At 43.0% G+C, this 60,181-nt stretch overlaps 3 protein-coding genes and 1 non-coding gene across 6 annotated transcripts; 2 read left to right on the top strand and 2 right to left on the bottom strand.

The window, feature by feature from the left end:
• Positions 1 to 3,172: 3,172 nt before the first annotated feature.
• On the bottom strand, positions 3,173 to 28,527 carry LOC121571905 (glucocorticoid-induced transcript 1 protein-like). 3 transcript variants are annotated; one of them, XM_045222048.1, is made up of 8 exons: positions 27,683 to 28,527; positions 15,237 to 15,388; positions 11,870 to 11,959; positions 8,454 to 8,600; positions 7,824 to 7,973; positions 6,832 to 7,048; positions 6,500 to 6,620; positions 3,173 to 6,328 (listed from the first exon to the last, which is right to left on the bottom strand). In XM_045222048.1, the coding sequence occupies exons 1-8, from the start codon at positions 28,086 to 28,088 to the stop codon at positions 5,998 to 6,000; spliced, it is 1,614 nt and encodes a 537-aa protein (XP_045077983.1). In that variant the 5' UTR covers positions 28,089 to 28,527; the 3' UTR covers positions 3,173 to 5,997. The 3 variants fall into 3 exon arrangements, with proteins under 3 accessions (XP_045077983.1, XP_041739628.1, XP_045077982.1); XM_041883694.2 differs by having other exon boundaries at positions 8,454 to 8,597; positions 15,237 to 15,391; XM_045222047.1 differs by having other exon boundaries at positions 15,237 to 15,391.
• Positions 26,167 to 26,241, top strand: trnaa-ugc. The gene has a single exon. It is a non-coding gene; the product is annotated as a tRNA-Ala (tRNA).
• Positions 28,528 to 34,485: 5,958 nt separating the features above from the next.
• On the bottom strand, positions 34,486 to 46,924 carry LOC121571906 (UBAP1-MVB12-associated (UMA)-domain containing protein 1). Its single transcript, XM_041883695.2, has 4 exons — positions 46,773 to 46,924; positions 46,384 to 46,486; positions 38,718 to 38,803; positions 34,486 to 35,765 (listed from the first exon to the last, which is right to left on the bottom strand). The coding sequence occupies exons 2-4, from the start codon at positions 46,466 to 46,468 to the stop codon at positions 35,460 to 35,462; spliced, it is 477 nt and encodes a 158-aa protein (XP_041739629.1). The 5' UTR covers positions 46,469 to 46,486; positions 46,773 to 46,924; the 3' UTR covers positions 34,486 to 35,459.
• Positions 46,925 to 47,166: 242 nt separating this feature from the next.
• LOC121571907 (replication protein A 14 kDa subunit) lies at positions 47,167 to 48,616 on the top strand. The gene is made up of 4 exons (XM_041883696.2): positions 47,167 to 47,353; positions 47,524 to 47,598; positions 47,835 to 47,946; positions 48,317 to 48,616. The coding sequence occupies exons 1-4, from the start codon at positions 47,258 to 47,260 to the stop codon at positions 48,397 to 48,399; spliced, it is 366 nt and encodes a 121-aa protein (XP_041739630.2). The 5' UTR covers positions 47,167 to 47,257; the 3' UTR covers positions 48,400 to 48,616.
• Positions 48,617 to 60,181: the final 11,565 nt, after the last annotated feature.

A 60,181-nucleotide genomic window follows, 5' to 3' on the forward strand; every position in this document is an offset into this window, starting at 1 on the left:
TGGATGGCGCTAAATACAGGGAAATTCTTGAGGGAAACCTGTCTCAGTCTTCCAGAGATTTGAGACTGTGACGGTGGTTCATCTTCCAGCAGTACAATGACCCTAAGCATAATGCTAAAGCAACACTCGAGTGGTTTAAGGGGAAACATTTAAATGTTTTAGAATGGCCTAGTCAAAGCCCAGACCTCAATCCAATTGAAAATCTGTGGTATGACTTAAAGATTGCTGTACACCAGCAGAACCCATCCAACTTGAAGGAGCTGGAGCAGTTTTGCCTTGAAGAATGGGCAAAAATCTCAGTGGCTAGATGTGCCAAGCACATATCCCAAGAGACTTGCAGCTGTAATTGCTGCAAAAGGTTTTTTTTGTATTATTTCTTGTTTGTTGTTTGTTCACAATAACAAATATTTTGAATCTTCAAAGTGGTAGGCATATTGTGTAAATCAAATGATACCTCCAAAAAATCAATTTTCATTCCAGGTTGTAAGGCAACAAAATAGGAAAAATGCCAAGGGGGAAGAATACTTTCGCAAGCCACTGTATATGGTTCAAGATGCAAAGCCTTAAGAGAAACCAGCATCCTGTACTCAAAGGATCAAAACTAACATTCTGCTTGGCTTTTGAGACTACATTTGATTGACAAATGGATATGTCAAATGGAGATTTCCAAATCAATATATGTCTCAAGTTTAACGTTAAAGTTTCCATTTAATGTCCCATAATCTGTAATATATTAGGTCAGCTGGTAAATATATGCATGTAGGCCAACATTTAATATTTCAAGTAATGACATGACTTAATTCCTAAGTGTCTTCATTTAAATACTTCAGACTAAATCGACAGGCTTGTTGAAGTTTGGATATATCCAAATATAACCGAGCCGTGACCCACTGTCATCCACTTAACATTCTGCATGTTTCAGCCTGAGTAATGTGTTGGTTTGAGGCTATTTACAGTCCATGTAACAGTGCTTTCTGCAGCCTGTACTGTATTGTATGGTACCCTGTACCCTGCTCCTCAGTCACTGTACAAACTTGCTAACAGCAGTGTTATCTGACAGACTGTCTGTCACTCCTCTCCTCCTCAAGCCCACAGCTATGAAATAGCTATATTATTTATGTTCCTCAAATGGGAGACGTAGGGTGGGATTGGAGGAAAGGGGTAGGGGGGATGCCGGGATGGGGCGGGGTGTACTTGTTGCCGCTGTGTTCCCAGGAGGAGAAGAGAGAGACAGTAACCTCCCCTCCTCTCCCCTCGCTATGACAGCTAAGCCATGGTCACCCACTAACTAATGGCCGTGGGGCAACATTTAGGAACATAAATTATATTTATCTTGTCAATGTTGCACTTTTCACCATAGATGCTCTTGGCAAATTTAGGGCGGGTGACTTACTACACCTGTACATGAGATACATTCACCCCCTTTGATCTCTGTCCCTCTCAGAAGGTGTAGATTACCTCTACCAATATTTGCCAGATCTTACAACGTCTGGGTAGGTATTTTAAGTATCAGCTAACCACATATGTTATAGCAATCTGTCAGTCAATGACACAGTTGATGACATAGACTATGACATGGCACGCAACCATTGGTTGATCCATGCAACGGTCTGAGCAGGGGAATGCAACCACTAACTTACTTCTAAGGTCATGTGTGAAGCCGGCGGGTGTCTCACTCGGTAAAACGTAATTAAGGTGGAAAAGATTCATTACCACAGTTTAAGGGGGGGGCTATGTGCTCTAATACACTAATTCAAATAATTAGTGTATTACTTTCATTTCCAGACACTCACCATCAGTGTCAGAAAGGTATTTATTGGAGTGCAGGTGCCAGGTATGGTGCATTAGTGACCCCTTTCTATCACTAGAGAGCGCTCTACTAACACTCTGCTATTTCATAGCGACCCCTCAAAGATGGCTAGATAATATACTGTACATACATAGTCCCAATCTGGCTGTGAAAAGAAATAAAAGTGTTTGATAGTGTATCCATTTACAAAATGTATGTACTGTATATGAGGTATACTTGTAAAACCTTTGAAATAAACTTTATAAGTGGACCTCATTTTGTCATTCACACACAACTCCAGAGGAAGTGCTTTGGTTCTGCTAATAACTTTATTTAAATAAGACACAAGATTTCTATGTTGGTAAAAATACAAAATAATAATCAGCCACACACGGCTGTCCATTACACAACACAAAACCAATGTGTGTGGCATCGCATCAGGACCAGTCATCTGAGAACAGTGGGCGGACTCTACGGACCAGTCATCTGAGAACAGTGGGCGGACTCTAAGAGTACACCTAAAGGTACTGTAGACTCGGTAAGCAAGCTCATCGCCTAATATCATTCTCCAATAACATCTTTGAGCACACACCAAGTAAATAGTGTGCAAAACAGAGGAAAACAAAACGTTGCCCTGTAGGGAGGCATCTTACCAGTCTTTTTGTGTTTTTTCTAGATGTTACCTATGGGCTAATCTTGCAACAGTGGTCTCTACTAACACAGAGGTGAGAGAAGAACGGAGCACGTTGTTAGTGTGGTTGGTTGCTGTACACAGGAACATTTTAGATTTTTTTGTATGAATCTTTTTACCACCATTTGTTGGTGGTATTGTTGGTGTAAAAAGTGTTTCGGGCAGTTTCTTTTGTCTTGTTTCCTCTTCAACAGCAGGTCAAAAACATTCATCGTCCCTCACACACTACCCTCCTATAACTCTCACACACTCCCCTCCTATAACTCTCACATACTACCCTCCTATAACTCTCACACACTCCCCTCCTATAACTCTCACACACTCCCCTCCTATAACTCTCACATACTACCCTCCTATAACTCTCACACACTCCCCTCCTATAACTCTCACACACTCCCCTCCTATAACTCTCACATACTACCCTCCTATAACTCTCACACACTCCCCTCCTATAACTCTCACACACTCCCCTCCTATAACTCTCACATACTACCCTCCTATAACTCTCACACACTCCCCTCCTATAACTCTCACACACTCCCCTCCTATAACTCTCACACACTCCCCTCCTATAACTCTCACACACTCCCCTCCTATAACTCTCACACACTCCCCTCCTATAACTCTCACACACTCCCCTCCTATAACTCTCACACACTCTCCTCCTTCTATAACTTGCACACACTCAGTGGTCAAAACAACAACCAATCATTTTATTGTGTTTGTGCATGACCTTTGGCCCCACAGGTCCGATGAGGAGCGAGCTGATTGGGTGAGCTGATGAACACTGATGACCTGCTAGCCAATAGCTATGTGCTCTGGTGACATCATATCAAGTGCTGGTTTATGTGTCGATTAATGGCTTTCTCAACAGGCTGTTAGGCTTTTCACACTACTGAGACATACCGGGCCGAGCCACCATAGTTGCTGGAACCGTGTTGGAAAATAAAATATCCAAGCCAGCACAGTATGGTCCTATAGTGTGAATCTGGCTTAAGTGCTGATTTGGCTCTATACTCCAAACCAAAGGAATGAGAGAGAGGAAATGGAGAGGCGAAGAAGAAGCGAAACATATCTGACCCAACGGACACCAACACCTTGTCTATTATTGCACACATCTAGTTAACCAATGCCACATAGTTAATGTATGTTAGTCATTGGATAAGCTATATCACATGATAATGTGGTGCTAAATTATTAAAAACAACATCAACATTGCATTGATATTTTTTAAAGCCATATAGTATATCTAACAAGATGAACAAGAGTATCAATGCAGACAGGAATTCCACAAGCACACATTAGCATATCAAAATAAATAATGTTTCTGATTATGGTTTATCTTTTGACTTGAATGTCAAGGTGGGTGTGTTGTTGTGTTCCATGCAATAATGATGTTACAGACAAATCTGCAAAGGGAATTATTGTGCACAGAATCAAATATGGGACGCTGATAGGAGAATTTCTTCCTTTGATGAAGATGATGCCAATAATTACTCATGACATTGTAAAGCACTAAACTTCAGAAAGACATGGATTGGATAGGGATCAGGACAGTTTATCCATTTTCTTTGAAATCCAAAGATGAAACATCTACCAATTCTGCAGGTGTAATAAACCAACTATCTCCTCTCTAATCAAACCTCAAACCCAGCACACCGGAGGGCCTAAAGATTAACGTTTGGACATGACTTGATGAATCTTCTCAACCCCTAACCAGCTAGAATCTCATGGAATGTCTTATGAATTAATAGTAAAGCATAATTATGTTGTCTATGTGATATTTAAACGGTCTCAGACTGGACACCTGAATGTAACCAACCAAATGCTTATTTTATGTGATGTTACTGCAGGCCATGACTTGACTAGGACCAGTCAACCTAGACTGACCTGAAGTTGAACACTGAAGTTGCTACCTGACCTTGACCACAGCACAACGGCTGCAGAGAGTCCGACCACACAGAACTGTCAGGCGTTGACAGTCATAGCCATTATAGACTTTGCACAGCCGTTATCTCTCACACTGGGCCTGGTCTGTCACTCATAAAGACAATCAAGACGCCTAACACAGTCAACCTTTAACCTCTAACCTCTGCCCTCTCATGACAGCCAAGCACAGGTCACGTCTTGGGACAGCACATCATAACACCATGGAATGTCTAGGGGGAATAAAAGGTTCAGAATTTCTGGAATGGAATCTGGAATGAGAGAAAGCAAAGGAAATAGAGCGATCTCTTCTGCTTCAACGAGGAAATGTAGTCTGAGCTGAGTCAATCTGTGTCATGGAATATGGGCATACATTCCAAATTTCCTGAGTTTAGACTCCGTTTGTGATATATACCTGAAGCAAGGCCAGACGCAATGGACACTGTGCAACAGATTGTTGTGGCCATTTTGAATTTTCTTCTTTATGTCCATGTCTTTTTCCCCACTTTTTTGATTATTCTTTGCATGTTTCAAAGGTTTGGAAACATAACCTGGATTGTGTAAACATAAATCCTGAATATTCTTCTTTCTCCTTTCTGTTACTGTACATAACATAACACAGCAATACACCGTTTTCTAATTAAACAAGCGTTGTTTTTTTCTTTTCTTTCTTTTCCTAAGATATATAATATGTGTAATATGGTGTATAGAGCTTATTCATACTGTGGAGAATGTCAAAACAGAACACAATAACACATAAGTTAAAGAGATTCTCTGGTACTTTTGTATACTTTTTAGCCAGTATTTCTGAAAGTAGCACTCATGAGCCAAAAGTAGTCCCCGAAAGGCCCACCCTGCAACCTCATTGGATAACGCTGGGCAGGCCTCCTGCTAGCTGTCATTCAAATGCGAGGGGCTGAAGCTCATTGGCTAGAACTCGAATTGCTAGGGGGCTGGCTGGCCTATGTAGGGGGAAATGTAGAGAAAATGGCGCGGCACAGTTTCAAGAAAACAGTGGCTTTCAAACTAGGAATTTCGTGGCTAATTGAGGTAAGACAGTAATGCTGCTCATAGATTATGCATGTATGAACTACATATTGACACATCCAGCCCAAAGCGGGAGGTTGAAAAAATAATTTTAGTCTGCAAAGTACCGGAGCATGTCTTTAATCTTAAACACACTACAAGTTTAAAATGCATGCCCCTTATCCAAAGTGTCTAATATTCTTCCCATCCATCCAATGCCAGCGTCCAATATCTCTACTTATTACGTGCTGTTAAAGATCATCATGTCTATCCCTGACAGGAACAGTGCTTTAGGAATAAGCTAGGAACATGTGGGACACTTGTCTTTGTTTTCTCAGTTGTTTGTTGTTGTTGTTGTTGTTGTTGTTGTCGTCAGGTACATTGTTGCTAGCGCTACGCCATGCAGTGTGTAGAGTTCAGTAGAGACAGAGAGAAGAGGAGGGGGAGGTCCTTTAGTGAAGGAGACCGGACTGTGATGATGATGATGATAGTGGGGGCGTAATAATAATATTATTAATAACAATAAGAACCAGAACCATGTGACAGAGGCCAGCTCTGCCCAGGTCTAGCTGATGGCCAGGCTGTCTGTCTGGAGGGCAGTCTCTGGTGTCTCCCCCTGCTGGGGGGAGGTGGGCATTGCAGGGGCAGCCTCCTCAGGGGTGGGAGCATCATCTGTGCTGGTGGAGGTGTGGACCTGAGAGGGGAGGACGCGGCAGAATGCTGACATCATTGAGCTGGGGCCGGCCTCGGGGTCGTCGTCGGGGTGAGAGGTCACAGAGAGGTGCTGGGCACCGGGGGTCAGTCTGACGGGGAAGAAGGCGGAGCCGGTGGAGATGAAGTTGACCTTGTTCTTGTCGGGGCAGGAGAAGAGAGGGACGGACGCTGACTGCCTGGAGCTGGACAGACAAAGAGAAAAGTAAGAGACAACGTTTTAACTCTTTTCATGACATGTAAACGTAACTGACGTTCAGTATCAAGGACATGTGAAATTTGGTGCGATAAAAGAGATCCTAAAAAATCTAATCAAACCCTCCTGTACCAGGTCCCTGGTCTCTTGCTGTAATTACCTAATTTCCTCAAACACCTTGATCTTCTCACAGCCCTCTGGGGGTTCTCTCTTGAACATGTAGCTGTTGTTGGGTTTAGGAGACGAGGCAAACTTAGGCAGCGGAGAGCTACTGCCACTGTCTGTAGACAGAGAGACAGAGACAATGGTCAGAAACGGTCAGAAAAGAAGATTACATTTGCCTTTTGCTCTACTGCCAACCCCCCGGACAAGACACAAACACAGTCCACGTTGGGAGTTCAGAGCCTTGCTGCTCAAGGGCACAACAGCAGGATGTCCAATGGACAATGGAGGCCTTGCCCTTGGTCTGAGAGGGAATCCTGACAGTCCTACCTTTATCCCTGTCGTAGAGCAGATCGTCGGTGGAGTAAGGGCTCCCCCCGTGTGAGCCGGACCCCGGGGGGCAGGCGGGAGAGGGACAGGGGGACAGGCTGGAACTACTGCTGGAGCGGCCGGGGGCAGAGGGGGTCTGTGTGTCCACGCTACGGGTACTACTGCTACGCTGCTGGGGGGGAAAGGGGGCTCGCCGTCCGTCTGGTACCTCCAACACCTGGGGAGGGCGGGGGGATGAGGGAGGAGGGGGGTGAAGAAAAATACAGAACGGGAGATAGCGGGAGAGAGAGCAAGATGTTCCTCAGTAAATATTTGGAAGTAATAGGATTGCCAGTGACACAACAGGTGAATGAGTGGTTGCGTTTGTGTGCGTGTCTACTCCTCTGTCACCTCCAGACACATGACCCTGACTGAAGTCACCCTTGACTGAGAGTGTAAATATGCAGCCTGGTCTCATAGACTACACGTAACATAGTAAAGGCAAATCCGGGACACTCAAATGAGTATGATATGTTACATTTGGTATGGTTACATAAGATAGAAGGTTACTTAATGCAAAAAACGAAAGGAGGGTGGTTGGTCGGAGTGGATTTCTGGGCGTATAACGCGAACGTCTAGCAACCCAATTGTTGCGTGTTCAAATCTCATCACGGACAACTTTAGCATTCTAAAGTTACGTTAGCCACCTAGCTAACATTAGCAACAACAAATTGGAATTAGTAACAAACGTTTGGCAAATTCGTAACATATTGTACAAATTGTAATTTGCTAAATATTGTACAAATTGCAATTAGTAGCATATCATACAAATTGTAATTCGTAACATATCATACGAAATGGATGACAGACATCCACAAATTAATACATACCATATGAAACGTAACATATCATACTAAATAGATTGTATCTGATTCATGTACAGAATAATACGAAATACTCTGAGACCAGGTTGAAATATGTGATGGTATATGTCTAACAGTCCGTCCTCCCACCTTGAGCTCTTCCTTCTCTCCGTTGTTGTCTCTGATGAAGACCTTCTCCAGCTCGTGGTTGATTCCCTCCATGCTGCTGGGCACTCTGGTGATGGAGGGCTTGGGTACCGTCATGTTGGACATCTGAGATGACTTAGACATGCAGGACCACTGCAGGATCCAGGGACACAACCGCAGAGAGAGACATTCAAAAATGAAACCTCCACCTTACACATATTATAAGAAGCGCAGAGGTTTTGTGATTTAGCTTCCCTGGCGTGTTGGGTTGGCGGGGGTGCAGAGTTTGAAATTTTGGGCCGATTGCATTGGTTCTACTCCGCCAAACAAGCTAAATCACACACACCATTTTACTGAGCTATGCTGTGCCACTAGAGATCCTGGTTCGAATCCAGGCTCTGTCGTAGCTGGCCGTGACCGGGAGACCCATGGGGCGGCGCACAATTGGCCCAGCGTCGTCCAGGGTGGGAGGGAATGGCCGGCAGGGATGTAGCTCAGTTGGTAGAGCATGGCGTTTGCAACGCCAGGGTTGTGGGTTCGATTCCCACGGGGGGCCAGTATGTATAGTATATAACTCAGGTTTGTATATAACCAGTATATAACTCAGGTTTGGATGGCAGTATTGTGCCTCACCTGTGCTTGGTTGGCCGTGGTGTTGATGGTGTTGATAGGTCCCTGTAAAGGGGACAGGCTGTCTTTGTCTCTTTGACACTGAGACTGACGACCTCCCTGCTGCTGCTTACTGCTGCCACGCAGCTGCTGCCTGAGCTTGGCTATCTGCTGAGGAGAACAGAGGGAGGAGGAAGAGAGGAGGAGGAAGTGGAGAAAGGGAGAGGAGAAGAGAGGGAGAAAGACAGGAGACAAAGAGAGAAATGAGAGAAAGGAATAGTAACAAGTTAACAGATTAACTTCTTTGTCTATTTCATCTTTTCACATGTTTTTGACATAACCCAATATATCCACCAGGGGTCGCCATAGCTCAGGGAAAAGCCCCTAGGCAGGCAGCTCCAGTAATGAATGCATCAGATCACATGTAGAGCTGGAGCTGTGCAGTCCCGATGTACATCTAAAAGAGATAGTGTGAAATAAAAGCTAAAGGAAGATCCATAAAACGTAACGCGCACACAGACTGGGTCAATTTGAGTATGCAAACACATCTTAAAAGGCCATTTACGATATAGATAATGTATTTCATTTGCATGGTGTCGTTCACACCTTTGAAAGACCCACAGACGTTCCGATCTGTGTATTGGCTTCCTTATCTGGTTTGAGAATCCCCTGTGCTCTGACCAATAAGGACAAAGGGCTAGAACACCTGTCTGTGTGGCTCTAGGTATATCTTTGACCCAAATCTTTGTCTTTATAATTTTGCATCCATATTAGCCCACAGAGGAAAGTTCCAATTGCCAAAATAGCCTTTTGAACTCTCAGACAAGTGGGGCCCTTTGTATATCAGATAGAAGCACAGTACAGTTAATGTCAAATCAGATAAACAGTTGCTTGCCACATGGTAGCCATCTTATTCTTATTATGTATGCAGCATCTCACTACTAGCCAGGACAAGCCCAGACATGTTATTTTCCCTGCGCCTTTACACAGAAGTAATTGTAGGCTCAGTCATTTCACTATAGTAGCACAACACAGGTCACCTTTTACACCAGCAAGACATGCTATGGTGGAAGAAGATAACGGACATGCTATGGTGGAAGAAGATAACGGACATGCTATGGTGGAAGAAGATAACGGACATGCTATGGTGGAAGAAGATAAAGTACATGCCATGGTGGAAGAAGATAAAGTACATGCTATGGTGGAAAAAGATAACGGACATGCTATGGTGGAAGAAGATAAAGTACATGCTATGGTGGAAGAAGATAAAGTACATGCTCTGGTGGAAGATGATACAGGACGGTTTGTGTAAATGCATTGTGAAATGCATTGTGTTTGAGTTTGTTTATTTTGGTGCTGGAATAAAGCAGTGGAGCAACATATTTTACAATACATGTAGCCTTTGTTTTTCTTTACTATCTTTATTTTGGACCCAGCATCATAGGAGAGATTTGGCAGAGGATATCACCTACTGATTCTTGAGTTATCTGGAAAGCTGACTAACTGTTGAGTGCACCAGGTCCATGATGGCTAAAGAAAGTGGATCACATATCAGCCCGTCCATTCAGACAGAGCCTCCTTTGATAAGGACCTGTTAGGATGGGTGTTTGTGTTGTGTTTCTATAGTACAATGATTGTTTCACAATGCATTTACACAAACTGTCCTTGATCTTCTTCCAGCAAGTCTATCTCCCGAGTGGCGCAGTGGTCTAAGGCACTGCATCGCAGTGCTAGCTGTGCCACTAGAGATCCTGGTTCGAATCCAGGCTCTGTCGTAGCTGGCCTTGACCGGGAGACCCATAGGGCGGCGCACAATTGGCCCAGGGTAGGGGAGGGAATGGCCGGCAGGGATGTAGCTCAGTTGGTAGAGCATGGCGTTTGCAACGCCAGGGTTGTGGGTTCGATTCCCACGGGGGGCCAGTATGAAAAAATACAAAATAAATAATGTATGCACTCACTAACTGTAAGTCGCTCTGGATAAGAGCGTCTGCTAAATGACGTAAATGTAAAGTCATTTTACTATAGAAACACAACACAAACACCCAGCCTAACAGGTTTTATAAAATATGTTGCTCCACTGCTTTATTCCAGCACCAAAATAAACAAACTCAAGCGCTTATATTCTTACTCCACCCCTCCCTGCACTTTCCCAGCCATTCACTTCAAATGACATACCACTAGTGCATATAGTACACAGTAGCTAACTGAAAACCCAGTCAGCAGCTGTGACAGAGTATGAATGTGTTCATTGTCCAGCAGCGTTACATGGCAAGTCAAAAAACATGTTGTCCTTGCGGTATTGCTGTATGTGTATGTGTATGTGTATGTGTATGTGTGCGCGCGCGTGTGAGTTGTAAGACATTAAGCTGGGCTGGGCAGTACTTTCACAGGGTTGAAAGTGGAGCGAGTACATCCTATGTAACGCTGAGGAAATAAGAACACAACAAGAGTTAAGTGACAGGAAGTGTTTGTAAATAATGAGGTCTATGAGGTTAGGATTACTGTGGATTACAGTCGCTTAACAACCCTGAGATCTCTTTTGAGGTTATATAGCCCTACAAACAATCATGGTGTAACTGAAGGAGACTTCAACTCAATCCCTCTGCACTGCAGCGTCACTACAGTTACTAAGGAACATGCCTGAACACGACTATTTTAGGTGCTTTCCCTGCTGTTAAACTATGGAGAGAGAGAGAAAACAGAGAGAGAGAGAGAAAGAGAGAAAGGGGAGAGAAAGAATGAAAGAAAGAGAGAGAGGAATCTGAGGCCTGCCTGGCTGTCTTTCCTGTCCATAAATTGCCTGTTGGGTTATGGCTGGGTTGGCGGTTGGTTGCTGTGAGGGGACGTGTCTGGTTAGTTGCGAGGGAGATAGATAGTGTTATCTGCCTCCTCCCTGGTGGTGGCCGTATAGCACCATGGTGGAGCTGAGAGGGGATGATAAGACATCGACCGCCCGGCCCTACGCTCCGTCTCTGACACCCAGCATTAGAACAGACCAAGTCCTGAGCATGCGGAAGTCTGAGGTCATACAGGAAGTTATATATAGAAGGTGGCACTTGGTGGAGAGCAAGAGAGAGACAGAGACCGATGGCAGGTGGTAGGCAGTTTCCTATAGACTCTGATGTCATTCTAGTTGTCATGTCAACTTCAAAGCCATCTCAACATGGCAGAATCTAGGTCTGGGTTAAAGGAGGATGATAGCAATGATACGGATGCACAGTGTGCTAGGATAGCAGATTTCATAAGTTTTACATGGAGGCCTACTGTACAATATATCGTCATTGTTGATTTGAGAACACCTCAGCCCAATGGTCATTAGGAAAGTGCTGCAAGTAGTAGTTTCTTCTGAAGGGTTAGGGTTTCTTATGACATGTTTTAGTGTGGTGTGTGTGCGTATGCATGTGTCGTGCATGCATATGCAAGCGTGAGTGAGTGTATACCTCTTTGAGCTGGTCGGCGCTGCCCCAAGACGCCGAGCGCTGATGTGTGCTCCTCCTCTCTCCTGCTTCTTCACTCCAACATCCAGGTGTCTGGAAACAACAAGGAAACAACCAATAATATCATGATCTATTTATCAACCTCTTATCCTCATTAGCCATGTCAATCATCATGATAGGGAATGAAAGACTGCAGCTTTTGCCCCCAGCCTCAACAGTGCTCTACTTTGCCATTTCAGATTTTGCCCTTCCCAAGTGTTAGGTTTGACATGGACGGCTTGATATGTATACATCATGTATAACAAGATCTAAAAATGGAGCTTCAACTAGTGTGTGTCAGTGCACAACAGCACAAGAAGAGGTCTCTAAATGCCACAGCCTCAGCTAAGGCTACTGTGATGAATAAGTTATTATGTCAACTGGAGAGAGAGACAGAAAAAATAAGCCCTCGCTTCGTCCCCTTGGTTACCCCTGGTCTGACCTGCTACTGGAGCTGAGAGAGGAAAGGAGGAGAAAGACAAGCGTAAAAAGGAGAAAAGAGAGAAGGGCTCTCAACAAATGGCAGGCATCAGACAGGGATTAAATCGAGTGTGTACTGTGATAAAGAATAGTCCTAGCTCTGTGTGTCTCTGCTTTCAAAAGGGCAGAGAGAGAGAGAGAGAGAGAGAGAGAGAGAGAGAGAGAGAGAGAGAGAGAGAGAGAGAGAGAGAGAGAGAGAGAGAGAGAGAGAGAGAGAGAGAGAGAGAGAGAGAGAGAGAGAGAGAGAGAGAGAGAGAGAGAGAGAGAGAGAGAGAGAGAGAGAGAGAGAGAGAGAGAGAGAGAGAGAGAGAGAGAGAGAGAGAGAGAGAGAGAGAGAGAGAGAGAGAGAGAGAGAGAGAGAGAGAGAGAGAGAGAGAGAGAGAGAGAGAGAATGTACACTTTGAATTAAATCCCAAGTTCAAGAACATTGGGAAACGGCGGCACTCCAAAATGTTTTTTTAAACAAAGACGTCACCTCATTTCACCTTTTTATTTTCATCCCGGACAGGCTAGCGCAGTTATGCCTTCATCAGAGCATCAGACAATATACACTGTAAGAGCCAATGGAAGTGCTAGGCCAGTGATGTAGCCAGAAGTGGTAGTAAATATTGTAAAGTGGTCAGTTGAGTTCTTCTATTAATATGTGGAGTCTCTGTAACCTGTTCAACACCATCACCAAGCCAGGCAGGAAACAGAGAGAGAAAGCTTTGAACATACGTCATTTTCATTTCCTATTAAGGGAAGAGGAGGAGGAGCACACTTACACACACACAAACTGAGTTACACACACACACACACACACAGACACAGACACACACCATCTCCTCTCCTCTTACAGTAGACAATGTGTGACCACATACCGATCCCTGGTTGGTCCACCTTCCCTGCATGTGTTCTGTCAACGAACTACTACTCCAAAGGGAAATTCCAGGTTTCTCCGTTGGTTAGGGTTCGGGCCGTTTGGCATATGAACAGTGTCTTTATGGCACAAGTCAAGGATAAACCTTGATCCGAGGCCGAGGAGGAGAGTAGGTCCGTACTGCACATGTAGATGTGGCAGATTTTTCCAAGCATGTGGACAAAGAGCTGAAGTTGCCAGGTTGAGTCCACAGTAATATGGTTTCTGGGATGATCTAGCAATATGGTGTTCGGGTGGCCTGAGAGGTTATTGGGTCCTGGTTGCCGAGCAGTGCAGTAAAAAAAGGATGTAGGAGGTCATTATGGGATGTCATCTCTGACTCTGACTGACTGGCTCCGGTGGTGTCATAACCCTGTTAGCTCACGCTCACTGAGACTGGCTAATGCACTAAACCCAGAGGAGAGAGAAATAAAAAACTAAAGGCCTAATCTACCCCAGAATATTGGGCTGACACTGTAAAATCATGTTCAACGCAGAAAGCAGAATGTCCATTAAAAGTCCAGTTGAGGCATAGATTTGAAACTGGCCCAGTACACACACTAGCCTGCACAATCAATCTTCCACACACTAATACTTCTTGATCTCTCGGCATAATCTTAGTGCTCTGTGTTTGGGCCTGTCTGTCATAACCTGGCAGGATGGTGTGGGTGTTGCAGGTCACAGCAATGTACAGAATAGGGCGAGGAAGAAGAGGAGGAGAACATTCCAGGTCACAGACCCAATGGCTGAGAATTACAGACAATGACGAGGAAAAGTTGAGGAGTGGAAGAAGGAGTAAGAGGAGCAGGAGAAGAGAAAGACAAGGAGGAGGAGGAGAAAATTCCAGCCGCAGCAGGACTGGCAGCAACGTGGCTCTGTACAAGCAGAAGCCGTGTGTCACACAGACAGACAGGATCTCGCATGTTCTCCACAATGACACCTTTGTGCTACGGTGACACCCAGTGCCTACTTGTTCAATACACAGAAGGCCGGCAGGTTAATACAGAGAGCCAGGCTGGTTAATCTATAGTAAGGCTAGAGAGGCCCACACTGACTGGCGGAAACAGGGTGTATAGACCTGTGAAAGAGGTCAACAGCGGCTAACTAATATCTGTGTGGGCAGGTGAATCAGTGACTGAGTACTGTACAAACTTGACTGCCACCAGTCATTTGAAAGAGCCCACTTCCTTATGGTGATGCAGCTCAGTACTCAACCACTTCTGCTTACAGATGTAGGATCTTAATTTGATCACTTTTTTATCACTCTAATGTTCTTGCAGATGAGCTTTGTGATTTACATAAATTCACTAAAAACCCACACAGTTATATTAACAGTATTGCACAACAATGAAGCCTACTTTTGACCAGTGAAACGCCAGGGTTGTGGGTTCGTTTCCCACGGGGGGCCAGTATAAAAAAATATATATATATATGTATTCACTGTAAGTCGCTCTGGATAAGATCGTCTGCTAAATGACTAAAATGTAAATGTATAAACCAATCAAGCACCATTATGGAGTAAACATTCAAATCCTGTTAATGCTGGATTATTTTGCTGTGACAATATAGGTCAAATTAAGATCCTACATCTGTAGCAGTTCCCTGTCCTTCACCTCAGTGTGCTAGTTCAAAACTAGCATGCTTTGCTGATCAAACTCTGCAGATCAGCAAACCAGAGCTATAAATAAACCTAGTTTATTCTAGCTGGAATATCGTCAGGTCTTTGTCGTTGAATGAAATGCCAAATGCATTCATCTCAGTAGGGGGACCGAACAAAGCGTCACACATGAAGGATAGGGTAGGGGGACAGGAAGTGAGGAGGCACCTACCTGAGTGGATTTATCTTTAATGCACAAAGCATAGTGTACAGTTATTCATTCATCTCAGTGGGGGGACCCGATAAAACATGACACATAGGGGACACAGGGGGACAGGAAGTGAGGGGGCACCTACCTGAGTGGATTTATCTTTCATGAACGAGGGGTAGTGCACATGGTGGTCGCGAGGCCAATGGCCGGTGAGGTAGGGGCCGGTGATGGTACCCAGGGAAGAAGTCCGCCGGATGGCTCCCGAGTTACGCACCTGCTGCTGGGGCTTGGACCTCTCTACTGGAGAGAGAGAGAGAGGGGGGTGGAGAGAGACATTTTAATTGAGGAGGCTCTCAAAGGCAATGATTTATTAGGATCCCCATTAGACAACGTCAATGGCGACAGCTAGCCTCACTGGGGTCCGACACATAACGATAAAGACATTACAGACAAAATGACCAAAAGTATGTGGACACCTGCTCATCAAACATCTCATCCCAAAATCATGGGCATTAATATGGAGTTAGTCCCCCCTTTGCTGCTATAACAGCCTCCACTCTTCAGGGAAGGCTTTCCATTAGGTGTTGAGACAATGCTGCAGTGACTTGCTCTTGTGGCTGAATGGAAGCATCAGTGAGGTCGGGCAATGATGTTGAGCGATTAGGCCTGGCTCACAGTCGGCGTTCCAATTTATCCCAAAGGTGTTCGATGGGGTTGAGGTCAGGGCTCTATGCAGGCCAGTCAAGTTCTTCCACACCGATCTCAACAAACCATTTCTGTATGAACCTTGCTTTGTGCACGGGGGCATTGTCATGCTGAAACAGGAAAGCGCCTTCCCCAAACTGTTGCCACAAAGTTGGATGCACAGAATCTTCTAAAATGTCATTGTATGCTGTAGCGTTAAGATTTCCCTTCACTGGAACTAAGGGGCCTAGCCCAAACCATGAAAAACAGCCCCAGACCATTATTCCTCCTCCACCAAACTACAATGCAGGTAGCATTCTCCTGGAATCCGCCAAACACAGATTTGTCCGTCGGACTGCCAGATGGTGAAGCATCACTCCAGAGAACGCATTTCCACTGCATCCTATGACAGTGCCACGTTGAAAGTCACTGAGCTCTTCAGTAAGGCCATTCTACTGCAAATGTTTGTCTGTGGAGATTGCATGGCTAGCTGCGTGCTCAATTTTATACACTTGTCAGCAACGGGTGTGGCTGAAATAGCCAAATCCACTCATTTGAAGGGGTGTCCACATACTTTTGTATATATAGTGTACATTTAAAAACATTAACATGTAGTGTGCATCTATCAGTTACACATACATGTCAGTACATACACACAACAAGTAGGTCACAAGGGGGAGAGGCGTTGTGCCGTGAGTTGTTGCTTTAACCAGGTTCCACTTGTGCTATATGAGATGGGAGTTCCATGTATAATACTGTACGTTTCCTTGAATTTGTTCTGGACCTGGGGAGTGTGAAAAGAACCCTGGTGGCATGTCTGGTGGGGTAGGTGTTTGTGTCAGTGCTGTGTGCAAGTTGACTATGCAAACAATTTGGAATTTCCATCACATTCATGTTTCTTATAAAAACAAGAAGTGATGCAGTCAGTCTTTCCTCAACTCTTAGCCAAGAGAGACTGGCATGCATAGTATTAATTTTAGCCCTCTGATTACAATGAAGAGCAAGACATGTCGCTCTGTTCTGGGCCAGCTGCAGCTTAACTAGGTCTTTGCAGCACTTCACCATATGACTGGACAATAATCAAGATAAGATCAAACTAGAAGAGCCTGCAGGACTTGCTTTGTGGAGTGTGGTGTCAAAAAAGCAGAGCATATCTTTATTACGGACAGACCTCTTACCATCTTTACAACCATTGAATCTATATGTTTTGACAATGACAGTTTATAATCTAAGGTAACACCAAGTAATTTAGTCTCCTCAACTTGTTTAACAGCCACACCATTCATTACCAGATTCAGCTGAGGTCTAGAACTTAAGGAATGATTTGTACCAAATACAATGCTCTTAGTTTTAGAGATGTTCAGGACCAGTTTATTACTGGCCACCCATTCCAAAACTGACTGCAACTCTTCGTTAAGGGTTTCAGTGACTTAATTAGCTATGGTTTCTAATGCGTATACGGTTGAATCATCAGCATACATGGACACACATGCTTTGTTTAATGCCATTGGTAAAAATAGAAAAGAGTAGAGGGCGTAGAGAGCTGCCCTGCGGTATACCACACTTTACATGTTTGACATTAGAGAAGCTTCCATTTAAAAAAAACATCTGAGTTCTATTAGATAGATAGCTCTGAATCCACGATATGGCAGAGGTTGAAAAGCCATAACACATACGTTTTCTCAACAACAGGTTATGGTCAATAATATCAAAGGCTGCACGGAAATCTAACAGTACAGCTCCCACAATCTTCTTATTATCAATTTCTTTCAACCAATCATCAGTCATTTGTGTCAGTGCAGTACATGTTGTGCCCTTCTCTATAAGCATGCTGAATGTCTGTTGTTAATTTGTTTACAGAGAAATAGCATTGTATTTGGTCAAACACCGTTTTTTTCTAACAGTTTGGTAAGAGCTCACAGCAAGCTGATAGGTCTGCTGCCTGACCCAGTCCATTACTTTTGCGCTTATAATCTATTCAAAACTGATCCGATTACTATGCCAATCCACCACATTCTGTACAGTCAGAAGCAATTTCTAGAATCCCCACAATATCTTTCTAGGGGCAATATGTGAGGATGCAGACTGAAACAACAACGTCGCAGTGTTTTGTATACATCTGGCCCTTCATTGGACACGGTGTTAACAAACCTCCAAATGAGCTTCAATGCCATACAACACTCCTTCCGTAGCCTCCAACTGCTCTTAAACACTAGTAAAACTAAATGCATGCTCTTCAACCGAATGCTGCTGGCACCCGCCCACCCGACTAGAATCACTACTCTAAGTGGGTCTGACCTAGAGTATGTTGACAACTACAAATACCTAGGTGTCTGGTTAGACTGTAAACTCTCCTTCCAGACTCACATTAAGCATCTCCAATCCAAAGTAAAATCTAGAATCGGCTTCCTATTTCGCAACAAAGCCTCCTTCACTCATGCTGCCAAACATGCCCTCGTAAAACTGACTATCCCACCGATCCTTGACTTCGGCGATGTCATTTACAAAATAGCCTCCAACACTCTACTCAGCAAATTGGATGTAGTCTATCACAGTGCCATCCATTTTGTCACCAAAGCCCCATATACTACCCACCACTGTGACCTGTACGCTCTTGTTGGCTGGTCCTCACTACATATTTGTCGCCAAACCCACTGGCTCCAGGCCATCTATAAATCACTGCTAGGCAAATCCCCGCCTTATCTTAGCTCATTGGTCACCATAGCAACACCCACCCGTATTATGCGCTCCAGCAGGTATATCTCACTGGTCATCCCCAAAGCCAACACCTCCTTTGGCCGCCTTTCCTTCCAGTTCTCTGCTGCCAATGACTGGAACAAACTGCAAAAATCTCTGAAGTTGGAGACTCTCATCTCCCTCACTAACTTTAAGCATCAGTTGTCAGAGCAGCTTACCGATCACTGCACCTGTACACAGCCATTCTGAAATTAGCCCACCCAACTAACTCACTCCCATATTGTTATTTATTTTGCTAATTTGCACCCCAGTATCTCTATTTGCACATCATCTTTTGCACATCTATCATTCCAGTGTTAATACGAATTTGTAACTATTTTGCACTATGGCCTATTTATTGCCTTACCTCCATAACTTACTACATTCGCACACACTGTATATATATTTTCTGTTGTATTTTTGACTTTATGTTTTGTTTACCCCATATGTAACTCTGTGTTGTTGTTTTTAAATCGCACTGCTTTGCTTTATCTTGGCCAGGTGGCAGTTGTAAATGAGAACTTGTTCTCAACTGGCTTACCTGGTTAAATAAAGGTTAAATAAAATAAATAAAATGTTGTCAGAGACTGGTTACCCTTGGAGCAGCCCAGCCCGTCCTCCCTCACGGCCCAGCCTTCATGGTGAGGCAACCCTACACCTGATAAAAATACCTCACACACACACCCAAGGCTCTTTCCAGGCTCCCTGGGACCTGAGGATCTGGGTCAAGGGCTGTGTGTTTGTTCTAGCAATACTCTCTGGTGTGTATGTGTGTGTGTGTGTGTGTGTGTGTGTGTGTGAGTGAGAGAGAGAGAGTGAGAGAGAGAGAGAGAGATAGAAACAACAATATTTACGCCGTCCTAACCCTGTGGCCTTGTATGAGGTTAGAATGTTCAAAAGCAAAACGCTTCAACTCACACGGTGCAAGCTAGCGTATATATAGGCCTTTAGCAAAGTTGACCAAACATGCCAGGTTTCTAAGAACAACATTCCAGTATGACATGAAACAGACTGGTGCTGTGTACAGTAACACCTCTGACTTATGGAGGACTTGACCTACGTTGAAGTTTCTCATAACTAGGAAGTATTGAGTAAATGTTGATATTTTATTTTTCTGTGTTGTAAAACCTCAATGTATGGCTATGATCTGAGGTTTTGTGTGAAACAGTTGACATGTTTTTCAAAGACCCTAGCACAGCAGTGTTTTGCCCTCAAGTGTACTAGGTGGGCTTAGGGCGGCGGGCCCCCTTACCCTGCCCCTGAGCTGACTGACAGGTCCTGTAGGCCTTAGTGGGATCAGAGCCCACTGAGAAAGGCACAGGCCAGGGTCACCTGGGGCAAATCCACAGGATTACAGGTAAACACTAGTGCATTCTGAGGGAACTAATAATAAGGCCTTGGCTGTGTTCTGACACACTATGTCAAGCAGCAGTTAGCTGTATAAGGGAGGCAGAGGTCAGAAGAAGAACAGGAAGTAAGAAAGAGGGAAAAATGCACTAAGCTCTTCTTGAAAGATGTTGCTTGTGTTTCTTCTGAGAAAGCTAAATCAGCATGTCTGGTTGTCTGGCTTGAAGTCTTTTTCAGACCTAAACACAAAAGCTCTGGGAAACTTTAGAATTGTCACATTTTAACATGATTGGATGTAGGTTATTGCATGTTGGGCTGTACAATTATTCTAATTCACATTCAAAAATATCCATATTGCAAGAAATCCATATCGCATGCATTTTTTTTATTGCATGTCCGTTTTTATAGTTTACTCCATTCTTTACTCCTCTTGCGGAACAGTTGAATGCTGTTCTGTTAGGTAAAATGCAGTCAACTGATTGTTCTAACAAGAATAATGCCGCTTTCCCATTTGCGTCTTAATATAAATCATGTTATTTCTATGATTCCAACGGTTCACCCAAAGGTTTTGATCTACAGTGGGGAGAACAAGTATTTGGTACACTGCCGATTTTGCAGGTTTTCCTACTTACAAAGCATGTAGAGGTCTGTAATTCTTATCATAGGTACACTTCAACTGTGAGAGACGGAATCTAAAACAAAAATCCAGAAAATCACATTGTATGATTTTTAAGTAATTAATTTGCATTTTATTGCATGACATAAGTATTTGATACATCAGAAAAGCAGAACTTAATATTTGGTACAGAAACCTTTGTTTGCAATTACAGAGATCATACATTTCCTGTAGGTCTTGACAAGGTTTGCACACACTGCAGCAGGGATTTTGGCCCACTCCTCCATACAGACCTTCTCCAGATCCTTCAGGTTTCGGGGCTGTCGCTGGGCAATACGGACTTTCAGCTCCCTCCAAAGATTTTCTATTGGGTTCAAGTCTGGAGACTGGCTAGGCCACTCCAGGACCTTGAGATGCTTCTTACGGAGCCACTCCTTAGTTGCCCTGGCTGTGTGTTTCGGGCCGTTGTCATGCTGGAAGACCCAGCCACATGACATAAGTATTTGATCACCTACCAACCAGTAAGAATTCCGGCTCTCACAGACCTGTTCGTTTTTCTTTAAGAAGCCCTCCTGTTCTCCACTCATTACCTATATTAACTGCACCTGTTTGAACTCATTACCTGTATAAAAGACCCCTGTCCACACACTCAATCAAACAGACTCCAACCTCTCCACAATGGCCAAGACCAGAGAGCTGTGTAAGGACATCAGGGATAAAATTGTAGACCTGCACAAGGCTGGGATGGGCTACAGGACAATAGGCAAGCAGCTTGGTGAGAAGGCAACAACTGTTGGTGCAATTATTAGAAAATGGAAGAAGTTCAAGATGACGGTCAATCACCCTCGGTCTGGGGCTCCATGCAAGATCTCACCTCGTGGGGCATCAATGATCATGAGGAAGGTGAGGGATCAGCCCAGAACTACACGGCAGGACCTGGTCAATGAGCTGAAGAGAGCTGGGACCACAGACTCAAAGAAAACCATTAGTAACACACTACGCAGTCATGGATTAAAATCCTGCAGCGCACGCAAGGTCCCCCTGCTCAAGCCAGCGCATGTCCAGGCCCGTCTGAAGTTTGCCAATGACCATCTGGATGATCCAGAGGAGGAATGGGAGAAGGTCATGTGGTCTGATGAGACAAAAATAGAGCTTTTTGGTCTAAACTCCACTCGCCGTGTTTGGAGGAAGAAGAAGGATGAGTACAACCCCAAGAACACCATCCCAACCGTGAAGCATGGAGGTGGAAACATCATTCTTTGGGGATGCTTTTCTGCAAAGGGGACAGGACGACTGCACCGTATTGAGGGGAGGATGGATGGGGCCATGTATCGCGAGATCTTGGCCAACAACCTCCTTCCCTCAGTAAGAGCATTGAAGATGGGTCGTGGCTGGGTCTTCCAGCATGACAACAGCCCGAAACACACAGCCAGGGCAACTAAGGAGTGGCTCCGTAAGAAGCATCTCAGGGTCCTGGAGTGGCCTAGCCAGTCTCCAGACTTGAACCCAATAGAAAATCTTTGGAGGGAGCTGAAAGTCCGTATTGCCCAGCGACAGCCCCGAAACCTGAAGGATCTGGAGAAGGTCTGTATGGAGGAGTGGGCCAAAATCCCTGCTGCAGTGTGTGCAAACCTTGTCAAGACCTACAGGAAATGTATGATCTCTGTAATTGCAAACAAAGGTTTCTGTACCAAATATTAAGTTCTGCTTTTCTGATGTATCAAATACTTATGTCATGCAATAAAATGCAATTAATTACTTAAAAATCATACAATGTGATTTTCTGGATATTTGTTTTAGATTCCCTCTCTCACAGTTGAAGTGTACCTATGATAAAAATTACAGATCTCTACATGCTTTGTAAGTAGGAAAACCTGCAAAATCGGCAGTGTATCAAATACTTGTTCTCCCCAATGTATATCGCAGGTCAAATCGCAATCGCTAAGACACTTCTCTTCAAACTTATTGGGCTTTTCATCATTTCATTTGTATGAGATGTAACGTTCTCATTAAAAAAATTCTCAGGGCAAGCCGAAGTCAGTAGCATTAGTCTATGCCCCCTCATCGGCGATTGGTAGGGATTCTTCAATGAAGTGCCTGTTGTCATTCAATGCGAGACGATTCGTCCTCATGCAAAAATTTTCACTAGGGAAATACTGCACCAAACATCCTAGTCAGATGCAAAATTGCGTGACAAAGAGTTCTTCTACAAAAATGTCAAAATGAATGAGAGATTTCTTGAATTACCTTAGATGAATACTGACTATTTTGAAATTACAGTATTATTGCCACTTTTTTCACGTTTTTCAAGCGAAGGTCTTTTAAGGGAGTATTCAAGCACACTCGATTGGTTCGCCTAGCCGAGCTCAGCTAGGTGCCAGCCGAACTGAAGCATGCCGACAGCTTAAAAGTGTAGGCATTCCTCACACCAGCTCTGCAGCCTCGGGATGTGCCTGTAATGGTTAGCCTAGTTACACTAGAAAGTGACACATAGGAGATTATTGCTCATGATGAGGCTAGGTGGAACTGGTCTGAGCTCCAAACGGGTCAAGTGTTCCGCCGATATGTGCTGGCTTCTCATAGAACCTAGTAGGCCCATTAGGTCTACTGGACAGGCCTCTCTCAGTCCTATACAGCGCCTTGAAAAAGTATTCATCCCCCTTGGCGTTTTTCCTATTTTGTTGCATTACAACCTGTAATTGAAATGGATTTTTATTTGGATTTCATGTAATTGATATACACAAAATAGTCCAAATTGGTGAAGTGAAATGAAAAAAAATTACTTGATTCAAAAAATGATAATGAATAAATAAATAATAAAATAAGCAAACACGTTTGGTGTTCGCCAAAAGGCATGTGGGAGACTCCCCAAACATATGGAAGAAGGTACTCTGGTCAGATGAGACTAAAATTGAGCTTTTTGGCCATCAAGGAAAACTCTATGTCTGGCAAAAACCCAACACCTCTCATCACCCCGAGAACACCATCCCCACAGTGAAGCATGGTGGTGGCAGCATCATGCTGTGGGGATGTTTTTCCATCGGCAGGGACTGGGAAACTTGTCAGAATTTAAGAAATGATGGATGGGGCTAAATACAGGGAAATTCTTTCACTCTTCCAGAGATTTGAGACTGGGACGGAGGTTCACCTTCCAGCAGGACAATGACCTTAAGCATACTGCTAAAGCAACACTCGAGTGGTTTAAGGGGAAACATTTAAATGTCTTGGAATGGCCTAGTCAAAGCCCAGACCTCAATCCAATTGAGAATCTGTGGTATGACGTAAAGATTGCTGTACACCAGCAGAACCCATCCAGCTTGAGGGAGCTGGAGCAGTTTTGCCTTGAAGAACGGGCAAAAATCCCAGTGGCTAGATGTGCCAAGCTTATAGAGACATACCCCAAGAGACTTGCAGCTGTAATTGCTGCAAAAGGTAGCTCTACAAAGTATTGACTTTGGGGGAGTGCATGCTCAAGTTTTTTGTCTTATTATTTTTTTTTTTGCATCTTCAAAGTGGTAGGCATGCTGTGTAAATCAAATGATACAAACCCCCCAAAAATCTATTTTAATTCCAGGTTGTAAGGCAACAAAATAGGAAAAATGCCAAGGGGGGTGAATACTTTCGCAAGCCACTGTATAGCGGACAGAGGAAGGGTTAGTCATTCAAAAAATCATGTCAACCCCTATTATTAGTCCTTGTAACTTATTATGTGATTTGTTAAGCCAAATTATACTCCTGAACTAATGTAGGCTTGCCTAAACAAAGGGAGTGAATACTTATGCAACAACTATATTTTAGTTATACATTTTTTATTAATCTTTAAAAAATGTTAGTATTGGGGTGTCAGTCCAACCAGGCCTCAACATTGAGAGCACACGTCATCATACCATAAAACAAGAATGAAAGAAAAACACATATTCCCACTTTGGAACGATGCCCTGTGTGCATCTGCTTTTCTGCAATTTCAATGATTTTTCAGCCAGACCAAAAATAGAGATGTAAACAACGGAAGGAATAAGTTGAAATAGCCTAACGTTTGGGTCTGGTCGTAGATACAAGCTTCTCTAGCCAAGATGTAGGCCTTTTATGTAGAAGCTATGGGACATTTATTTGACATTGGTGACAGAAAAGTATGCAATGATTCAAAATTATAGTTCTTAAATAATGGTGTAGATGAAATCACTCTCACTGCTTATCCGTACAGTGTTAAAAGGTTTACAAAGGGGGTTAATAATACTATAACACATGCTACTTAGCAGACGCTGTTATCCAAAGCCACTTACAGTAGTTAGTGCATGCATATATTTTGAGTGTGTGTAGGTTATGTGATCCATGCAGAAATTGAACCCACAATCCTGGTGTTTCCAGAGGTTGAATGCACAGCATTCACGCAAGATACGCAATCCCTCTCTATCTGCACGACTAACTCATTTATTCAACCCCCTTACTATATAAAGGCAACATTGACCCATATTGGAGTTTGGAAGAGAGACAGGTTGTGTTCTCGGTTCGAGGTGATGATGTCATGTGTTAATCACTCATAATCCCTCTCTCACTTTAAGTGTGGCTGACAATTCAGCACAGGGTCACACAAGGACTGTCACTAGCAGAACAGGCCCTGTGCATGACAGAGCCCTATAGATTTGTCCAATAGTAGTGCACTATGTGCCATTTCGAATGCCTCTGGCTCTGGTCAAAAGTAGTGAACTACCTTAATATAGGACGTAGCTCACAGATCTGCAGTATAGATCCTTTCATCAGGAAGTAGGTGGTTGTTGTTGTGTTGTGTTCTTTTAATGCCAAGCCTATTACAGGAAGCTGCCTTGTCTTTGTTTTACAGCTTCACAAGATCGTAGTGAACTGGCTAATTAACTGTTGCGTCACACACACTTTTCAGCATAGTTTACAACCCTCTCTCTCTGAAGTTATACCTGGAGAGAATTCACAATAAGTCCCTTGTAGTTAATGACTTCAAGTGTCAAAAGGAACGTAGACTAGATAATATAACGCCTATGTCAACACATTCACTGTCCCATTTGTTCATAACTTGACATGAGGGAGCATTTTCTCGGGCACAGAAACACTTTCAATGCAGAATATCCACTGAATATGCTTTTTAGTCCTGGACCAGGCTTAAGCTTAATCTGTGTCCAGGAAACCGGTCATAAAGGGGCAACTACAAGAAATTGCTAGAAGGCTGCCCCCACTTATTACCTGAAGATAAAAGGTTTGATGATAAAACTGTTACATTTTTCCATTAAAGCTGTTCATGCCAGAGTAATGTATTCTAAATCACTCCCAGCCTGCAGTCCTCTATAAGCCTGCTTTACAAGCTATACGCTTAAAGACCTGTAACCATAACGTCCCCCTTTTCATACAATAAGGTATTGATTCTTCTATACATGATGGAATATGAGCCCAGATTCAATATGCTATGGAAACGGGCCCTGTGTAGCTCAGTTGGTAGAGCATGGCGCTTGCAACACCAGGGTTGTTGGTTCGATTCCCACGGGCGGCCAGTATGAAAAATGTATGCACTCACTAACTAAGTCGCTCTGGATAAGAGCGTCTGCCAAATGACTAAAATGTACTGTAGTAATTGTGAATTTGAGGTCAGGTCAAGCATGTAGGCTCTAGTCTCCTCCAAAGAATGACAAGTGACAACCACATGATAGAAAAAGTAATTTGATAGGGCCTCCTGTAGCTCAGTTGGTAGAGCATGGCGCTTGCAACGCCAGGGTTGTGGGTTCGATTCCCACGGGGGCCAGTATGAAAAATGTATGCACTCACTAACTGTAAGTCGCTCTGGATAAGAGCGTCTGCCAAATGACTAAAATGTAAAAAAAATATATATATATTGATACCCTCTGTGTTAGTATGCCATGCTTATGCATTCATTGTTGATGGCCCTATGTGCTATGCAGTCATTAGTACTCATCTATTAACACTTTAGTTCCTACATTAGCATTGAGGACTCCCTGGAAAACAGTATAAATGACTAACTGAATATCATATGCTTTTTAAGAGATTGTATGATAAGACGTGTTAAGGGGTGCTTTTCCATTCAACCTGTCGTGGTGCCCCCTGTCCAATTTCCCGGACCTAAAATGTACAGAACCTCTGTGGTCATCAGTGACCTCACCATATTGCATCCCTCATCTCTGGCTTGACATGTAGAGAGGTCAAGGGTCAAAGCTTTCTAGGGGGTCTGGCCCATAGTATCCCATTGTCAAATCAGTACTACTACCAGCAGGCAGTACTACTAAACCTACAGAATCTGCATTGCACACCTAGGCTACTGAGGTCTCCTACTTTGAGAGAGGGTGCACAGAGACAGCATATTGTGGACCTGGTAGCTAGAGAAATGCATTGGAATACCGTCCCTACCTCCTCAAGAATCCATACTATCATAAGTGCTTCCTGTAAGGTGTCAAATAACACTACAGCTTTAGAAAAACCTATTTGCAAAGAGCAAGAGCAGCACTCATATTTGCAATAGAATTATTGTGTTTACGTCTCGAGATGCGCTCGCTCCTGCTAGGCCCCAGTGTTGCCATAAGCGCGCGACCTTCTCCAGTCAGCGACGTAATTATTTATATTCCTTCGCGCTGGTAAACAAGCGTCCATTTCAGAGAAAATACCTAAATAAATGGGCATGTCACACTAATCATGATTGGTCTTTATTGAATCATTGTAACATGTCCACGATGTGGTTGCAGTTGCCATTATTAATTTATTTTAATACGACGAACCAGTCGTGTTTATCTAACTGGCGCGCGCTGGCCTGGAGGTACAGTAACTGCATCGTCACCATAACAGCCACGGATGCATAAATCGAAAGCCCAAAGCAGTTGTTTGCAAATTAAACAACGTAGTACATAAGCACATATATGGTTTCAAAGCATCCCCTCGATGCCAATTCATTATTTGAACATGACAACATTTGGCTACTGGGTCCATAATTATTCATACGACATTCGCAATAAATTACAGCATTTTCAGGGTTAGCTATGTTTGTTATTTGCTATATCTGAATCGGCTTATAAACACAGAAATGTTAGGTAAAATAATATGCGTTTGCGTGCAAGTGATGCTGATGCGTCTAGCAGAGACCCCCGATCTGACCCAATTAGCTTGCTAGCTATAGCAACAGCTAGCCGATCTAGCTTTGGATGCAATAAATGAAGGACAACCCGCTACTACTGCACCTTTGAAAACAGGCGAGTTCGGACATCGCTCAGGTGAACTCCTGCTGTCCGGCGGCGAGCGTATCTGCCTTGCGACCAGCCTGCCCTCCACCGAGCCGTTTCCACCCGGGTTCGCGAGCAGCAGCTGCGTCGGGCTGGAGGGACTGTTGAAAGGGGACGTCGATGTCGGTCCTGTATTGCTCGCGACTGTGAAGGAAGAGGAGCAGGAGCGGGTTGGGCTGTGCTGACCTCCACGCAAGAGCTGGTATGGCACGGTGGCACGAATAGGCTGCAACCGGATCGTGGTGGTGTTGCCGTTGCTGCAGCCGGCTGGAGAGATGGTTGGGGAGCCGCCGCCGTCACCGCTTCGCTTGACCCGCTGTTGCTGCTGTTGGGTTGAGTTGGTTGCTGATGATACTGTCGACATGATGTTGATTGCCACAGTGCAACTCTTCCAGTTAACAAACTTGGCAAAAACAAAAATACAAAGTTAAATCTTGAATAAGCCTCAAGTTACTTGAGAGTACTTTCGTTTGTTTGCTCAAATATATAAATGTGAAATGATAAAGCAAGTTTGTAACTTTCCCCAAAAAGTTAGAACATTTGTTCTTGTAAAAGTCCAGTTGAGTTTAGTTCGTAATAAGCTGCCCAGTTAGCTTAGCTAGCTACATTTTCACACTTGTTCTGCTACTTATCCATTTTGAAGTGTTCCAACAAGTATGCATTCTCGAAAAACTCTCAGTTAAACATCTTCATATCGAACAAAACTATTTAAACCACGAACTTCACTTACAAAAGCGCTATAACAACACTGCTAGCTAGTTAGCTATGTCTCTGTGTCGTCTGTCTTGCAACACGCAACCCCTTTCCTGTGTCCCTCCTCTGGCAAACTACTGGCTGACAGACCGGGGCGGGACAAATTCACTCAATGTAAACTTCTGATTGGTTAATATAATACTAGAAGGACGAGTTCATCAGCCACAGTTTAAGCATCCACCAATCGATTCATTGAAGTTTGCTGAAGATACACCGCTCTCGAGCAAGCGATTGGTCGCAGTTAAATCTCAGAGAAATGTGGGGTGCACAATCTTCAGCAAAACAGAAAGGTCGTCTGGGTTTCTGATGTAGACAACTGCAATGTTATTCTTATACCAATCATAAATCCAAACAACCACTGCACAGTTTAAATATTAAAATACTGTAGCTAGATCCCTCCTAAAAATCCACATACTGCTGTACTAACACATCTACAGCGCCATATGTATTTTCACTAACAACAAGCTAGCTAACGTTGTTTTGTGCTAGCTGGTTAAGAGCAGGTCTCTTTCCTTGTAAATATGGCCTACCGTACTCTAGGTAGTTTGTCTATGAAGCAGACTGTATGAAAAAATAAAATAATGGTATGCACTCACTAACTGTAAGTCGCTCTGGATAAGAGCGTCTGCTAAATGACTAAAATGTAAAAAAAATGTAAGACAAGAATAATCACAAAATATTTTTACATGTTTTAATAGTCTGATTCACAATCAAATGCATATACAATTGAAATACACAGAGGATACAGAACCAAAATAAATGTTAAAGCTGCAATCAGTGGTGTAAAGTACTTAAGTAAAAATACTTGAAAGTACTACTTAAGTAGTTTTTTTGGTATGTAAACTTTACTTTACTATTTATATTTTGGACAACTTTTACTTCACTACATTCCTAAAGAAGACTATGTACTTTTTACTAAATTTTTACTCCTGCTTAGCAGGACAGGAAAATTGCCTAATTCACACACTTATCAAGAGAACATTGCTGGTCATCCATACTGCCTCTGATCTGGCGGACTCACTAAACACATGCTTCGTTTGTAAATTATGTCTGAGTGTTGGAGCATGCCCCTGGCTATCCGTAAATAAAAAAAAACAAGTAAATGATGCCATCTGGTTTGCTTTATATAAGGAATTTTTAATTATTTCGACATTTACTTTTGATACTTAAGTATATTTTAGCACTTACATTTACTTTTTATACTTAAGTATATTTAAAACCAAATACTTTTACTCAAGTAGTATTTTACTGGGTGACTTTCACTTTTTCTTGAGTCATTTGGGTACTTTTTCCACCACTGGCTGCAATATGTAACTTTTTGGGCGACTGACCAAATTCACATAGAAATATGAGTCATAGATACAGTACGTCACTCTCATTGAAAGCAAGTCTACAAAGTGGTAGATCTATTTCATGTGCGCTATAAGTTTCATTTTTGCATCTTTTACTTTCGGTTTTGTACAGCAGCTTCAAACAGCTGAAAATACAATATTTTGCAAACAATTAGAATTTGAGCAACCAGGAAATGGCAGAGCCATTTCTGCATATTGCACCTTTAAAAGGCATTGGACAAGGACTGAAAAGGAAGTGAAGTTGAAGACCGGTTCAGAATACGGGGGTGTAAACTTGCCAGATATACCACAAGGTAAAATAGTTTTGATTTTAAAGTGCCATTCAAACTTCTTCACAGGTAGGCTACATTTTCAAAGAATGCACAACTGAATGTTCAGAGGTTAACCGGATGTACTATTGCATGTAACATCCTTCATAAACTCTTAATATCAATTTGAAGTTACAGTACTTGCAGTGTTGGGGAGTAGTGAACTGCATGTAGTTCAACTAGTAATTTAACTACATTTTGAAGTAGCTTGGTGGTAGTTGAACTAATTCAAATCAAGGTAGTGTTTTCAGTAGTTCATTACTTTTTTGCCATGTAGTGGTGTAGCTAACTACTAGAACTACACTCAAATACTATTTTTGCAAAAAATAAAATATGGATGAAATAGGCAATAATTTCCTTTATTTTTCGGCATCAGACCTATCCAATTCTCACTTGAAAAATAGTTTGTGATTAATAGGATAAATTACATATTCTGCTAAATGACTAAATTGTAAATGTAATATTCTGTTAACATCTGACTACAGAGTGATCTGTTCTTGCAATTTGTCGTCTATGACATTTCAGATGTAGTGAACTACTTTTTCAAAGTAAATTTAGTTAAGTAAACAATGTATTTTTTAAGGGTAGCTTTAGTGTAGCTTAACTTCTTCCAGTGTGAAGTAATTGGTAACTATATTTTCAGAGTAGCTTCCCCAACACTGAGTACTTGGTACATGATATCAGGATAACATGGGCAAATACTTGGCTGATGCTCAGGTACTAGCATTATGAAAACAGAAGCAAGTAAGTAGGGCAGATAGCATGTAAAACATATCCTCTAACCCAATAACAACATATTTCCTATGTAGTAGTTACTACTACAAATACAGTACTCATGCTTTTACAGGTCAACCATCTTTAGAGAAACCTCAGTTAAAAATGACAAAAAAAAATAAACAGCAGGACAAGATAATAAAATAATAAAAACAATGTCTTGTTAATAGCAAACATGCACAACCACATACATGAACCACACTGTAAGTAAACCCCCAAAATACATCCAAGTACACCAAACAAACTAAGTTACTCAAACTCAAATCTCCCCCAAAAACAAAGAAAACAAGTGTAGAGTTCCACACCTGTGAAACAAAATCAACATGCAAGGTTTAGGTCAGTGATTGAATTACAAAGAGAGGAAGTGGCCTGGGAAAATCCACAGTGTCATTTAACACATAGGCAGACATAATACACTTGGTTTCCAGCTATGCATAGCAAAGGATTGTCCAGAGAGGGTCAATCCCAAACATTTCATAATGTATACAGTAGAAAGTAACTTTACACAGGCAGCCCAAATCAGATTTTATTGCCCAATTATGGTTAAGACATAGACAGTGTGGTCATGTGGTCCTCTGTAGCTCAATTGGTAGAGCATGGCGCTTGTAACGCCAGGGTAGTAGGTTCGATCCCCGGGACCACCCATACGTAAAAATGTATGCACACATGACTGTAAGTCGCTTTGGATAAAAGTGTCTGCTAAATGGCATATTATGATTACTATTATTGTCAAAAGAGCTGATCTGATTATTAAAAAATTAATAGAAAAGTCAGAATTGAGCTGCCTGTGTAAACGCAGCATCTGTGGATGATTTCACATAATGTGGAATACCACAACATTGCACTGAAAATACCAGTGCAACTTATGAGCCATCTTTTCAGATTCTTGAGTGGTTGTCTTAGGAGTTACCTACTCATAATTAGTTCACTTCAAATAATTGTCCTAAAAATAAACACATTTTTTATGCAATATGATTTGGCTTCTCTTGCCCATTTGTACAGCAGTCCAAAAGTTTTGATTGAGAGTTAACTGAATGTGTAATTGTTCACAATATCATTTGTTTACCAGTGTGGAATGTAGTGTGTATATATATAAATACACATACATACATACATACATACATACATACATACATAGACACACACAAACACACACACACACAGTGTGTGAAAACGCATGTCAAAAATGTAATAAATTGCTTTGCATTTTAATGAGGGAAATAACTATTGGACCCCCTCTCAATCAGAACGATTTCTGGCTCCCAGGTGTCTTTTATACAGGTAACGAGCTGAGATTAGGAGCACACTCTTAAAGGGAGTGCTCCTAATCTCAGTTTGTTACCTGTATAAAAGACGACTGTCCACAGAAGCAATCAATCAATCAATCAGATTCCAAACTCTCCACCATGGCCAAGACCAAAGAGTTCTCCAAGGATGTCAGGGACAAGATTGTAGACCTACACAAGGCTGGAATGGGCTACAAGACCATCGCCAAGCAGCTTGGTGAGAAGGTGACAACAGTTGGTGCAATTATTCGCAAATGGAAGAAACACAAAATAACTGTCAATCTCCCTCGGCCTGGGGCTCCATGCAAGATCTCACCTCGTGGAGTTGCAATGATCATGAGAACGGTGAGGAATCAGCCCAGAACTACACGGGAGGATCTCGTCAATGATCTCAAGGCAGCTGGGACCATAGTCACCAAGAAAACCATTGGTAACACATTACGCCGTGAAGGACTGAAATCCTGCGGCGCCCGCAAGGTCCCCCTGCTCAAGAAAGCACATATACATGCCCGTCTGAAGTTTGCCAAAAAACATCTGAATGATTCAGAGGAGAACTGGGTGAAAGTGTTGTGGTCAGATGAGACCAAAATGGAGCTCTTTGGCATCAACTCAACTCGCCGTGTTTGGAGGAGGAGGAATGCTGCCTATGACCCCAAGAACACTATTTTCACCGTCAAACATGGAGGTGGAAACATTATGCTTTGGGGGCGTTTTTCTGCTAAAGAGACAGGACAACTTCACCGCATCAAAGGGACGATGGACGGGGCCGTCAAATCTTGGGTGAGAACCTCCTTCCCTCAGCCAGGGCATTGAATATGGGTCGTGGATGGGTATTCCAGCATGACAATGACCCAAAACACACGGCCAAGGCAACAAAGGAGTAGCTCAAGAAGAAGCACATTAAGGTCCTGGAGTGGCCTAGCCAGTCTCCAGACCTTAATCCCATAGAAAATCTGTTGAGGGAGCTGAAGGTTTGAGTTGCCAAACGTCAGCCTCAAAACCTTAATGACTTGGAGAAGATCTGCAAAGAGGAGTGGGACAAAATCCCTCCTGAGATGTGTGCAAACCTGGTGGCCAACTACAAGAAACGTCTGACCTCTGTGATAGCCAACAAGGTGTTTTGCCACCAAGTACTAAGTCATGTTTTGCAGAGGGGTCAAATACTTATTTCCCTCATTAAAATGCAAATCAATTTCTAACATTTTTGACATGCATTTTTCTGGATTTTGTTGTTGTTATTCTGTCTCTCACTGTTCAAATAAACCTACCATTATAGACTGATCATTTCTTTGTCAGTGGGCAAACGTACAAAATCAGCAGGGGATCAAATACTTTTTTCCCCTCACTGTATTTAGTACTAGTCAAAAGTTTGGACACACCTACTCATTCAAGGGTTTTTCTTTATTTGTACTATTTTCTACATTGTAGAATAATAGTGAAGACATCAAAACACCAGTCTCAACGTCAACAGTGAAGAGGCGACTCCGGGATGCTGACCTTCTAGGCAGAGTTGCAAAGAAAAAGTCCAGTGTCTGTGTTCTTTTACCCATCTTAATCTTTTCTTTTCATTGGCCAGTCTGAGATATGGCTTTTTCTTTGCAACTCTGCCTAGAAGGTCAGCATCCCGGAGTCACCTCTTCACTGTTGACGTTGAGACTGGTGTTTTGCGGGTACTATTTAATGAAGCTGCCAGTTGAGGACCTGTGAGGCGTCGGTTTCTCAAACTAGACACTCTAATGTATTTGTCCTCTTGCTCAGTTGTGCACCGGGGCCTCCCACTCCTCTTTCTATTCTGGTTAGAGCCAGTTTGCGCTGTCCTGTGAAGGGAGTAGTACACAGCGTTGTACGAGATCTTCAGTTTCTTGGCAAGTTCTCGCATGGAATAGCCTTCACTTCTCAGAACAAGAATAGACTGACGAGTTCCAGAAGAAAGTTTTGTTTCTGGCCATTTTGAGCCTGTAATCGAACCCACAATTCCTGATGCTCCAGATACTCAACTAGTCTGAAGAAGGCCAGTTTTATTGCTTCTTTAATCAGCACAACAGTTTTCAGCTGTGCTAACGTAATTGCAAAAGGGTTTTCTAATGATCAATTAGCCATTTAAAATGATAAACTTGGATTAGCAAACACAACGTGCCATTGGAACACAGGACTGACGGTTACTGATAATGGGCCTCTGTACGCCTATGTATATATTCCATTAAAAATCAGCCGTTTCCAGCTACAATAGCCATTTACAACATTAACAATGTCTACACTGTATTTCTGATTAATTTGATGTTATTTTAATGCACAAAAAAATTGCTTTTCTTTCGAAAACAAGGACATTTCTAAGTGACCCCAAACTTTTGAACAGTAGCGTATATTCTTACATTTTAAATACATTATCAAAAAGATACATAGTTCCTCTGTAGAAATGCTTATGCTACACAAACATTTTTGGAAATGTCTTGTTACAGTATTCTTAACTTCATTGTTAAAGGTGAGGACACCAGGGTAAAAAACATAACCAGATAAAGAAGAGTCATTTCCTTCATAAGATTCAATTTGAAATCTGTCTTGTACGTGCATTAGTGCAAACCCAAAAGGTAAATCAGTGATTCCTAAACCAACAAACCACATCAGGTGAATCTAGACCCTGACTCTGTTCTTCAATGCAAGCCTCAGCTATGACAAAGCATGCCTACCATCAGACATGAAGCTAGCACTCGTCTGATACACACACACAATGGCAAGTTCTTAAAACAGTGAACCAGCACTACTATGACATGCATCAGCAAGTGATTAACATGCTTAACTAGTATTCTTAGTCCACAATGTTAATGGTGGAACTCTGTGTACCCATCTACCTACATACTGTGTGTAGCCTACATCACTGCAGGCAGGTGCAGTTTTGGCCCAACCTTACTCACACCTGGTCTCTAATGCTGATCATCACCATAACCAGGTTTATTATTAATTATAGTACTGCCATTCTCAGACAGAGCCCCATGGAACTGAAACTAAACCTGAATGGTAAGGACCAAGACAGTCCAAGGTCGTGTTCAGCAGAGCACATCCTAACTCTTTACAAAGGAAAACAAAAATGTGCCTTTCTTATTTGGCAAGCCCAGGTAGTCCCGCCCTGTTTCAGTACGTTTTCTTCTGTTTGCTGCCCAATGAACAAGACCCAGGGTTGACATAGGGTTGGTATTGGAGGAGAGGTTGACAGACCAAAAGGTCAGAGGTCATATAGACAGACAGAAAGTAGACTATCTACAGGTCAATGGTCACAGAGCACAGAGTTCTCCAGGGTGAAGTCATAAGTGAAGGAGGCCAGGTTGTGGTTGATGTCTCGGGGGGACATCAGCATCTCAGAGAAGAGGGGGAACCCAGGACCCCCTGTCTGCATGGCCAGGACATGGGGGGCCAGGGTGAACGGGACATCTCCTAGTAGCTCTGGGAGAGACGGGGGGGCCTCCACGATGGGTGCGGGGGGCTTCCACATGGGCCCTGGTGATGGGGCGATCACAGAGGGTGGAGCAGGAGCTGGAGAGTGGTGGGCCTGGGAAGGTGTCGCACTGGAGGACTGGGGAGAAGAGGAGAGAAAATGTCCACCTTCAGGCATTGCATTTAGAAACAAGTGTAGGCTACACATGACAAGGAACACTAACATGGCTAACTTTTGGCAAACATGAAAACAGATTTTTAAGAGTGGTTAGGTTGCAACTAAAACACTAGTGATGGAACACAAAACAGTGTCATGACGCCGTCAAGATGAGGTTTCAGAACTCTGCAACATCCTAAGGATGGAAGTCACTAGGATGCTGTCCCCAACCATAACCTTAGCAACTCAGAGGGAGGTGTTCAGACCCTGGGACTGAACACCTCCCTCTGCAACTGGATCCTGGAATTCCTGACGGGCCGACCCCAGGTGGTGAGGGTAGGCAACATCACCTCCACCACACTGACCCTTAACACAGGGGCCCCACAGGGGTGTGTGCTTAGTCCCCTCCTGTACTCCCTGTTCACCCACGACTGTGTGGCCACGCACGACTCCAACACAATTATCAAGTTCGCTGACGTCACGACGGTGGTTGGCCTGATCACTGGCAACGATGAGTCAGCCTACAGTGAGGAGGTCAGTGACCTGGCAATGTGGTGCCGGAGCAACAACCTCTCCCTCAACGTCAGCAAGACCAAGGAGCTGATCGTGGACTACAGGAATTGGGGGGCAAGCACGCCCCCATCCACATTGACGGGGCAGCAGTGGAGCAGGTAGACAGCTTCAAGTTCCTTGGTGTCCAAATCACTAAAGACTTAAAATGGTCCAAACACACACGCAGTCGTGAAGAAGGCGCGAGAGTGCCTCTTCCCCCTCAGGAGGTTGAAAGAGTTTGGCATGTGCCCTCAAATCCTGAAAAGGTTCTACAGCTGTACCATTGAGAGCATAGTGACTGCTTGGTATGGCAATAGCTCCGCCCTTGATCGCAAGGCGCTACAGAGGGTTGTGCGGACAGCCCAGTACATCACTGGGGCCGAGCTCCATACCATCCAGGACCTCTTTATCAGGCGGTGTGAAAAGAAGGCCCGGAAAATCGGCAAAGACCCCAACCACCCAAGCATAGACTATTTTCTCTGCTGTTTTCTCGGCAAGAGGTACCAGTGCATCAACTCTGACACCAACAGCCTCCTGAACAGCTTCTATCCCCAAGCAATACAACTGATAAATAGCTAACAAAATAGCTACACAGACCGAGTTTAACTTGTATCTTTATTGACCTTCTATTTCAATATTTGAACTGTCTCTATGCACACTCACAGGGCCCAACACACTCACACACACTGTCACGCCAACACGCACACTCCATCATTTTCTTACTCGCACATAATATGTACAAACATTTACACCCGCACACCCACTCACATACAAGCTGCTGCTACTCTGTTTATCTTATATCCTGTTGCCTAGTCACCTTACCCTATACATATCTACCTCCATCCCTCCAGTATTCCTGCACATGTAAATATGGTATTGGAACTGACTTTTTAAATATTTCCTCTATATAGTATGCTTACTTACTTTATTGTGTATTTCTTATTCTTCTTTCTCGTGTGTCTTTTTCTAGTAATACATTGTTATTGCATTGTTGGGTTTTGAGTTTGCAAGAAAGGCATTTCACTGTACTTGTGCATGTGACATTAAAACTCAACATGATACCAGTAAGTGTACCACTAAACACAAGTAAGTACCACACAATACAATTATTCTTGCCTGTGTCTACCATGATATTATAGGACTACTATTTTTACTCTTCAATTGACTTTGTTGATTCAAAAGGATTTGGTGTAGACATAAAGTGCTAGATTGGAGACTTAAGCTGTGCTATGGGTCTTGTAATTAAGACTGAATGAAAGCCTAAATGCAGAGAAGTTGTTGTTACAGGAAATGGCTTATTCCTCTGCAATTAACATAGCATTCAGTTGGGACATAACCACGGAAACATCCTTTAATGAGTCTCGGAGTGTTTGTTCTCTCAAACACTGATGACGAGGACTCACCTGGGAGCATGAACAGCCGTGTGCAGTCTTTTCCTTATTTTTCATGACTTCTAGCACTTCACATATAAAGTAACCTTACATATTAAACCGTAACCACTATTGTCTAATATAACCTCTGTAACAAACAATACAGAACACTGAAGGTAGTGGTCCTGCCGTCTGTACCTCCTGATTGGTCATATATTGCCCACCCTGAAGCAGGACAGATTTACAGTGTTGTAGGTAGGTGTCTGACAGTATGTAGGTGAAAAGGGTCTGTAACTTCCTGTGTGCACGACATGAGGGGGCAAGGCACGGCACACCGTAGATCTCACTCATTGAATGGGAGCCAAGCTGCAGTGCAATGTCACCATATGCAGCTTACGCTTCAACACACACACAGCTTCCATTGAAATATTGCCCTTGATTAAACCCATAATAAATGACCACAGGCGACTTCGAGGACTAGTAGGACCAACCAGATCATACGGAGAACTAGCAGCAACACAATAGAGCTTTTCTACAGCCACCATATGTCCAGAGTCCAGTCCAGACCCAGTGTAGCAGGCATGGAGCATGCTGAATGGTAGTGGCATGCGTTGGCCCGCAAGCCTCTGTGTGTGTGTGTGTGTGTGTGTGTGTTGTTACAGGATCACACCCATACCACTCAGCATCTGTCACCAACACAGCAGCAGCAGACTGTAGGCAGTCTGTATGCAGGCAGGATGAGCCAGACAGAGAGGTAGAGAGAAAACGCACAGTCCTTTCAGTCAGTCAGTCTCACTGCTGTCTGTTTAAGTCTACAACAGTTGTGTTTCCTGGTACAGCATATGCAAGATGAACATCTTGGCAGTTTTGTGTAACACAACCCAGGTTGCGTCCTAAATGACACCCCATCGGCCTATCCCCAATCTAGTGTGCTATTTCCGACCAGGGCCCATTGGGTGTGTTATACTGTATGTTCTGCATAGCGCTACCCCCTGGTTATAAAGACAATCACCTTTGATGGTTGCACAATGACGTTACATGATGGTTTGCTGATGTTCACATTTTGGATCTTCTGCCTCTGTTCCTCAACAGTTTCTCCTGGAGAGAAAAAAAAACAAGAGACATTGTGTCATTATACACCGTGGGCCTAGGCCTAGATTCTTCATCAAAATACATGTGCATGAGACCCACTACTTGCCCCCTCTCCAAGTCCTACTTGCCCCGTGGTCTTCATAATAGAAGTAATTAGCCTGATTGGTGTATTTTTTCCTTCATTGGGACAACCAGGTCAATTGGGTGATTAGATGCGGTTTAACGAGTGGAGTGGCGTTCTGATCACATTAATGGATTACACAGCATTAACACAGTTAGTACTACAGGTCCACAGAGCACTATGTGGACCAGAGCATGCCTGCAGCTCTCTCTGGTGTAGCCTAGCCTATGTTCCCAACCCCATTCCTCTTGCATCATGTCATCTGGGGGACAACTACTGGGCCTTAGTAACTAGACTAATTAACTACATGTTGTCAATGTCCACAGATAAACACTTTTCGAACTCTCCTCTTCTCCCTCGCTCTTTTTTCCCTCTCCTCCCTCCCCTTTTTCTCTCCTTCCCTCCCTTTCCTCTCCTTTGTAACCATTTCCATCTTCACCCCTCCCTCTCTCCTCTGGGACTGAACTCTCTCTCCAGCATGGAGTCATCCTCCCTGATCTCACCAGCTTCCTTTGATCTGAGCTCAGTGAGTCTCCAGTACACCAATGTCTCTCTCTATAGAGGGTTAAATGATCTCCATGAGAGGGAATTGAGGCCCAGAGCACCCTAATAAACAGAGGTTACTCTACTCTGCACAGGAACAATATGGGATCTATCAGCTTACTCTAGTCTAGTAGTACAATGTCTCTCAGCTTCAGTAACATCAAGTTCAGATTATTTTTTATTTAAATACAAATATTTTGTCTATTGTCTTACTTTACTGTTATGATGGATATTCATATTTCCATCCATGTTTGAGGTATAGGTATGCAATATAAATGTATTTTATGCCTTGAATTTATAGCTTTGATTTCCCCCCTCAGGCCTACAGGTACAAAAATAGCCCTAGATCTTCCCTCAATTTCCTGACCAGCCCACATTTCCATCCACATCTGTGAATTAATTATTGGCATGGTAGGCATTGTTCACCTTCACCTACAGAGCATACATTATTCCACAGCAAGCAGTGGAAGTCCTCTAAGACAACAAGGGCATCTAAATAATGCCATGTAAAGTAAGCCTGTATTCTCCTCTTTTATGTGTCGTCAGCATTGTACAGGCATGGCCTTGTCTCTGGACTCAGTCAGTTAGACACAGGCCTCTCTCCCTCTGTCAGTAAAACACAGAGCATGCATCCATCGTCTGCTCAATAGCGTGCAGGAATATATATCCCTCCCATTCACTAAATCCTTCAGAAGGAGAGCGGGATAACCAGGCTAAAGCACGGAAATATACACACACAATCTCTGCTTTATGATACAGAGGACAGGTTAGTTTGGTTGTACTTGACTTCACATTATTGTAGGGCTGCATATTTTCACGTTCAACATCGTCAAAAGACTCTCTTTGTGTGTTTGGATAGCTGCCAGTGGAAACTGGACTGGCAAACATATTTTTTTTATGTCAAATTGAAAATCTTGTCTAAACAGTGTCAGGTCAGGAGAGAGGCCTATAACGTTCTGGCTTGGATCATGAGCTGATCAACTTAACACAAGCGAAGAGGAATGTAAAGGAGCACAGTTACATTCTGCATCAACCTGCTCTGTGCAGTGTGGACCTTGTCAATGACATCACATTATGTCATGATTCGTACTGGAGTTGTGTGACCTGCTCAGATTGTGGACCTTGTCCATGACATGCAGCTTGTCAGGCTAGCAGGCTTCTCTTAAACAGCTCTGCCAGTCCAGATAGGATAGAACAAACTAGCTTTACTAATGATAGACACTGTTAGCCTTATTTTCTGGATGGGTTAAGTCACAATCTTCTGTTAAGCGACCAGTGATCAATGACTAAAACACTTATGAACTAACATGCATGATGCATGCACACCCTTGCATTACCTGCAATGAGTTTTCCAGGGAGACTTTAGGACTCCCTGGAAAACAGTGGCAACTGTTACTGAGTGGCCAACTATCCTGGCTAAATAAATAAAGACTTTAGACAGGGAAACACAACAGCTGAGGACAAAGGTTCAAATTAACATGGTGGTGTAGGCCTATTGAACATGAGGTTAGTGAAAGAGACAACTTGAACTGTCGTGAGACTGTAGACACTGACAGCCATCCAAATACAAGTGAGGATATTGTCTGTCTACCGGCTGGGATAAGAGCCTGTGAGACAGGGAGATGGGCTCCCAGAAAGGGCACAGGCAGCTGCTCATGACTTCAGCAGTCAACCAGGCCCACTCCTCGAGAGTGTCAGCTGCAGACACGGATGTGCAAACACACATCCTGCCTTTGCGGGACTGAAGGCCCTCGACTTGGATCATCACAGAGATGACTAGGGCGATAGTAAAACAAATCCTTTCTCATCTTATTCCATCTGACAGGGCAAAAAATATGTGGTGTTACAAATGAACAGCTTAGACTGGGAAGAGGGATTCGTCTGATGTAGGCTACAAATCCTGTCAAAGTACGTTATTGTAATAGCTAATTAGCTAATCTTCTAAGGTAAAATGAGATTTAAACTCCATGACCCCCTGACAAATGTGAGCCATCCTTCCATCTAGCGTCAGGGGTGGACTCTGCTGATTTTTTTCTTCCCTTAAAGCCACCATGCAATCTTTTTTATTTCATTTTTAAAATCACACTATGTCTAATAAACCACTGTGTGTTTATTTCATGAAAATAACTCAACATATTTTTTATCATTTATTTCCCTGAGCATCCTTTTGCCATAGAAATGCTCAGTTTTATCGTGTGGGCGTGTTGATTCAAATGTTTATATATTTACATACACAGCCCTGATTGGCAGATAGGATTGTCTAGAGTCTACCCCGCTTACCCCTTCAATGTAGGAGGATGCATATGCAAATAAAAGATGACTGGTTATTGGTCAGAATAATCAGATCAGATTGTGATGTGATCTCATGCTGTGGGCCAAAAACGGCTGAAAATCCAGCCGTAAAAATAAATAACAGCTCTTTCACTAAAAGGGCATTATCGTAATTTTCACAATTTCATAGTATTAATTCAACCAGTGTTGAAATATCATTTAAAAAACAGGGGGGGAAATCAAATTTTTTACTGCACTGCCTTCTCTCCTTGCGCTCTCCCTCACCCTCTTTCCCCAAGAGGATTTCTCTCTGCCTGAATAACCAAATGTGGATGGCGGCGAGAAGGGCCACAGAGGATCCTGCTGCCAGCCTCCCAGTCCCAGCGGAAAATCCCAGAGGGCAGGGCTCTCTCCCACAGCCTCGGCCTGAACCTACCCAACCGGCAGGTCACTGGCTGGGAAAGTGAAAGGTTAGTAGAGTGGCACATGATATCCCACCTGCCATATGGACCCAGACAGAGCCCCACAGATTCACTTTGTAAGAACATCTGCTCCCTTTGGTCTGGAGCCATCAGTACCAGGAAAGAGCATAACGTGAAAAGAGGCTGTGGTGCGGATGGCAAATGTGAATGGCAGATTTCAGGGAAACACATAGCTAACCGTCACAGCTGTTCTTTCATTTTTTTTAGTTTATACAGTAAAAACTATTTTAAATTTAAACATCCTCAAAGAAAATGATCTATGAATGTTCATTTTCAATGCAACTGGACAAACTAGCCTAACTGTACTTGAATTGAAAGCCACTACCCCAACTCTGACTGAAGCGTAGTCCTACATTGTTGGATTTGCACTCTGTAACAACTCCCATCAACACTGATTACACCCAGAGAAAATCTATTAATTCTGTTTTGGTGATTCACCTTTCAAACTCCCTGGTTTCCTCATCAGCCATCTGACTGAGCCCTTCCTTCCTTCCTTACAACACACACACACACCTTTGAACAGAGAATGTGATTAAACAGAGCACAGTCATTGAGTTTACACTAAAACGTCTGTGAGCTCAGTCAGACTCTTTCTACTTTATCTGGGAAGAAACGCTGGCTCTGAGACTGGCTCTCTTCTGTCTGCCAAGAGAAACATGCAACTCCTGACCATCTGTGTCTACTTCTCCACCAACAGCCAAACCTGGGTTCAAATTCTACTTGAAATCACTTTAAAATACGTTTGGAGTCAGCTTTAACCTGTCTGGAGTGCCAGATGGGTGGCATTTGCACTTTTGCAACTACTTTATTGGTTCCATTGCACCAGGCAAACTCAATCAAGCCCAGCTAAAGTATTTGAAATTATTGAATAGTATTTGAACCCAGGTCCACAAGCAGCGCTCCCAGTCAACGCCGTGGGATAAAGAGCCAATTATACTGCACTTTACTGGTAGAGGAAAGAGGGAGCAGGGGGAGGGAGATTCCTGACTTACAATAACATTTTCATTATTTTGGGCTTAGAATTTGAAAAGGTACTAAAGGAGGTTATGTTGCCTTGGACCTTTAAAATTGGCAGGATTTACCTTCATTTTTCAGTAAAGCGTGTAGCAATCCTATATTATGCTTATTTCTTGTTATGCAAAATTACCATGCCCATGAGCACGAGAAAACTTTGTTGTGCAACGCCTTACTTTCTTTTCAGGTTCATCGCAATCTGAAGGAAGTGTTGAAAGACATTATTCAATGCTGGTGACAAATTTAAAACTATACTGAACAAAAAAAATAAACGATTGCAACAATTTAAGATTTTACTGAGTTACAGTTCATATAAGGAAATCTGTCAATTGAAATAATATATGGATTACACGTCTGGGAATACAGATATGCATTCATTGGTCACAGATACCTTAAAACAATATTTTTTTTTAAAGTGCCGGCGTGGATCAGAAAACCAGTCAGTATCTGCACCAATTAGTAAGTCGCTCTGGATAAGAGCGTCTGCTAAATGACGTAAATGTAAATGGTGTGACCACCATTTGCCTCATTCAGTGTGACACATCTCCTTCGCATAGTTGATCAGGCTGTTGATTGTGGCCTGTGGAATGTTGTCCCACTCCTCTTCAATGGCTGTGCGAAGTTGCTGGATATTGGCGGGAACTGGAATGCTGTCGTACACATCCCAAACATGCTCAACGGGTGACATACACTACCAGTCAAAAGTTTGGACACACGTACACCTACCTATTTTTACTATTTGTTACAATGTAGAATAATAGTGAAGACATCAAAACTATGAAATAACACATATGGAATCATGTAGTAACCAAAAAAGTGTTAAACAAATCAAAATATATTTTATATTTGAGATTCATCAAAGTAGCCACCCTTTGCCTTGATGACAGCTTTGCACACTCTTGGCATTCCCTCAACCAGCTTTACCTGGAATGCTTTTCCAACAATTTTGAAGGAGTTCCCACATATGCTGTGCAAAGCTGTCATCAAGGCAAAGGGTGGCTACTTGAAGAATCTCAACTATAAAATATATTTTGATTTGTTTAACACTTTTTTGGTTACTACATGATTCCATGTGTTATTTCATAGTTTTGATGTCTTCACTATTATTCTACAATGTAGGAAATAGTAAAAATAAAGAAAAGCCCTGGAATGAGTAGGTGTGTCCAAACTTTTGACTGGTACTGTATGTCTGGTGAGTATGCAGGCCATGGAAGAACTGGGACATTTTCATCTTCCAGAAATTGTGTACAGATCCTTGCGACATGGGGCAGTATATTATCATGCCGAAACATGAGGTTATGGCGGCGGATGAATGGCATGACAATTGGCCTCAGGATCTCGTCACGGTATCTCTTTGCATTTAAATTGCCATAGATAAAATGCAATTGTGTTCGTTGTCCGTAGCTTATGCCTGCCCAAACCATAACCCATCCGCCACCATGGGGCACAACGTTGACCTCAGCAAACCGCTCGCCACACGACGCCATCTGCCCGGTACAGTTGAAACCGAGATTCATCCGTGAAGAGCACACTTCTCCAGTGTGCCTGTGGCCATCAAAAGTGAGCATTTTCCCACTGAAGTCGGTTATAACGTTGAACTGCAGTCACGTCAAGACGACGAGCACTCAGATGAGCTTCCCTGAGACGGTTTCTGACAGTTTGTACAGAAATTATTAGGTTGAGCAAACCCACAGTTTCATCAGCTGTCCAGGTGGCTGGTCTCAGACGATCCCGCAGGTGAAGAAACTGGATGTGGAGGTCCTGGGCTGGCGTGGTTACACCTGGTCTGCAGTTGAGGCCAGTCGGATGTACTGCCAAATTCTCTAAAACGGCTTATGGTAGAGAAATGAACATTAAATTCTCTGGCAACAGCTCTGGTGGAAATTCCTGCAGTCAGCGTGCCAATTGTACGCTCCCTCAAAACTTGAGACATCTGTGGCATTGTGTTGTGTGACAAAACTGCACATTTTAGAGTGGCCATTTATTGTCCCCAGCACAAGGTGCACCTGTGTAATGATCATGCTGTTTAATCAGCTTATTGATATGCCACACCTGTCAGGTGGATGGATTATCTTGGCAAAGGATAAATGCTCACTAACAGGTATGTAAACACATTTTTGCACAAAATGTAAGAGAAATAAGCTTTTTGTGTGTATGGAAAATTTCTGGGATCTTTTATTTGAGCTCATGAAACATGGGACCAACACTTTACATGTTGCGTTTATATTTTTGTTTAGTGTACATGTGGACTGAAACTTTTTTAGAAGCTTAGTGTTACAAAGTAGAGGTTCGGGATTTAGTCTTGGAGATAAAAAGGTTAATAGAAATGTAAAAAAGAACAAGAACTCCTGAGTGGCGCAGTGGTCTAAGGCACTGCATCGCAGTGCTAACTGTGTCACTAGAGATCCTGGTTCGAATCCAGGCTCTGTCGCAGCCGGCCGCGACCAGGAGACTCATGGGCGGCGCACAATTGGCCCAGCGTCGTCCAGGGTAGGGGAGGGAATGGCCGGCAGGGATGTAGCTCAGTTGATAGAGCATGGCGTTTGCAACGCCAGGGTTGCGGGTTCGATTCCCACGGGGGGCCAGTATAAAAAAAAAAAAAATGTATTCACTAACTGTAAGTCGCTCTGGATAAGAGCGTCTGCTAAATTACTAAAAATGGAAAAATGTAAAAAAAAAAGAAACTCAAAATATAGGCCTATGTTCTTGACTAAATGTGTACAGCGACTTGAAACATTTAAAATACAATTTTATAATAAAGTAGCACTGGACACAATGACAACATTGTGTGCAACTATCTGAGACACAACCCCTGAAGCATTGTTCTGGGTGATATCGGTAGGTGATCAGGAGAGGCCCAGCCGCCATTTAGAGACATTGGTTTATGAAACAAGATTGGTACAACCAGAAGAGCATTGTGGAATCCACACATTTCATGGATTAAATGATAATCACAGCATTACTTTGTGTTCTGCCCAACTTGTTAGATGGTGAGTTAATGTGGTGGTTTCCAAACTGAGCAGAGCCTACTGAGCAGTAGGATGACCTGAAACCTCAAAGTTTAGTTGAGCACCTAGACGTTGAGTGCCTATAGCAGCTACAAATGTCTGACTCTTACAAAGTCAGCAGGATTAAGTTTCATATGTGTTTCTCACCTATTATCACGAACCCATCTATATCCCCCTCTGACGATGACTTCTTGGAAGAGTCTTTATTACGATGTCCGAAAAAACTGAACATACTGACTCCTTATGCTTTCTGCAAGGGCGAGAAAAACAAATGTAAGCCAGACCACATATGGCAACATCATCACGACACTTGGAATGACACTTGTTGTTGTTACCTTTTAGTATGTAGAACCTATGAGTATGACTGAAAGTTGATCACAGATCGTAATATCAGAACTAAATACAAGTTGGCTACAAGGTGACTTTCAGTTTGATATCATTGTAACTTCCGATGTATGAAATGTCACGTATGACCAACTAGGTAGCGGTTCTTTCTGTCTGGTTATGTTTTCGTCAAACACATGCAAATTACTTACCTTACCAGTCTTTCGTTTCGTTAAAAAGTTGAGTAAAGTAACATAAAATATTGTTATTGTTAGATTATCTATTCAATTTCACTTCGATTTCGTGTAGCTAGTTAGGCATTGGCCCGTGTGTTGTTATTGTGTCTTATGTGTTTCCGGTCATTCCTGTCCTGTAAATGGTCCGTGTAGAAACAATGTTGGGAACCATCTAATTCTGATCAATTTTACAATGGTTATACCGCAATATATCACTTTGATTCTGGTGTTTGGTTATTATACTCAACTTTTAAAAAAATGTTATTTATATAAAATCATCCCTTCCTCTGGCATTTCAATATTAATATGAGGAATGATAGTTAACATGAGCTTGTATCCAGGGAAAGAATGTAGCATAGAACAATGCGGAAACATCGTCATACAAGGTGTTTCCCGCGTTACCACTTGTTTGTCTGACATTCAATCGTAGCTACAAGTTGTGCACCGCAAAATCTTTCGAAATGTCAGTTTTCGAGTCACCAAAAGCCAGAATAAACTCTGCTATGCTGTCTCAATATATCAGCAGGCCAATTTGCTTCGTTGGACGTGTTGAAAAGGTAATATGTATGTGTTATTGGTGTACCGTTAGTTCAGCACTAGAAATTGGATGACATTTTCTCTTGACGAAAGGTTCGTGATGGTAACGTTACACCAAACTAGAAATTCGCTACTTAGCTACGCTAGCATTACTAAATCGCGATTCTTTGTTTATTGTCGTCTATGACAGGTCCATCCAACAGGAAAATCATTCAGTCTTTCGGACGGAGAAGGGAAGTCTGCATCAGTGGAACTCAACGAGCCCGTAAGTACAGTCACAGCGTTTCTACAGTTGCAAGACTTAGCTAACTACAGTAGACTGGTTGAACAGTAGCTATCTTCTAGGAATTAGGAATACAAATATCTGACAATGACAACATGACATCACTCAACTGAAGTGAACATTGTACTTGAGTTTCAAAGGCATATGTCGATTAGTATTATTACTAATCAGGCAAAGTTAGTATATTGCCTGATGTAACATTGTTTATTTTTTCCCAGCTTGATGAGGAGCTTAGCGGGGTAGTGGAGGTGCTTGGTATTGTTTCCAACAAAGGGACAATAATGGCCTCTGCATACAACATGCTCAGAGAAGACAAAGGCATTCCTTTCGGTAAGTACATAATCTCTCCTGTGGAAAAGGGAATGTGTTCTCAAAGGTAGACTGCTAAATGACATTATACACAGCAGGGTGACTTCCTGCAACAAAGTCAACAAAATATGTTCTCTTCCCAATGTGGGTGTATCTCAAGGGAGAGCACAGATTTGGGAGAAACAATAGTGGTAGTCTTGGCATATTTGAATTCTTGTTGATGATGGTGTCTCTAGGATGTCGCCCCACGGTATGTAATGATATTGACATCTTGCAGAGTCTACTTTTAAACATGCCAAAGACTGTATTCAACTGGTTTGACATCTCTTCATTTTCTTTACATAATGGTTGAACTAATATCATTTCATGTTCATTTTTATTTCCTTTCCAGACCTGGAGCTGTACAATGAAGCCCTGAAAGTCATCCATGATTTCCCCCAGCACTATCCATTTGAAATAGCCACCAGTGGATGAGCACTTTGCACTTATTCATGCATTACTTCCTAAAGATCATTGTCAAAGTGAACCTCCATTCTCTTGTTTGCCTTTTTTAATATACCTGTATATGAGTGTTAAATAGATATGTACAGTTTCTTCATATGGAAAATAAAAATGAAAGCCTTTATAACTGTCTGTTTAGTCATGACAACAAGCTTAATTAATGAACCCAAAATAAACAGTCTCAACTAAATCAAGATTTATTATCATCTTAACTCAACCAAGTTACTTTCTCAAGAGAATGTTTATAATATTGTCGTTAGCGGGTCCACACCTTAGATAACTAACTTGAACAACGAGGGTTAGGAGGACTGCCCTAAACAGTAAAAGCATCTGGATAGTCTAATAGCCAGAGCCCAGAATAAGCTGATCAAGGTAGTATTGAAGGTGAGTCAACATACTCACATAGGCAGGAGCTGCTTTCAGGAACTCAACTGGCTGCCTGTTGAGGCTAGGGTGTCCCAGATTAGACTGGGTTTGGTTTACAGGACTATTTATGGTTCTGCGCCCAGATATCTAACTGATTACTTTCCCCGTGTTAGGGATGCACACAATGACAGCACCAGATCAGGTGTTTCTGATGTGTGCTTATACAGGTTCAGGAGTAATGCTGGGGAAGGTACCTAGCCATCTTGTTTCAAGAGGACCACAATGGAAATAAGTCCCAGACTTTATTGTGTGTTATCCTCGATGATTTTACTCATGTGCATGTATGGCTTTTTCAAGTTTTATGTGTGCTAGTTTTTTTAAATGGTCGAATTAATCAACTAAACTAATAACTTGGTGGAACTCAAGGAGACGTTATTATGGTCCATTCAGTCGGTCTGACCCCTCAACCCCAAAACTATTGGCTATCAGCTGTCTGAACTAGGGGCAACTACCCCCATGAGCCCCCCATGATAGAGCAGGGTTCCCCAACTGGTGGCCCGCAGGCTAAATTCCGCCCACGTGTTATTTTTTGGCTCCCCCAAGTTTTCTGATATTTTTTTATTTAAATGTTGGACATAAAAGACTGTGAAAACATCAGCAAATCAGCTCCAAGTGGTTTTAATTTTGGAAATCAGTTTGAAAGTATTCCCACGCATAATAGAGAGATTATATGATTGTATACAAACGTAAGCAATGTTTGAAATGATTATGTTTTAGTCAAATATATCTGTTTGGGCTTCTTGCGGTCAATTTGCAGTCTACAAATTATTTGTAATTATGTTCCTGACCCTCCGCCCAAGAAAAAAATCAGTCCACGGCTGAATCTAGTTGATGATCCCTGAGCTAGAGGGTCTACAATATATGCTGTATTTTAAATCTGACTTGAAATGGCTTTCCACCATTTTCGAGTCTACTGCATGCATGGCTGTGTTGTAACGCCCTCTGTTGATACAAAGTGTTCAACACAAGCTACTGGACTGCTGTAACCACATTTCTCTACCACCAGGTGGCGAGGTAGGGACTAAATAAGCATCAGCATCACTATCACTGTATTACTTATCCCTAAAATAAAAAGTATTTTCCCACCCCGCAAAAAACGAATGTTAACTTTCATCCCTTAGGACTTTGCTTGTGTTTAATTGTATCCCATCAATATATTAATGGGTTGACAAGTTGAGATTGTCCATCACTTTATTCTTGACAAATGCCCTCCAAATATTATGACATCTATGCATGGTTCACATTCTTTACCTGAAATCTGAAATGCACAATTGACTATGAACATCCGCTGGTGTAATATTCAAATTGTTATTGTAATTTTCTTGTCTGTAGGAGCTGCCCATACATTATGTGCATTTAGGCAGTATCTGGTTCTGTAATAAAACAGTGAGAAAAATGTTTCATTTCTCCAAGGATTCATCGTATAGAAGACCTGTTTTGAAATGAAAAATAAATAAAATATTGTTTAATGGCAAATTGATGTCTGTGTATATCAGGGCAGCTGCCATATTGTGGGATTTTCAAACATACTGTAGTGGTGATTGCTAAGTTGCTAGCCTATCACTGTCACTAGATATCATTTATCCCAATCAGAGACAGTCTGTCAAAGATAGCAGTCTTTTTGAGAGAGAGAGAGAGAGAGCTAACAGTCTATGAGTAACAGACTCTGACTAACTCTTTTAATAAAGGCTCACAGTTTACATACCAAGGTGGACCTTTCTTCTATTAACTTCATGTTGCTCTTTCCCATGAATGCAACGACTCTCCATCATACAATATGAGCTGACGTGTCTAAAACAACCTCCCCCGTTTCATATATCCATCCCAGCATCATGCCTATCAGGGGCCCATCTGAAAGGTTTGATACAGCCACATGAAGTCCTCAAACCCACCAAAGTTGAAGCTGAAAACTGCCACAGGGAGTTGAAGTTGAAACTGCCATATGTTTAACAAATGCTCCAAGCATGGCGGGTTCAGGAAAACTCCACACCCGCAGGCCACTCCTGTATGAGCACCCAAGGGCGTAAAACTGTCTCTCCTTAGTTCTGCTTGCTGCTGCTGCAGATATATGTAACACTTTGAAGTCACATTCCGTACATTTTGAACACTTCCTTTTTATTATACTGAACACCCAGAGTTCAGGCCGGCCAAATTTAGTTTTACCATTTTAAATCCAAGCCTCGTTGGTGCTTGTACACAAGCTGCAAGGGAAATGCTGTAAAAAAAGGAAAAAGTTCACACACCAGCTTCGCGTCTCCCTAAATGACGGGCATTGGCAGAAGATCTCTGTGGAATTTGTTTAGTTCAATACCGTGGACGCCAATGACAGTCCTGCCCAAAGGCTTATTCATTAGAGCATTTTGAATGTTGCAGATAGAACTTGAAACCTTTAGAATGTTGCAGATAGAACACAGACCTTTAGAATGTTGTCGATAGAACATGGAACCTTTAGAATGTGTCTGATAGAACATGGAACCTTTAGAATGTTGCCATATTTATATCTGCAGCAACGCTCTGACCATTGGACCCTCTTGAACAAACCCCATGTCTGGTCATAACACTATTTGGTGTTTTTGCCTCTTGGATGACAGACCGTGCAAATTCCCAACTGATGGAGGAGATGAGACAACCTGTGTTGGATTCCTCTTCTCTCCATCAGAGCCTGCTGTCTATGGTTGTTTGTCTTTGTTGTCTCAGTCGCATGTTTAGTCGCTGCAGCCGGAGAGATGGCAGGAAGACGCCTTTCAAACTCCCTGGCCGGTGGTGGCAGTGCTGTTGGTTTAACATAGCCTGGCCCAGACACCCAGCCTCACACATGGCTTTCATAACAACCACACTTAATTATAATAACACTATATGCCACTGAGCAGACACTTCCATCCAAATCGACTTACAGCATAGTACAGTTCATACATTTTGTATAGGCCTTTGTAATCCCAGTGGGAATTGAACCCACAACCTTGGATTTAGCTAGTGTCCTGCTCTTACCAACTGAGCACAGGACTTCAATTCCAGCCATGCAGTTATCAAGGAACATTCCTTCAACATTTTCAGAAGCAGAACTTTTTGGCAGGCATGTTCTATGGTTTGACATCTTTATAGTCTACTGTGCCATGACACAGGGTTAGTAGTGCCTGGATGGAGAAGCAGCATGATCCCTGTCACATAGTGTAGATGTAGATCACTGCCCCCCTCCAGCCAATGAGCACCCTCCTAGGCACCCTTCAACTAGGGAACTAGAGAAGTTTATGGCCGATTCCTCAGTATGACATTTTAAGTACTGTGAAAGACAAATATATTAGGCTACTAATACAACCAACACCTGTGTCCTATTGTCAATATCGGTTGGTAATTTGAGCGTTTTAACAGTTTGTAATGTAGTTTAGAATGTGTTTGACAACGTCGTGAAGTTTGCGAACCTGGGATCTTGTGATAGTGAGTGACCTTGATGAAGTCGCCAGGTGTCTTCATTACATCTTCAGAAAAACATATTGTGTCAACATCTGTAGTCCTTCTGGCCTGTTGCACCAAACCTGGTACATCTCATGGGAAGATTGTTAACCTTTTCAGATGGAGCAACCCCTCTTTCTCAGACATTTTTTATTTACGTCGTCAGGCGTTGGCATGAAAACCCTCTCGGTCATGTCTCTGTGCTGTGAGTTATAGGAAGGAGACAGGTACAGTGATGATATATTCATATTGAAGTCATCCAGATGAGGTCTAATGCTTGCTAGTCCCTGAACAGTGGGGTTGCTGTTTGGAGTGGGTCGAAGATGTTATTCAATGGTCATTTTGGAGGCGAAAGAAACGCACACCTATTTAGGCGAGGTGCTGGCTAACGGAGTAGAACACTTGAAAAATAAAAAGGAGACCCGCACATTCTAGGAGCTCAGATGCAATAATTTAATAACTTAATAACCAGTGTTTCGACAGACAAGCTACCTTCATCAGGGTATGGTTATTGATCAATTATATTTTCATCCTATTCCTTTCCTTTAACAGATCATTCACACCATCCCTACACTCTTAGAAAAAAAGGTGCTATCTAGAACCTAAAATGTTTTTTTGGCTGTTCCCATAAGATAACCATTTGAAGAACCCTTTTTGGTTCCAGATAGAACCCTTTCCACAGAGGGTTCTACATGGAACCCAAAAGGGTTCTACGTGGAACCAAAAAGGGTTATCCTGTGGGGACAGCCGAATAACCCTTTTTTCTAAGAGTGTAGCAATTGGGTGACCTACATGTACTCCAGACCTAGGTCAAAATCATAACTCAAACTCGAGGTGCACTTGATTTAATTAGTTTGACCAACATACAAGGTGGGCCGAGTTTGCACTTTTGGGATTATTACATTGGCTTCATTGTAGGCTAGCCTACCAGGCAAGTTAAATCAAGTGCACCTCCAGTTTTTGAAAGCATTTGACTTACAGTAAGCATTTGCTCCAGGTCTACAGTACTCATGTGTTTTACCCATAAATCATATTTAGGGCCATATTGCCCTTGTCGAGTTTTAGTAGCATGTCTGTGTGAGGATTGTTATTTGACTCAATGGATCATGGTAGAAACTTGATCATTCTGAACAGAAACCTCTAAGAACTTGATCGTTCAGATGAGTTAGTTGAACCATGCGATGAGTGCTGGATGAGTAAGTGCTCACGTTAAAATCTGGGGGGGTGGAACAGAGGTTCCCCATAACTGTCTGTGGGTTGAATGAGGCTCAATAGCCTACAGATATTAATATAAATATATACAGTTGTCCCACTAAGGTTATTTATTTCATTGTAACACATTAATAACATTAGAGGTTGGGTAGGAAGGATGTTGCACGTTGTTAGGCCACAACATGGTTTGTGCATAGGGCCTGTCAATAAATATTATAGACCAATAGTTGGTATGAATGATGACTGAGAAAGCAAAGTGGTCTGACCTCTCAATATTGTGGTGTGAAAAAAACGGAATAACTGTTGATGTTATCAATATCAAAAATGTGCAATAAACTATATTCACATTTCTTCCCATCACTCTGGTAAAGGGAGGCAACAGTTTGCCATATTCAGTGTTCCCAGTGCAGCCCCCTCGTGCAGGTTTGAATCTATTCGAGCGGGTTGATCACCATTGCTCTCTCTTGCTTTACGACTAAACCGGGGATACAAATCTCACCCACCGGATTATGTAATTCAGACCAAATGAGCTGACTATTACTGTGATTGATTGTATTTAAATGAGAATCAAAGTACGGTTTAATTGATTTGAAACAATGTTATGTAACATTCGTGTCAAGTGCACTGTAGGCTATTGAACATGTACATCAAGTCATTTCCAGAGAGAAAATTGGTGTAGGCTATCCAATAACAATCGCATGTGTTGCATGTTGTATTGCAGATTGAAATGCCATTTAATTTTTTAAAATAATAATAGGTAACCCTGTCATTTGGATGATGAGTTCATGGTTGTCTGCGCTTTTAAATCAGTCAATCCATTGATTTGGGAGCATTAACTAGTCCTCAGAATAATTCTCAGGAATTATACATTTATAATAGCATATTTACAATTAAATATTTGGGACCAATTCCAATTCAAATAAATCAATTGAAATGAAATTCATGAAATGTAAAACTATTTTGTAACTAAATGGGAAAATGTTCTGAAGAAAAAATGGTGTTTGACCATATCCTGCAAATTACTGCTATAAAGGCAAAAGGGAATAACTTTGCATCAGAATCTGGTGAATGAAACAGGGGATCTGACAAAGAAAGAGAGCAGTGGTTCTGGTTCCCTGGGTAGTCATTATGTTACACCTGTAGCTATTCCCTCACTGGAAGCTTCATGTGCAACCTGTTCACTTTGCTTGCAAACAAATTATGATATCACACTGGCCCAAATTGATCTGGCATTATTTAATGTTGTAGATTATGGTGTTGGCGCCCACTAGTGTGTACATAAATCACAGCACTCTTCTGTGACTAGGTATGTGTGTGTGTGTGTGTGTGTGTGTGTGTATGTATATGTGTGTGTGTATGTGTGTGTGTGTGTGTGTGTGTGTGTGTGTGTGCTGAATTAGGAGAATGAGTCTCAAACTTGTGTTTGGCTGGTTCTAGGCTGAGCTGCTGGAGAAGCAATCAAGATGTGGAAGGTTGTGGAGCTGTTGCGCCTCATGTTGGCACTAACACACACAGCCAGGGGCCAGAGGAGGACGAAGGGCCAGAGAGACGACAACCAGGTCCTCCAAAATGAAGGAAAAAGTAAGAGGGTTCCAGAAAGCAGACTTCCTTCATTCATTCATTCATTCATCCATCCATCCATCCATCCATCCATCCATCCATCCATTTGTTTATTTATTCCTAAATGTATTCATTCACCTTCAATCCTCTCCACCCCGTTTCTCTTTCCATCCCTCTCTCTTCTCTCCATCCCTCTTCTCCATCTCTCTCTCCCCCTCTCCAATAGTTCTGATCTGCCCCGTGGAGATCGTGTTCATCCTGGACAGCTCAGAGAAGGCCAATGTGCTGCTGTTTGAGAAGCAGAAAGACTTCGTCCTGCGTTTCAGCACACAGCTCATGCAGATCCAGGCAGCAGGCTGGAGACTGAGGATGAGGCTAGCCGCGCTGCAGTACAGCAGGTTGGTACTGTAGAGGTTAGAGAGATGGGTCTGGCCACGCTGCAGTACAGCAGGTTGGTACTGTAGAGGTTAGAGAGATGGGTCTGGCCACGCTGCAGTACAGCAGGTTGGTACTGTAGAGGTTAGAGAGATGGGTCTGGCCACGCTGCAGTACAGCAGGTTGGTACTGTAGAGGTTAGAGAGATGGGTCTGGCCACGCTGCAGTACAGCAGGTTGGTACTGTAGAGGTTAGAGAGATGGGTCTGGCCATGCTGCAGTACAGCAGGTTGGTACTGTAGAGGTTAGAGAGATGGGTCTGGCCACGCTGCAGTACAGCAGGTTGGTACTGTAGAGGTTAGAGAGATGGGTCTGGCCACGCTGCAGTACAGCAGGTTGGTACTGTAGAGGTTAGAGAGATGGGTCTGGCTGCGCTGCAGTACAGCAGGTTGGTACTGTAGAGGTTAGAGGGATGGGTCTGGCCACGCTGCAGTACAGCAGGTTGGTACTGTAGAGGTTAGAGGGATGGGTCTGGCCACGCTGCAGTACAGCAGGTTGGTACTGTAGAGGTTAGAGAGATGGGTCTGGCCACGCTGCAGTACAGCAGGTTGGTACTGTAGAGGTTAGAGGGATGGGTCTGGCCGCGCTGCAGTACAGAAGGTTGGTACTGTAGAGGTTAGAGGGATGAGCTAGCAACCAGAGAGTCAACGGTTCTTTCCCATGACAGACAGGACAAACAGCTGGTTGGTAGTGGGCTGGCAAGTGGGTTTCTGGTATTAGTATCCCACTGTAGATGTAATCTTCTACCCTTGTGCCCTCGAGCAAGGCACTTAACCCTAACTACTCTCCATTTAACTGGTCTTCTTCTTCTTCTTCTTCTTCTTCTTCTTCTTCTTCTTCTTCTTCTTCTTCTTCTTCTTCTTCTTCTAGCTCTGTTTATGTTTCCGGGACTGGCAGGATGTGGATGTGTTCCAGAGCAGAGTGGCGTCCATGGCCTACATCAGACACGGAACCTACTCAGCCTACGCCATCACTAACGCTACACAGGTCAGCATATCATTATCTGGTAACTTTATTTGGTTTATTCTAACTCTAAACCTATCCCAAGCTCTAGCCCCAAGCCAACAGGGTTGCATATGAACGTTTGTTGATAGTTTGACCATCTATAGAGGACTATCTAAAGAAAGTAGAACCAATTGAGAACAAAGTGCAACATACCAAAAAAACAAGTATGAGACACAACACCAAAGTCCAATCAAATGATTATAATACCCAGGTGTTTAGCCGTGAGACAGCGGCTAACAGCCTGAGGGTGACGTTGCTGATGACCGACGGCGTGGACCATCCCTGCAGCCCCAGTGCGGTGACCGCCGAGGCCAAAGAACCACAACATTCGTCTGTTCACCATCAGGCTGTTGGGACTACCCAGGGACGGGCCCACCAACGCCAGGCTACGTTTGTTTCGCCAGCGCCCCGCCACAGCAGCACGTCCTCAGCCTCACAGACAACCTGCTGGAGGATAAACTCTTTAAAGAACTGGTGAGTGGTGGGAGTGATCTGTCCTCAAGGATACCAACATGTCTTGACATTGCCATACAATTCTAGATGTTTGTATTTTCCCTCCCTCAGACCCTAAATCCCAAATCAGTAGAGCTCATGCAGAGAGATGACTGAACAGGATTAAAATGGCTAAATTGAAACATATACATTACTGAGCACTGAGTGTGAGCTATCAAAATATAAAGCACTGTTTTTTTCACTATTTCTTATTTTTTAGAACACGCTTGTCAACACAGGGGTAAGTATGTCAATTTTTTTGTAATCATACATTTGGAATGTAAAGATAATTATCTCTGAGATATATTCAAATGTTGCTTCTCTTACATCGCATGATGTATTGTTGTCTCTACCTTTTAGCCCTTTGTGCTTGTCATGCCCTGGCTCTGGGGACTCTTAAATGTTGAGCCAGGGTGTGGATTTTTCTATGTTTAGTTTTTTGTTCTAGATCGTTTAGATCTATGTTGGCCAGGGTGGTTCCCAATCAGAGGCAGCTGTGGCTCGTTGTCTCTGATTGGGGACCATACTTGGGCAGCCTGTTGGCACCAGTTAGTTTGTGGGATCTTGATCCGTAAAGGTTTGGTGTGTGTAACCTCAGGACTTCACGTATCGTTTTGTTGTTTTGTTCGTGTATTGTGTACCATTAAAGATGTACGCTTATCACGTTGCGCCTTGGTTCCACGAGTCTTCCTGTAACGATCGTGACAGTGCTGTTGTCTGTGCCTAACAATGTTTGTACCATGTTTGTGCTGCTACCATGTTGTGTTGCTACCGTGTTGTTGTTATGTTGTGTTGCTACCATGCTGTGTTGTCATGTGTTGCTGCCATGCTGTGTAGTTGTCTTAGGTCTCTCTTTATGTAGTGTTGTGGTGTCTCTCTTGTTGTGATGTGTTTTGTCCTACATTTGTATTTTTAATTCCAGTCCCCGTCCCCGCAGGAGGCCTTTTGCCTCTTGGTAAGCCGTCATTGTAAATAAGAGTTTGATCTTAACAGACTTGCCTAGTTAAATAAAGGTTAAATAAAAAAATATAAAAAATAATCTTGTTTCAGTGCCCACAGCCAAAGTCCTGTCTGTGTGATAAAGGAGAGAGAGGTCCCCCTGGAAGCCTAGTGAGTCCACTTCATTATCTGTCTCATTACCTAACCCAGGGGTGTCAAACTCATTCCACAGAGATCCAAGTGTCTGCTGGTTTTTGTTTTCTCCTTTCAATTAAGACTTAGACAACCAGGCGAGGGGAGTTATTTAAAATTAGTGACCTTAATTCATCAAAAGCATCCTCTAGTAACCAGTAAACACCATATGCGATAACTCTTCTTCCGTTTTCATTTTGTTGTCCTCTTTTGTCAATTCAGGAAGTACACTGAAATTTCAATTCCAATTTTCCTCATTGAAAAGCAATGACTGGTTTGACTGAATTTACATGAAATTAACCTCAACCCTGCCCTCCATATTTCCCAGTTTTGTGTCTGTGTGTCGGGTCTGGTGTGTCTGAAGTATCCAGGTTGACAGTGGTTTACTCTGTAGTACAGAGGAGCAGTAATCCTCAGACAGGTCTGTGTTGTTGCTGGCAAGTTCGCCAGTTGGACAACCATGGGCTATAACCCCCCTACGTACCCCTCTGTATGCAACCAGGGGCTCTCCCAGTTATAGCACCCTGTTCCTAACCCCCCTCCCCAAGAGGGGTCCTGGGCATCACATCAAAGAGTAGGAAGTGTTTCCCACACTGCAAGTGTAACAGGCCTGTACTGTGTGAGGGGCGAAGTGTCATGGCGTAAAATAAAAGAATAGCGTAGCGGGCCTTTGTGTGTTTTGATTAGCAGGCCTTTTGAAGAGAGGCTTAAAAAGGCTTTTGGCTGGAAGCAGAGGTCAAGGGTATGAGATTAGGTGTTGGCAAACACACATGGAGGGGATGAGTGTTAGGGCGTTGGGAAGTTGACTGAGGTTATATGGCACAGAGGCCCCTGACACTATTGAGTTGACTGATCACAGTCACCTATGCACACATTTACAAACACCATGGGGATGTTATGGGAACAACAAGGGATGAAAAAGGCCCCCCAAAAATACATTCTGTCCAATGATCTGTCCATTCTGTCCTCTGATGGAATGATCTCTCCATTCCTGTGTAATTTGCAGTGGAAAACAGGCCAGTCTGGATCTGATGGTACTCCCGGTCCTGAAGAATTTCGTGTAAATTCTTATTTTTGTCCTGAGATAATCCCACCACCGTTCGTTTGTAGTGACAGAAGCAGTGTTTTTATATACATTGATGTTCGTTGGAATGTCTTTATATAGGTTGATGGATGTATGGATGCATTCACTGTCTGGTCTCTGGTGTCACTGTAGGGGGAACCTGGTATCAACGGAAGGCCTGGGATGGAGGGTATCGAGGTACTGTAGCATACATGGCTAAACCAATCTACATAGGTATATTGTTGACTTATAGCTGATGTAAAGATTTCTATTGAGATCTCTCCCGTTTTTTGGGTCGGCCCGGCACTAGAGGGGAAAAGGTGAGATACCAGTACTACTTGGTGATCTTAAATTCATTACAGTACATGTGCAAAGAAAATCAACCCATGATGGGTTGGATGCTGAATCATAGTGAAACAGCTGGTCAAGGTCCCAATGCTACCCTGACAACAAACAGTAGTGTTTGTTCTACACTACATGCTAGCTAACATCAGTTTGAGCCAGTGCCCATGGTCCTCTGGCACACCACGGTTTAAAAAGCTCAGCGCGGTCAAAATTCAGTTTTTCTCTGCTTTTTCGGTTTTCCAGGGGGAGAGAGGCGAGTGTGGCGCCCCTGGGATGAAGGGAGACCAAGTACGCTTTTTATGAATGACTCTCTACTCTCGCCATGCCTCTTCTCTGTTCATTGTGAATGGCTCTCCCCCCAGCTAACTGCTGTTCAGTGCATTCTGATGGCTTTCCGACTGTGGATGAATTACATTGTGATATGAAGAGATAGCTATACGCTAGACTCAACATCTTGTAAGCTTGTAACTGTGAGTGAGAGTTGTACATGTCCTTTTTAAAGTTCTTGTGACTTGGCTGCACCCTCAATGGGCAGTTTTTTGTCCCTCGTCCCCTCCTGACTGTGAAATGTTCCCACAGGTGCCAGATGGACCACCAGGTGCTCGGGGACCCAGAGGAGAGCAGGTGACTCAATACA

The sequence above is a fragment of the Coregonus clupeaformis genome, chromosome 8, assembly GCF_020615455.1.
Source record: "Coregonus clupeaformis isolate EN_2021a chromosome 8, ASM2061545v1, whole genome shotgun sequence".
In the NCBI taxonomy this organism is placed as follows: Eukaryota; Metazoa; Chordata; class Actinopteri; order Salmoniformes; family Salmonidae; genus Coregonus; species Coregonus clupeaformis.

Coding starts and splice junctions, on each gene's coding strand:
- LOC121571905 (XM_045222047.1), bottom strand. CDS start 28,088: ATGTCGACAGTATCATCAGCAACCAACTCAACCCAACAGCAGCAACAG. Junction 8,601..11,869: donor GCGCCGACCAGCTCAAAGAG/GTATACACTCAC, acceptor TGTTCTCCTCAG/CAGATAGCCAAGCTCAGGCA. Junction 6,621..6,831: donor GCTCTACGACAGGGATAAAG/GTAGGACTGTCA, acceptor CTCTGTCTACAG/ACAGTGGCAGTAGCTCTCCG.
- LOC121571906 (XM_041883695.2), bottom strand. CDS start 46,468: ATGTTCAGTTTTTTCGGACATCGTAATAAAGACTCTTCCAAGAAGTCA. Junction 38,804..46,383: donor AGATGGGTTCGTGATAATAG/GTGAGAAACACA, acceptor TTTTCTCTCCAG/GAGAAACTGTTGAGGAACAG. Junction 35,766..38,717: donor TCATTGTGCAACCATCAAAG/GTGATTGTCTTT, acceptor TCTTCTCCCCAG/TCCTCCAGTGCGACACCTTC.
- LOC121571907 (XM_041883696.2), top strand. CDS start 47,258: ATGTCAGTTTTCGAGTCACCAAAAGCCAGAATAAACTCTGCTATGCTG. Junction 47,354..47,523: donor TCGTTGGACGTGTTGAAAAG/GTAATATGTATG, acceptor CGTCTATGACAG/GTCCATCCAACAGGAAAATC. Junction 47,947..48,316: donor AGACAAAGGCATTCCTTTCG/GTAAGTACATAA, acceptor TTTCCTTTCCAG/ACCTGGAGCTGTACAATGAA.